Source organism: Anguilla rostrata, chromosome 8 (assembly GCF_018555375.3).
Source record: "Anguilla rostrata isolate EN2019 chromosome 8, ASM1855537v3, whole genome shotgun sequence".
Taxonomy (NCBI): domain Eukaryota; kingdom Metazoa; phylum Chordata; class Actinopteri; order Anguilliformes; family Anguillidae; genus Anguilla; species Anguilla rostrata.
This window is the reverse complement of record NC_057940.1, coordinates 3,792,826-3,864,914: the sequence shown is the minus strand read 5'-3', so window position 1 is coordinate 3,864,914 and position 72,089 is coordinate 3,792,826. Positions and strand designations below refer to the sequence as shown.

Genomic DNA, 72,089 nt, shown 5'->3' with positions numbered 1-72,089 from the left:
CCCTGTTGTGAGGTGACAGTGCTACCCACTGCACCACCGTGCCGCCCTATTTCAATTACAGTACAGTACATTTTCCACTGCTGGCTCTGCCCCTATCTGGCTATCCTAACTGGTGCTGAAATGTCTTCACTGAGCTCACCTGAAGAGATGGGACTGTTTCACCTGTAGTTTGGCTCACTTGTGAGAAACAAGTATTTCGACTTCTCCTATTTGCTTAATCCCTGGTAAAATAAAAGCCCATTTTATTTCCCTTGGTAATTCCTTCATGGTGCCGCTCTTATTGTACCTGTCTCAGTTTCCTCTGCTGACTGTCCTCTTTCAGGGTTTCAATATGCAAACATACATTATTCAGAAAAATAAAACCCTCTATATAGATCTAAACAGATATTTTCATATTTGTTAAATCTATATTCATAAGTCACATCAGCTTTGAAACTTACCATGATGTTTCACAAAAACAGATGTTGAATTCACACTTCAACTACACAACATTCATAACAAAAAAAGTGATATTTTTCCACCACTCGGTGAATACTTTGCCATGTCATTAAAAGGACACGCTGTAAGACAGGCTTCTCTGCACTTGATCTCACCTGCTCAGGTAGGTGGCTGGGTGTGGTCACAGGTGGAGGTCTCAGGCTGGTGTAGAGCTGAGGATCAGAGGTCTGAATGCCCTTCTCTCTGTGCACCTGGCCTTGTGTTTATAATTATAATTCTCTCTGGAGATAAATACTTATTAATATTAAATTTAATAAATACTATTAATACTTATAATTCTCTCTGGAGATAAAGGTGTGGCCAGTAATTGATCACCTGTTTGAGGAAGTCACAATTTCCCAGCTAGGGTGGTTTCTTCACTAAATATACTAAATAAATGAAAATGAATAGTAGTTATGGTCTCACTGGAAATAATGCATGAGAAATTTAATATTTGTGATATTATTGTATCATAACATGTTTTGAATGTATCCCACTTATCCATTTGGCATTGGAATTGCATGTAAAATGCAAATGGAGCTTGCATGATAAAAATAGTTCAACATTCATTTTTAAAACAAGTCTTTGAAATATACTGGAAATGATTAATTGAAAGCTTGGCTTTTGGAACACATACAATGCACTTTGTAAGATTGGTAGCATAATGGCAAACTGCAGCCTTCATTACAATGTAGGCAGACAATTACACTGTAGTACATGGAGTCAATGGAACTAGGATGAGGCTAGTTAATTAAGTCATTAATGCTTTGACTCTTTATTGTGAAACAGTTATCCAGTAACTGCAGTAAATTAGCTTCAAGTTAATGAGATTCACAGTATCTAATTTTTACATGTACACAAAATATGCTACAGAGCATAATTATCAAAAATCAGAAATTAAGGAATGCTTGTCCTGAAAGCTGAGGATGCGGTCGGGATGAAGAGCAGATTTTGAATCAGGTTCATTAAAAAAAACACTGACTTACACACACACTAACACACATACTGTACACACACAAACTCACACACATACCCCCCCTCCCCACACACACTATAAAACACACACTCACACATACACATACATATTTAATGTTTAGACAAATTAATGGAAAATAGAACAATACTTGAATTTCAAGTCCATCTAATATTTCTATCTAATTGTCAAACCAATTTCAATCCTTCTTGGAATGCTGCAATACACATTCTGAACTGTGTGTAGTGAGATATTGGACCACAACCTCTTTCCAAACTCAGACTATTACTATCCATGGATGGATGGACCGCACACCCTACATTTTCTGTTGGATTTTAGAAGAGAGTAATGCTAGTGGAGGTAATGTTTTAAAATTCCTCATGCCACATGAAATGTTCTGGATGCAAACACAGTATTATTGCATATTTCTCACTGTCTTCAATGATGATTTTAGCCACAAATGTTTTGGTGAATGTATGTTGATGAATACAGTTGTGTACCAACAACAGTTTATAGCTGGCTGTGTTTCATTTCTGATTGGCAGCACATTAAAGCGACACACCTCTGATATGGCAAAGAGTAAATCGCCATTTTACTGACATACTGACAAAATGGCTTCCCACCCAATACCAAATATTTTTGTAGTGCGAAGTAGGGCTGGGTGATATGGCTAAACAATAATATTGAAAGTTTTTTTAATGCTTTTTGGCAATATACAATAAATATCTCAGCCAAATCAAGAAACAAAATACACAAAGGTTAATTTTGGAGAGTGGCTTTCCCTCTTTCCCTCTTTCCCTCTTGTTCTTGCTTTTTACTCATTTAGAGAGAAATTCTTGGTAAAACACTTAATTTATTTACCAAAAGTAATGTTCTACATTACAAAATTGAAGAATGTTATATTATATATTAATATAAAGGCAAATGTTAACTATAACTATACATTTTAAATGTGAATGTAGGGTTTTAAAATTAAATATATAGAAAATACATTAATTGGTGGCACCCCCTGTTTTTAATGTTAGTTTTTGTGGTTTAAAAGTTTGTTTATATATTTATTTATGATTAGATGATCTTGAGATGAGATATATTACACAAGCGCTAATAAACATTTCAATGTTATGCCAAAATCGTGAAAAAAAGTGAAAATCGTACATTAACAATCATTTGGTACAGTTAAGAACATTCTATTTACATATTTGTGAATTTGTATGGGTTTCATTAAAATCACCAGCCCTGATGGCCATTTTGTGTTCTATGCAAACTGTGAGGCTTTGTATGCATGCAGTTTTAAAAGGATATGTCAGCATGAAATAGCATGCATGGACCTGCTGATGACTAAAATTTCAGGTTAATTTAAATTCTTTAATGTCACTACATGGGAAAACCAGCTCAGATTCTCATGAAGAGTAAACAAATGATTGCAGAAGCACATCCCCTTTCCAACCCACCAAAAAAATGTGTTCATGGTGCCAGATAATTCAGCCAACCACTCCATTGCCCAACCGCTCCCACACACAAACCGCAGGATGCCACCATTGTCCGATAATAATTCCTCAGAAAAATAATAGAGAAATGGCAAAAAAAATATTAGATGGACTTGAAATTCAAATATTGTTTCATTTTCCATTAATTTGTCTACACCTGAAATATTTATGTATGTGTATGTGTGAGTGTGTGTTTGTTAGTGTTTGTGGAGGAGTGGAGGGGTATGTGTGTGAGTTTGTGTGTGTACACTATGTATGTTCGAGTATGTGTTAGTGTGTGTGTAAGTTTACTGACCACAGTGTTTGCGGACGTATTGGCTGGTGGTTCATGATCAAAAAGTTTGCACTTTATTTGGAGTGTACTGCCTACTTTGGAGTGGAAGTGGTACTTACGTGAATGTCTAAATAGGAGTAGGTAGGAAGGAGGTAGCCAATTATTTTAAATCGATTAGTATATATTAATATAATATATATTATGCATGAAATATGCACAAAATAAGTATTGTACCTTATCAAACCTGTGTTTTGTAGTTGTTCCAATGACCATGATATGCACTTTTGTACATGGCTTTGGATAAAAGCGTCTGTTAAATAAATGTAATGTAATGTAATATTATATAGTGAATCATATTTGAATATCAGTGAATCAATATGCAGAAATGTAAAGAAGTGAACCCAGACCGATGTAGCACCTGTAATGAAGAAAAAGCTATGATAACATAGAAAAATAAATCAATAAAGTAGACATATTCACTTGAAACTGAAGATTAAAGATTGAATAATATCTATTTTGGCTAAATATTGCATTTGTAGTCAATATTTATGATAAAATAATTTAAATATCATCTAAATATTAGGAACCTAATGTGATTTAAAAATGCATTTAAAGTCAGATCGTAAATGTTGGTTTTGAAAAATAATATTTATTATATAAGCTAAAGATATATTTTTGTAATGAAGATATAGTGTCTTAAACCAAGAGTTAAATAAAATAGTGTTTTAATGATCTTTGTGTTCTGTTCTGGCACCATTTTTCATTGTAATTCAGCAAATGCACTTTTAATTCACCCGTATTGCATATATGTTTTTTTGGATAAGAGTGTTGGGTAAATGCATGTAATGCAGTAGGATTCACCCACAAATACAATAAAATGAGATGAACTGTGAGGGCTTCAGAGCTTCAGTCTCCATTCAGGTGTTCATCAGCAGTGAACCTTCAGCTGACGGACAGTTTAATGTGTTAATACAGGCAGCAGTGTGATTTCATGAGAAAACTAAATTTACTCACAGGAGGCATGACTTGGTAATAGATGATGTGAACCCTATGACCAGAAAAAATGAGTTTTAGATGATCAGGTCAAAGCTTTTTAATGCATAAGATACAGCCTACTTAATGAAGACAAAGGGTTTTATTCTTTCTCATCATACTTTTTTGCTTCTTTCATTTCACCGGAATGCTGATATAAATCAAGTATTATTTCAGTTTCCAATGCTGTCCTGTTGAATTCAACACTTTTGAATGCATTTTGCAATGTGACACAAGTGGAACTAACTCCAATAGCAATCAAAACAGACACTATCTCAACTCAGAAACACACCCACTTCACTAAAACACACCCACAAGTTATTACTGTGTCATGACACTGCTGATCCTATCAGGGCTAATTCCTGCACAACTACTTTATTTTCTGTTGATTTGATTGGTTAGAGTTTGTCTGTTCATTGTCTCACAAGCGCATAAATACACAAATCACACCTTACACTTCACATTGCATTCTAATCAGAGCTGCACTACTGTGAAGACTCAGTAACTGAACTGCCAAGATGACCGTAAGTATGCAGCATTTTGGATTTTTAAAAAAGCTGAAAAAGACACAATCGAATGCTGCAAATGATGCTCTAATGTCTACGGCCAAAGAGATAGTTAGTTTAAGAGTCAGTGAATGGAATGCAGATAAATTTGCAGATTTTCACGTGCGCATGATCACAAGAGAAATGCTTTGACCATAAATTTTCTTGTTTTTTCTGTATTCTGTTTTAAACAGAATTCAGGGGTGAACAACATATCCTTCATGCCAGGAATGAAACTGTGGGTCAAAGGTGCCTCTCATTTCAATCCACAAAGGTGAGTCATTGGTGCACATTGGGCTTTAATTTATTACATTACATTACATTACAGGCATTTGGCAGATGCTCTTATCCAGAGCGACGTACAACAAAGTGTATAACCATAACCAGGAACAAGTATGACGAAACCCCTAGAGAGAAGTACCGGTCCAAGTACAGGGAACAACCGCATAGTTCAACTTGGACCCTGATGGTTAAACTGATTAACACTAACAACGAGAATGGCAACAACGCAATCTATGGAAAAAAATAAAAAATAAAAATACAAGTAGTCGTTAAGACAGTTGATGCGCTTAAGTCACCTATGAAACAGCTGCCTAGTTACAACCCTAAGTTTAGTCATTTACAGGGGGGAAGGGAGGGATGGGGAGAGGTGCAGCCTGAAGAGGTGGGTCTTCAGTCGTCGTTTGAAATGGGTCACAGTCTCAGCTGTTCTGACCTCCACAGGGAGGTCATTCCACCATCGTGGGACCAGAACAGACAGGAGACGTGTTCTGGAAGTGCAGGTGCGAAGAGGGGGAGGTGCTAGGCGTCCTGAGGTAGCAGAACGGAGGGATCTGGCTGGCATGTAGGGTTTGAATATCTTGTGGAGGTATGCTGGGGCTGATCTCTTGACTGCCTGGTATGCTAGGACCAATGTTTTAAATTTGATGCGAGCTATAACAGGCAGCCAGTGGAGGGTAGTGAGCAGGGGAGTTACGTGAGAGTGTCTGGGGAGGTTGAAGACCAGACGAGCCGCAGCATTCTGAATGAGCTGCAGGGGTCTGGTGGCAGATGCCGGTAGTCCAGCCAGAAGAGAGTTGCAGTAGTCCAGGCGGGATAGAACCATTGCTTGGACCAGGAGCTGGGTTGAGTAGGTGGTGAGAAAGGGGCGGATTCTGCGGATGTTGTATAGGAAAAATATGCATGCCGCGGATCCCTGTTGCTGCCAGGGAGGACAGGAGGGTAGAGTGGTCCACAGTGTCAAATGCAGCGGAGAGGTCTAGAAGAATCAGGACAGAGGAGAGGGAGGCTGCTCGTGCGGCATGGAGTGACTCACTGACCGAGAGGAGTGCAGTCTCGGTCGAGTGGCCAGGCCTGAAGCCAGACTGGTGGGGATCAAGCAGGTTGTTCTCAGAGAAGAAAGCAGAGAGCTGGTTAGATGCAGCACGTTCAAGTGTTTTGGATAGGAAAGGGAGGAGAGATACTGGGCGATAGTTCTGAATGACTGAAGGATCTAGTGTGGGTTTCTTCAGCAGCGGGGTGATGTGGGCCTTCTTGAAGGATGAGGGGAAACATCCAGAAGATAGGGAGGAGTTCACGAGGGAGGCGACAAAAGGGAGGATGTCTGGTGTGATTGCTTGAAGGAGAGATGAGGGGATAGGGTCGAGGGCGCAGGTGGTAGGGCGGTGAGTGAGCAGAAGCTGGGAGACTTCAGTGTCTGAGAAGAGAGAAAATGTGGAAGGGGCGGAGGACAGCAGGGGGCGGAGGACGCAGAGGGGGCAAAGGAGCTGCGGATGTCTGCAATCTTTTCGTCAAAGAATGCTGCAAAGTGATCTGCAGTGAAGGAAGACTGGGGTGAGGGAGGTGGCACGCTGAGGAGAGAAGAGAAAATAGAGAAAGGTTGACGAGGGTTAGAAATGGAGTTATGAATTTTGGTTTGGTAGAATTTTTCCTTAGCGGCAGTGACAGCAGAAGAGAACTCTGTCAGGAGAGACTGATAGGCTGAGAGGTCAGATGGGTCCCTGGATTTGGCCCACTTCCTCTCAGCAGCGCGGAGGGTGGCCCTGGAGGTGCGTAGGATGTCAGACATCCATGGACTGGGAGGGGATGAACGTGCTGGCCTAGGGACGAAGGGGCATAGGGAGTCGAGTGCTGAGGAGAGAGATGACGTTAGAAAGCCTTCTAAGGGCAGCATTCAAACTGGATCTCTGATAATGATGCAAATGTTACATTTGGGCAACGACCCCTTTTTCTAGTGTGTAACACAAGTCTCCAATCCTGCCGTGCATCTGGGAGTCATTGGTGCCTCTGTCTCTATTAGCACTGTTAACACTCTTACTGAACCTCTTGCCGTCTTCATCCTTGATAATCCATCATCCATCCCTTGTGTGGCTCTTTTTCTCTCTCAGATTCTCCATCAATGTGGGCCAAAATGAACAAAACATTGCACTGCACTGTGACGTGCGCTTCAGATATGGCTCTTCCAGCCCTGTCATTGTCTTGAACTCCAGGGAAAATAACGAGTTTGGTGAAGAAGTGATAGAGAGAAACTTCCCTTTCCAGCCGGAGCAGGAGTTTGAGGTGAGGCCTCGGACAGGGAGACACTGAGTCACTAAAAGGAGACTTCATCCAGTCCTCTGTACCTGTGTAAAGTGGACCAGCCTGCAATTTGGGATCGGGATCATGGGGGCACTGGTGGTCAATAACCACCCAGCCCCCCTCCCCCACCCAAATAGGCACTTGTGCCCCCCCAAACATAGATTGAGATCACAATTTTTCCACACCTAGTTGGCGATCGAAACAATTTGAATGTGTACAGAGTTGTTCCATATCTTGTTCATGCAATGTGAATGACGTTTGCAAAGTCAAGAGTATAGGACTCCTTAAACTTAAATGCGTGCCCGTCCTAAATACCCTGGTGTCAACCCTACTGCAAGTGCTAAATGAAAAGGGGAAGGGCAGTGCAATTCCCTGGTAGGACACTGCTGTTGTACCCTTGTACTGCATTGCTTAAATATAATTGGATAAAGTTTAAATGCTGTGTAAAATGGATGAGAGCGTCTGCTAAATTCCTGTAACATGTTCAGATGAGATAGTTCACCCAGAAATCTTCAGCCACCATTCTCAGAAAATTTACCCTTCAAAATCCTTTCTACCCTTCGGGCAGAAATATTGTTCCAAAATATTCCAGTCAAATCATTCCACTCTTCCTTCATTCCTTCAGTTATGTTCTTTATCCAAGACCAATTATGTAAAATTTGTTTTTACAGCAATGGAAATAAATATCAATAATATAAATGAAGATCAAGTTCTGCATCATATAGATTTGAGGTTCATTCATTTGTTATTACTCACAACTTCATTGTTTTTCACTGTAGTCGTAGTGTGTTCTGTGTGAAGTGGACTGTGTTAACTTTCTTCTTTGGTAACTTAACTCTCCAGCCTTCTCTCACCAACCCCATTTTAACTTTCTTATGATTTCTTCTTCTCTCTTATAGGTGACCATTACCATCACCGACAACAAATTTCACATTAAACTACCCGGTGACCAAGTTTTGGTGTTTCCCGACCGTCTGCCTGGCCTATCACGTACTGAAATTTGGGTTGCAGGAGATGCCACAATCCATGGAATAAGTTTAAGATAAAGACCAACCAGGAGGTGCGAGACTTTCTGGCTCCTGATTGGCTGTTCTGCTTCGGCTTCCCGCCACCTTCCTACAGCTGCGCTATGGCTGCACTTTGTCCCTCCCAGACATCAGTGCCTTTAATCTTGAGCTTCTCTGCAACATTTAACAGACCCCCTCTGGCGTCTGTCCAAACTCACTGAGTGTGAGAATCAGTACAGCTTCAATAATAAATCTCTATCATGAGCAAATCTCATCATGGTGTCTGTGTGTGGCTGTTCATTGGGGGGACGGGGGGTCCAGTTCTTTTTACAGATCTTGTGTATGTACATATTTTAAGGGTCACAAATTCACTCTTCAGTCAGAACTTGATGAATGTGTTCTGCAGTATTTTCTAGCCTAGACATTCCAAGGGCAAGATGCCCGACTGCTAGTCTGACAGGAGAACCAGGCTTCCTTAAACCACTTTGACAAGCACCTGCCTTGAAATTAAGGCAAAGAATTAAGGTGGACATTTACCTTTTTCCAAATATATTAGAGGAAACCATAATAAGACTTAATGGTTTCCCAGCTAATACCTAATCCTCCTATGGTGGGAAGTATAAAAACATTGCTGCCTGTTGGCTAAAAAAGTATAAGAACTCTCAATAACTTAAGCTTCCAGTATTTCTTTCCTTTGGTTCTTTATGTGAAACTATGGGTAGGAAAAGTGTGGTAATCTCTACATTGCGTAACCTAAACGTATATCAATGCCCTTAAATAAAAGGCTGAGAATGTTCTCTTTAACCAGCCAGCCAATGGCAAGATATTACATTACATTACATTACAGGCATTTGGCAGACTCTCTTATCCAGAGCGATGTACAACAAAGTGTATAACCATAACCAGGAACAAGTGTGTTGAAAACCCTAGAGAGAAGTACCGTTCCAAGTGCAGGGAACAACCACATAGTTTAACTTGGACCCTGTTGGTTAAAGATATTATATTAAAGATATTATATCTTAAAGATAAGATATTATGGTGACAACTGAAAAGTCTTTTAACCAATTAAAATACATTTCAAAAGGTGTATAGTTTGTTAGGCTTGCATGAAAGGACAAGTATTGTTTCTCCTGCATTAAAAAAAACATGTTTTTGAGTATGCACGCTGAAAATTTGTTATTGAGGCTTTATGCCTCAAAATGTTGTATTTTTAACAGGGGTGGTGAGTATGAAAATTGTGGGAATCTCTACATTGTGAAACCTAAACGTATATGAATGCCCTTAAATAAAAGCAGAGAACGTGATCTTTAACCAAATGTGAATTGTTTGAATGAAAATCTAAAATTGAGTACAGAGCCAAATCCAGAAAAAAAACATGCCATTGTCCAAAGGTTATGAAGTATACAATGCACACAGACGGCGTCTACACACACAAAGATTATATTTTGGGGTGTGGATTGATGTCTTACTATGGTATTACAACACAACACTGCCCCTGATATGAACTTCTGCGTTTCTTTTCCCCTTGCTTAAAGATCAAACGCAGCCCTACTCTTAACCCTGACTCCCTGCTCCCACTTCCTCATGATGGTGAACCAAAAAAATGTCAAAAGCTCTTACTCAAACTTAACACCATGGGTACAATACTTTTATGTGTTTGGCTTATGAAGAACCCCAGGTAACAAACCAAAACAGTTGATGGGTATGTATTCACTCACCTCATAATAGGACTTCTGGTATACCTACATAACGTAACGTGTAACACTAACATGTAATTTCATCTATGCAACATTTTAAAGAGAGATGAATAAACAGCCCCCACGAACACAGGCTATCATTAACGGCAACTTTGATTGCTTGAGCAAAATCAGCAGGTTGCTGGTCAGCAGCTAAGCTAGGATTGAATATTTACCACATAACGTTTTATTCAGCGGCGACTGGTGAGCTGAAAATCGGTGGGGCGCAAAACTTTCCTTTAAACTAATCATTGATCTCAACCTGTTTTCATTAGCAATTTTCCTTTATAAACAAGCGTGCCAATGATCGGATTAATCAAATCGCAGATAGCCTAACACACAGCGTCTTCATACAGTGTTAGGGGGATTAAATCATGAATTCAATTTATCCGTTAAAAATCCGTTTTAATCACCAAGTAGCCTACACTTAACAAACAAGATACACCAGTCTGTTATCTACCGTGTTAGCTTTCAGGATAACCAGCAAAAACAAAACCTGCACTTCAATTTTGTTTACAATCTACGCATTGCAGATATTTGCCATGAATACGAGTGCGGAGAAAGAAGTGCATGTATCCGCAAATAATTTTGATTAAAAATGTGCACAATTTCGTACTGCAAATTAAAATAAATGTAGGCTATAAGGCCTAGGCTACTTGCTGAAACTGCCTATTTGGAGAGAGCTGGCTATAATTATATGATAGTATTGACTGGCCTATTTTGTGGATTAGATGTGTTGATACTCAAAGAAAATCAGGGGAAGATTCCGCCGCTGCTTGGTGATTAAAACTGATTTTTCTAAATCACATTTATCATTTAATCTCCCTAACACAATGCGAAGAAGCTGTGTCCCTTTCCAATTGATTAGTCAGATGTTTGCATGCTTGTTAATCGCTGAAAATGAATGAAAACAGTTCATATGATTAGTTCAAAGGAAAATTTTGCACCTCACCAGTTTAAGAAAGATGGATGAAGGAGGAAGAAAGTGAGGACAAGAGGAGGATGACCTATTATTTTCATGGGTAAAAAAAATTCTCAGCATTACAGTTTTTTTTGATTGCTAAGACACATTTAATGAAACAATTCCCCTTTTTCTCAGAACTATTAACACAATCCCAAAACTACACATCAATCAGCACAAACCTCAAACATCCATGCCAAACTCAAATTATCTTCTCAAAAACATATACTCTTCCATCAAAATTAAACTTTGCCTTCAAATGGCACACACAAGCCATCGAAAACACAGACAATGTAGATTACCCATAACACACCAGTGAGATAAATTCAAAGCACTACTGCAAAAACCTTTTATAGCAGTGCGTCAGGAGTTATTTTCTCTTGGTTATTCTACTTATTTTATGGTTTTCAGATTTTGATCTTTGCAATGTTACAGTACTAACAAATGAGGGAGTATGCAAATATCCAAATATTTTATCTGTAGTACTGAAAAGTGATGCTGAGTGAAAAGGAGAGTAGCATTCATAAAAGGAACTCAGTATATGCAGCACTATAAACAAAAACAGCAATAAAATCTAAAGAACATATAGTCTGTAAATACACTTCAACATTACATAGACAGCATACCATCTCACAGCAGTACAGCAGATACAATATGTAACATTACAGTAAATTATAGTACCTGTTTTCTTGTCTGAAAGTATGGACAATGGATGCCACTGTGAAATGATTCAAGTTTGGCTGAACTCTCTGTCCAGCTTCCCTCATCCTCATACCATGCACCAGCACATGGTCAATCAAGGTGGCACGTATTTCGTCTGGGACAAATTGTCTCCTGCCTCTTCGTCTCCTTTGTCTTCCTGATCTTTGGACAGCTTGTCCATTTTGAGGATCCATTGTTCAAAAGTACACAGACGAAAACTGTGGCCCTATTTATTGATCCAGAGATTGTGACCGGTGTGTAAACAATTTTGCTGCCAAGTGTTTGCACCTAGAGAAAGGTGTGTTACCTGAGTTTAGGTTGTGATGACTTGAGTTAACTGTTTTGACTACTAGTGTTTGTTGCATGAGCACAGTGTGTAACCAGTGATTCATGAGAGCATTTGTTTGTAGAGATTTGCAAAAAAAGTTTAACAATTTGCAGCATGTGTTAAAACAAGTGAAAAGTGTTTATAGTTTTGAGAGATGTGTTGGTCCTCTGAGAACTGAAGTAATAATTTGGGAGTTTTTGCTAAAAGAACCAGTTTTAGTGTGTTAGCAATCGGGAAAAACTGTAATGACACTCAATAAACTTGAAATATATTATGTAAAAGCTTGCATCAATAGTATACATTCTTTTTAAAACATTGTTTCCCTTAGTTACAATTATGTGCACAATACATTAAAGATACAACTATTTTGAGCTGAGACATTCATTGGTTTGTACATTTTTTCACCCACCTCCCACCGGATTTCAGGGTCCACCTAAAACTAAAAAATTTACTTTCAATTGTTTTTAAACATGTAATTCATGGCTCTATGAAGTATGATCCTGCTTTTAACCTGTTCTCTTCTTTTAAAGTAATGTTTCCTGCTGTCTCATTCGTGAGTTGATGTTAGTAACATGTTTGTGAACTGTGTTGCACAACTTTGTGTTTTACAGTTTTTGCCGATTGCTTACACACTAAAAGTGAATGTTTAGACAAAAGCATCAAAACCTTAACTTTTGTAACCATGTCTTGAACAAAGGCACCAAAAGTACAAACACATTCTGCTTTGCACTGTTTGCAATTCTGCAACACACTTCTTGCAAAACACTACACACTGTTTCTTACATTAGACACTTCGTTCCAAACTGAAATCTCTTGCAATCATTGGGAAAACACTTCTATTCAAAATACAAAACATACCTGAAATTGGCAACACCCATACACACACATGAAAACACTTATACACTAATTGAACACCAATCAGTCTGAGCCTTGGCACTACAAATAGGCCTCAGGTAAGCTCACCTCTTTTGTGAGAACTTTGCAAACATGGAGGCAGTGACAGCGAGAGGAAGAGGAAGAGGAAGAGGAAGAGGAAGATGAACGAGGACGAGGACGAGGACGAGGACGAGGACGAGGACGAGGACGAGGACGAGGACGAGGACGAGGACGAGGACAAGGACGAGAACAAGAACAAAGAAGGGGACCAGGCAATAGACGGAGACATATTTCTTTACAGCAGGCCTACAAACTATGACTTTTATTTCATGCTGTCTGCTGAACAAAGATTTATTTTACAGTAACAAATAAAGATTTGCTTTGTTACCTTTTTGAATTTGTTCATTGATTTCATATATGATAACAAATCATTGCATCCATTGACCAGTCTAAGCATGTTCTAGTTTTGAGAAGACATAAATGTTACCTATTTTGGCAAAACTCATAATTCACTGATAAGGAAAATGAAAAAACACTTCTAATAATGTTCAGTATGACTCATGATGGAACCTGGGTTGTGAGTGCAGCCCAACTGGACCTCATTGGCAGGACAATACAGTAAATGTACATTGTATCATACACAATAACAACACCCAGAGTGATAACAGTTCACACACTTTGCTGTACTGTACTAATTTAGAATTAGGTTTACCTAGCAAATGCACTATTTGTATGATGATATATGTGGTGTGGGGATGGCTGGTTTAAGCAGACACACCTGCCCTGGGTCAAGCTAATTAGACCTGGCTAGTTAGATAATTGGTTATTAATTAGATAATTGGCCAGGCTAATTGGACCCGGGAGCAGGAGTGGCTGCACCAGTGGTTTACATCTGCTCATTTGGCTGTACCATCTTGCCAAACCTCGTAAATAAATGTGGACTATTTGAACAACATCTCCCTGTGTCTCTGTGCTGGAGGGCCCCTAGGAAAGCCACTTCGGTGGCCTGTGGCAGGCGTGTTTGCCACAATATATTTACTGTATTGTATCATGGCAACAGTCTTTATATTTACTGTAAAGTTGCAGCCTATTTTGGGACCCCTCAAAAGGAAAACTAAAACTTCAAAAAAGGAGAACATTTTTACATAATTTTATAACTTGAATATGTAACATGACCTCATGATGCCAAAACATATACAGTATTTTGATGGTTGTGTTTTTAAATTTATCGCACCAGTGTGAAATCAATGCTCAATAAGACCTATTCATATGAGGCCTGTGTGAATCATTTTGATGGAAAAAGTCAGTTTTGAGAAGAGAGAACAAGGTTTTGAATGCATGAATGCATTTTGCAAGGGATCTGTGTAGTTTTGGCAAAAGGTTAACTGTTGCTGTGCTTTGTGTGTAGAGTTTTGAGAAATTGAGCTATAGTTTCAGAAAACGTGTTTAAACAATTGAGAAAAACTGTAAGCGAGGGGAAAAGAAAAGCAGAAGTTCATATCAGGGGCAGTGTTGTGTTGCAATGCCATAGTAAGACATCAATCCACACCCCAAAAAATAATCTTTGTGTGTGTGCATTGTGAAATTCATAATCTTTGGACAAAGGCATTTTTATTCTGGGATTTGGCTCTAAACTCAAATTTAGATTTGCAATCAAGCAATTCACATTTGGTTAAAGTGCACGTTCTCAGCATTTATTTAAGGGCATTGATACACGTTTAGGTTTCACAATGTAGAGATTACTATGGCAAGCCATTTTAGAATTAATTAATTTCTAGAGGATATCACAAATTCAAATTCTATCTAGTTAGAATGCAAATTCTTGTTATCAGAAATTCAATTGTAACTAGTTATAATTCAAATGTTTTCCCCATTTATTTCAATGGGACCTTTCATTTTTGATATGAAGAATTAAATTTTAACTAGTTAAAATAGGAATTCTTGGTATCAAAAATTGTATTTTAACTAGTTACAATTGGAAATTCTAATTCACATTAGGGCCACTTTGGTGGACCATGTCATAAATCATGGCCTGACGATGAGGAAGGCTGGGCAGAGAGTCCAGCCCAAGCTGAGTCGCTACACGGTAGCATCCACAATATGGACATTTACACTGGACAACAAGTATGTCTTCAACTTTCTACACTAGACTGTACCTACGTAATTGTTGCACATCATTCTGCATCACAGTACAATACAATGTAGTCCTACAGTATTAGGTCTATGCTCCTCAGTGAACAAAAAAAATAGGTATAGTGCTGTGAAGTACATGTAATACAGTTTTGATGTTACTGTGTACAGTATGACAGTACACTATGTAAATAAGAACCTAACCAATGACATCATGTTCTTGCATTTTCTACAGAACTGCCAGACAACCTCCTGAGGGTGGAAGGAAACATCTGTTCACCCATGAACAGGAACTGGCCGTTGTCAGTATAGTGTTGGCAAACAACACCATCCGCCTACATCAACTACGAGAGCAAGTCATCGCAGATCACACAACATTCCATAATACCAACCGTGTCAGTGTATCGAGGGTGGTTGTCTGTGGGGACACCTGCCTTGCCTGTAGCTTGTAGTTTTGACTGAATGTGTCGGACCCAACCCACCCCCGTCCTTGTGTGAAAATGTAGACATTGTAGTCCTGTGTTTTGAGTTACACCATATTCACGGTACAGAGTATGCATTTTCTGTTACAGAGGGCCCTGGACTTTGATGCAGCTGCACAGCCTCGTGGGTTCATTTCTATTGGTGAAGCTGGATTCAGTCTAAACCAGGCTAAAACCAGGCGTCGGGGCCGAAATGTAATAGGACAAAGAGCCATTGTGAATGTCCCTGGGCAGCGCGGGGGAAATATCACCTTCGGTGCCGCCATTAGTCTGCAAGGTGTTCTCCATCACCATGCCACCTTAGGTCCCGACAATACTGCACACATACAGTTTTTCTCAAATGTTTACACACTAAACCTGGAACTATGCACACGATGGTGAAAACGTGAAGCCTATGTGTCAACAACAAAGACTATTTCTGCAATACTCTAAGCACAATTCCTTTGTTTTCACTCAAATAGCAATTCTAAATCACATTTTTGCACAACTCTACACACAAAATCTCATCATTTAGCACAATTTTCATAATCAAGCCTTGTTTGTTCACATGGAAAACACTGGCCTTCAAATGCCAAAATTTAAGTACCAATTGGTCTCACTCATGCCACACCTGCTCAAACTCAATTGGCTAAACTTTTCAATTATCTGTCAGTGCATAAAAGAGACCTCAGGTGACCTCTATTGTATTGGAAAACAACATGCAGCACAGAAAGGGAGAGGTAGAAGAGGAGGTGGACGTGTACGAGGTGGACGAAGAAGAGGGAGACGAGCTAATATTTCAAATGAAATACGTGCAACTTTGGTTGATCACGTATTTGTTTTGTGTGTTTTTTTTACAGCAGGCCTACAAACTATGACTTTTATTTTATGCAGTCTGCTGAACAAAGATTTATTTTACAGTAACAAATAAAGATTTGCTTTGTTACCTTTTTGAATTTGTTCATTGATTTCATATATGATAACAAATCATTGCATCCATTGACCAGTCTAAGCATGTTCTAGTTTTGAGAAGACTTAAATGTTACCTATTTTGGCAAAACTCATAATTCACTGATAAGGAAAATGAAAAAACACTTCTAATAATGTTCAGTATGACTCATGATGGAACCTGGGTTGTGAGTGCAGCCCAACTGGACCTCATTGGCAGGACAATACAGTAAATGTACATTGTATCATACACAATAACAACACCCAGAGTGATAACTGTTCACACACTTTGCTGTACTGTACTGATTTAGAATTAGGTTTACCTAGCAAATGCACTATTTGTATGATGATATATGTGGTGTGGGGATGGCTGGTTTAAGCAGACACACCTGCCCTGGGTCAAGCTAATTAGACCTGGCTAGTTAGATAATTGGTTATTAATTAGATAATTGGCCAGGCTAATTGGACCCGGGAGCAGGAGTGGCTGCACCAGTGGTTTACATCTGCTCATTTGGCTGTACCATCTTGCCAAACCTCGTAAATAAATGTGGACTATTTGAACATCTTCTCCCTGTGTCTCTGTGCTGGAGGGCCCCTAGGAAAGCCACTTCGGTGGCCTGTGGCAGGCGTGTTTGCCACAATATATTTACTGTATTGTATCATGGCAACAGTCTTTATATTTACTGTAAAATTGCAGCCTATTTTGGGACCCCTCAAAAGGAAAACTAAAACTTCAAAAAAGGAGAAAAGATAAGCAATTTTTACATAATTTTATAATTTGAATATGTAACATGACCTCATGATGCCAAAACATATATACAGTATTTTGATGGTTGTGTTTTTAAATTTATCACACCAGTGTGAAATCAATGCTCAATAAGACCTATTCATATGAGGCCTGTGTGAATCATTTTGATGGAAAAAGTCACTTTTGAGAAGAGAAAACATGGTTTTGAATGCATGAATGCATTTTGCAAGGGATCTGTGTAGTTTTGGCAAAAGGTTAACTGTTGCTGTGCTTTGTGTGTAGAGTTTTGAGAAATTGAGCTATAGTTTCAGAAAACGTGTTTAAACAATTGAGAAAAACTGTAAGCGAGGGGAAAAGAAAAGCAGAAGTTCATATCAGGGGCAGTGTTGTGTTGCAATGCCATAGTAAGACATCAATCCACACCCCAAAAAATAATCTTTGTGTGTGTGCATTGTGAAATTCATAATCTTTGGACAAAGGCATTTTTAATCTGGGATTTGGCTCTAAACTCAAATTTAGATTTGCAATCAAGCAATTCACATTTGGTTAAAGAGCACGTTCTCAGCATTTATTTAAGGGCATTGATACACGTTTAGGTTTCACAATGTAGAGATTACTATGGAAAGCCATTTTAGCTTTAATTTATTTCTAGAGGATATCACAAATTCAAATTCTATCTAGTTAGAATGCAAATTCTTGATATCAGAAATTCAATTGTAACTAGTTATAATTCAAATGTTTTCCCCATTTATTTCAATGGGACCTTTCATTTTTTATATGAAGAATTAAATTTTAACTAGTTAAAATAGGAATTCTTGGTATCAAAAATTGTATTTTAACTAGTTACAATTGGAAATTTTAATTAAAACTAGTTAAAATTGAATTCCTGATATCAAGAAATGCAATTTTAACTAGTTAAAATTTAGTTCATGATATCAGAAATAGGTATTTTAACTAGTTGAAATTATATTGTTGATATCAGTAATAGATTTTATGATATCAGAAATTGGCATTTTATATAGGTCAAATTCCAACTCCCATTGAAATTAACGAGAAAAACATTTTCAATCTGACTAGTTAAAATAGAATTTCCGATATCAAGAATTGGCATTTTAACTAGTTAAAATTTAATTTCCAATATCAATAGTATGCATTTTAAGTATTTAAAATCAAATTTCTGATATCCAAAATACACATTATAACTAGTAACAATTGAATTTCTGATATCAAGTATTTGCATTCTAACTAGTTAGAATTTGAATTTGCGTTATCCTCTAGAAATGAATTAAAGCTGAAACAGCTTGCCATAGATTACCACAATTTTCATACCCACCCCCCTGTTAAAAAACAACATTTGAGACATAAAGCCTCAATAACTAATCTTGCCTGTGTATAAAATATTTAGCATGCATGTTTTTTTTTTTTAATGCAGGAGAAACAATGTGTCCTTTCATGCAAGCCTAACAAACCATACACCTTTTGAAATGTACTTTAATTGGTTAAAAGACTTTTCAGTTGTCACTATAATATCTTGCCACTGGCTGGCTGGTTAAAGAGAACATTCTCAGCTTTTTTTTTAAGGGCATTGATATACGTTTTGGTTACACAATATAGGGATTACCACACTTCTCCTACCCATAGTTTCACATAAAGTACCGAAGAACACACTACGACACAAAACCATTAAATTACAAGTGATCTAAGAATAAATAAATATCATATCTATATGATGCAGGATTAAATGGACTGCATTTATAAATGGATTTGATCTTCATTTATATTATTGATATTTATTTCCATTGCTATAAAAAATATATTGTACATAATTTGTCTTGCATAAAGAACATAATTGAAGGAATGAAGGAAGAGTGGAATGATTTGACTGGAATATTTCAGAAGAATCTCTGCTGTGAGCGTACTGTATTTCTCTGTGCACATTCAAATTATTTAGATCGAAAACCAGGGGTGGAGATATTTTGATCACGGCGGGACGGGGGAGGGGACGGGGGACACAAGTACCTATTTGTGGGCGCATTTTCCCCCATTGCCCCCTGTTACAGAGGACTTCACCTCAAACTCCTGCCCCGGCTGTAAAGAGAAGTGTGCATCCCTCACTTCTTCACCCCAGACGTCACCAGGTGATCAGAGTAATTGTTTAACTTGGACCCTGTTGGTTAAAGATCTTATATTAAAGATATTATATCTTAAAGATAAGATATTATGGTGACAACTGAAAAGTCTTTTAACCAATTAGAATACATTTCAAAAGGTGTATAGTTTGTTAGGCTTGCATGAAAGGACAAGTATTGTTTCTCCTGCATTAAAAAAAACATGTTTTTGAGTATGCACGCTGAAAATTTGTTATTGAGGCTTTATGCCTCAAAATATTGTATTTTTAACAGGGGTGGTGAGGATGAAAATTGTGGTAATTGTGCTGACCAGTCGCCGCTGAATAAAACGTTATGTGGGAAATATTCAATCCTAGCTTAGCTGCTGACCAGCAACCTGCTGATTTTGCTCAAGCAATCAAAGTTGTCGTTAATAATAGCCGGTGTTCGTGGGGGCTGTTTATTCATCTCTCTTAGATGAATAGATGAAATTACATGTTAGTGTTACACATTATGTTATGTAGGTATGCCAGAAGTCCTATTATGTGGTAAGTGAATACATATCCATCAACTGTTTTGGTTTGTTACCTGGGGTTCTTCAAAAGCCGAACACATAAAAGTATTGTACCCATGGTGTTAAGTTTGAGTAAGAGCTTTTGACATTTTTTTGGTTCACCATCATGAGGAAGTGGGAGCAGGGAGTCTGGGTTAAGAGTAGGGCTGCGTTTGATCTTTAAGCAAGGGGAAAAGAAAAGCAGAAGTTCATATCATGGGCAGTGTTGTGTTGTAATGCTATAATAAGACATCAATCCACACCCCAAAAAATACACACTTTGTGTGTGTCTGTGTGCATTGTATACTTCATCTCATAAAAAACAAGTTTTCAACGTACAAAAATGCCAAGTTACTCACACATACAAAACATACACCGTCTATAACTCATTCATTCAGACTGCCAAAATCCAGGCCTGCCATTAAAAGTATTGATATCAAAATGACGCCAAGTTACGGTACTACAAACAATATAGGCTATCTTGCCTCACCGAAATTTAATAACATGTATTCCAAAGCAATGCTACCCAATATTTCCTCAATTCTTTCAAGTCACTTCGCCCAGTATATCTGACAAGCAGCAGTGTTCTGGAGGAGCTGCAGAGGTCTGATGGAGGAGGCTGGTAGGCCAGGAAGGAGGGAGTGGCAGCAGTCCAGATGGGAAATGATCAGCATCTGGACTAAGAGCTGGGTTGAGTAGGTGGGGAGGAAGTGGTGGATTTTCTGAATTTTGTACAGAAAGAATCTGTTTTTCTTCAAGTGTGACAAAAAAGGCAGACAACCAAGGTGGTGAATCCAGAGGCAATAAGCACTGAGGAATGGTGAGTCAACGCTGACATCTAGTGGTACTTTCAGTGAAATGCAGCAGGGGAAAGAGTAATGGTGTGACATCATCACCCACAGAACCATGGGCCAATCACTGCAGAGCCCCTCTATGTTCTCATTGGCCCTCTGTCCCTCCCTGTTTTCTCACTGACCCGAATGTCTACGTGTGTGGTATCTCATTTTTTGAACACATTTTTTAAATGTAGAAATTACAAACATCATTCATAGAAATATTTATTTATAAATGAATATATTTTTCAGCGATAAACCCAGAATGACTTCATTTGGGTGGCTCAGATACAGAATGCACTCATTCCAAGGGCAAGATGCCCCACTGTGAGTCTGATGAGAGAATAGGATTAATTGAATTATTTCACGCAACCACCTGCTTTCTTAAGCTGTTATTAAGGCACAAGATGATGGTGGACATCTACTTTTTTTCTTAAGTAATAAGCGGACACATAAATAAGACACAATGGTTTCCCAGCCAATACCTAATCCTCCCGTGGTGGGAAGTATGAAAACTTGGATAAAAAAAGTACCACTCGTTACCACTTCATTCTTGATTAAATCAACTTTGTTGTAAAAAAAAAAAAATACCACTTTTAATTTGAAATGCTGCAACAACTTTTTACAAAGAAACAAAGTTTTCTCCAGATGTCCTTACTGAAGGCAGGTCAGGACTGTGAAATGAACATGAGAAGGACAAGATGGTTTTGTGATTGCTTCAGTTTATTAAGCAGCAGAACAAAAAAAGATGAAAGGTTTACAAATATTTGAACACCATCCACCAAATGCCAATCAAGTCTGCTGTGATATAAGTGGAAGTCTTTCAGTCACTGAAAGATCTTCAGATTTTGCACAGTGTGGTACAGCATGCTAACACTGGCTGTGTCTTCCAGGCTATTTCACTGAAATTGCCTTGTGATTTGAGAGCATGCGTTTCCCAGCATCACTGAAGACAAAAGAGTGGTCAGTGAAAACATAGGCGCTGTCTATCATATGCCCAGAGTCCTCGTAAGACACGATGACATACTTTGGCAGATCTGAGGAACAGCTGATGTAACTTTCGGGAGGGATCTGCAGAAATACTACATCAGCATTTTCTTTGAGCATCAAGCCCCCAGAGGACTTATTCATGGTCAAGGCATCCGCGTGGAATGGCTGTCCGCTGTAGCAGACGCACAGGGTCCTTGTCGTCCCATTGAATATATGAATGGTCATTGTGTTCCCCATCTCTGAGAGACAGAGAGAAGAGAGAGAGAGAGAGAGAGAGAAAGAATTTTGAATTTTAATAATCCTTTATTTTTCAGTGTAATGGCGATTTCAAAACCCAATTTTTACACATTACCGACCAAAAAAATCACTCAAGTGAACAAAACCAAGGACAAAAAAATAGAAAATAAAAACCGCCCCTACTCAGTCACCCAATGCCCTCCGCAAACTGAAGCTCTCCTTCCACCACTGAGCATACTGCTCCCCTATAGCCCCATACACTCTTAAAAACTTCTAATGTCCTCATGGCCTTGTAGTACCTGAATTCTACCGTGACTCTGGCCTTAATCATGCCCCTGACCATAGCTACAGTATCTTGTGCATCCCCCCGTTCAACCATGGTTTTACGGCTCAGGTAAATCGCCATTTTTGCCTGCCCCAAAACAAAGTTAATGAGCTGAGACTTCGCCCTCTGTCTGCAACTGTATGGAAAACCCAAGATAAAAACCTTTTTTGAAAAAGTTTCCCCCATTGACCTAAACAGTCGACCCAAGAAGGCGAACAGAGGCCGAAGTCTCACACATACCGAAAAACAGTGAAAAACAGTTTCCCTCTCATTACAGAAAGGACAGTGGTGGGAAACCGCCCGGTTTATTACAGAAATAAATCTATTCACTGCAATTATCCCATGCAGCACCCTCCACTGTAAATCCCCAACCCTCTTGGGCAACGGTGGTTTGTATAATGCCCGCCACTGTGGCTTTTCCTCTGCCATTAACCCCAAGTAAGACCTCCATGGTGTGTCTGTGAGAGAAATCAGCTTCTTTTCATTCACCACTTTCACCACCATGTTATACAGAGTTTTTCCGTGTGCCACGTCCAGGGCCACATTGTCCATACTCCGATGTTCTAACAGGGAACCTTGATGTGCAGAATCAGAGAACCTGGGGGACACCAGGAGCCTAGGAAACGGATCTCCTGTGTTATGCTGGCCTAGGTTAGGTCCACAGTCTCTGAGCAGTTGCCGTTCCACGTCAGTTAAGGCCTGCCTCCAACCCAGCAGCACCTTGGAGGTATACCGCACCGACCGCACCCGAAGGCGAGTGCCAAAATCCCCCACCTGGTCCAACTCCCGGCCAGCCGTGCCCACAGCCTGCCGTAACTTAACAGTCTTGGAAGCACATAGCAGTTCAGTTAGCTGAGGAAGGGCCTCACAGCACACATCCAGCCGGGACCCATACACCAACGGCTCCTCCAGGAGCCAGAAAGTCGATGTAGCGGACCCCGCACGGCAACGTTTCAGGAAACCCCATGCACGCAGCAGGCCTTTGTAAAACACAGGTAATCCACTCAGTGTAGGACCTTTGTAATCCATAAGAAAGATTGCTGCATCAAGACCCAGCCCACCTGCCCGCTGAAGGATTGCACAGGCTAGGGGCCTCCAGACTAAGTTCGCTGGGCCATAGAGCAGCCTCTGTATGAACTGCAACCGGAAAGCAGCCCCCCTGCTTCCCAGGTGCACCAGCCCTTGGCCCCCTTCTTCCTTGGGCATATACAGTACATTCTGTGGAACCCAGTGTAGTTGGTCCCAAAAAAAGTTCACCAGCACTGACTGAACCTTCGCCAGTAGCCCTGACGGGGGGTCCACACATGCTAGGCGATGCCACAATGCAGATGCCACCAGATTGTTGATCACCAGTGTCCTTCCCCGATATGATATTTGTGGTAGCAGCCATTTCCACTTCCTCAGACGGCCCTCCACCATTTCTAATACACCTTCCCAATTTTTATTTACCACGTCATCATCTCCCAAGAAAATACCCAGATACTTAATGCCCCCACGTGTCCACTGTAGCTCCCCTGGCAGCGTAGGCTGCCCACCCCTCCAGCCTCCCACTAACAGTGCCTCACTCTTGCTCCAATTGATCTTTGCAGATGATAACACCTTGAAATCATTAACCATGGTAGTTAACACATCCACATCTTTTTGACCAGAGATCATAACAGCAAGATCATCTGCGTAAGCTGACAATTTTACAAAAGCTGGGCAACCTGGAATTTTAAAACCTGTAATTGCAGTCCTTATCCTGTGCAAAAGTGGCTCAATGGCTAGCGAGTAGAGCATTCCACTCAGTGCGCACCCCTGTCGTATACCCCTACATACCTTAAAAGGGGCACTCAAGCCACCGTTTACCTTCAACACACTCTCAATGTTCTGATACAGCACCCTAACCTTTGCAATAAAACCATGGTTGAACTGGAAGGCCTCAAGGGTCTTCCAAAGGTACTGGTGTTCCACCCGGTCGAAAGCCTTCTCTTGGTCTAAGAAAATGAGACCAGTGTCAATCCCCAATTGTCCTGAGGGCCAAAACATCCCGAACTAAGGCTACGTTATCAGTTATCATCCTGCCAGGCACACAGTAGGTTTGGTCAGCACCAATAACCTGCCCAATCACTTCCTTCAGTCGGTTAGCCAGAGCCTTGGAGAGGAGGTTGTAATCGGTACAGAGCAATGCCACGGGCCGCCAGTTCTTCACCTCCTTAGGGTCACCCTTTTTTGGCAGCAAGGTCACAACCGCCCTCCTGTAGCTCAACGGCAGTGACCCTCCAGCCAGACTGTCATTGAGCACGGATAGCAAGTCTTCACCTACCACCTGCCAGAAGCCCTTATAAAATTCTACTGGCAGCCCATCAATTCCAGGGGCCTTCCCACTCGCCATGCCCTGAAGTGCTGTGTATAGTTCCTGCTTAGATAGAACCCCCCCTAGATCCCCACTGGCATGAACGGTTGGAAGCCCGTCATAGAAAGCATTTGTTATCTCTGCCTCCTCTCTGTATTCACTCATGTAAAGCTCTGAAAAGAACTCCACTGCCCTCCGTCGGATTGCAGTAAGCTCTGTGAGCACCTGACCTGTGACTGATTTCAGACAGTGAATTAACCGACTCTGACCACTTTTCTTCTCTAAGCCAAAGAAAAACTTTGATGGGGCATCCATCTCAGCTACATCCTGGAACCTTGACCGCACCAGTGCTCCCTGAGCCCGTATGCCCAGCAGGTCAACCAAAGACGTTTTTTTGGCTTTGAGAACACCAATTGTTTCTCTTCCTCCAGAGGTCTCCACCAAAGTTTGGAGATCCTCTATTTCGCTCTCCAGCGCCTTCATGGACTGGGTGATGTCTCTTGTGACATTTAAAGTGTATTGCAGACACAACTGTTTAATCCGTATTTTACCACAATCCCACCATTGTTGCAAAGAGTTAAAAGTATGTCTTTGCTTCTTCCATGTACCCCAAAAAAAACCAAAAACCTCCCTAAAATTAGAGTCTTGTAGGAGTGTATTGTTAAAATGCCAGTAAGCACTCCCAGGTTTAAAAGATTGGATGGAAAAAGTCCCTGTCACTAAGCTGTGAGAGAGAAAGAGAGAGAGAGAGAGAGAGAGAGAGACAGACTTAACAGGCCTGTTAATGAATTGTTTGATGTACGGATTAAGAATGAAATAATTGACGTAGTGAATGAAGCCAAGGACTTCGGCATTATCTTGGATAAGAATATAAAATTTGATAGACAGATAAAGCACATTGGTAAGAAGGTCAGACCAAATTTAAATTGGTTTCGTTTTATCAGAAGGGATTTGTCATGTCAAACTGCACAAATATACCTGCATGCAGTGATTCTCTCGCACTTGTCATATTGCATCACATCATGGTCACAAGCCTCTCCAACCTTATTAAAACCTATTATTTCAATATACAAGCAGGCAATATTATTTTAATTGTACATATTACTCTATTGTTTTTTGTGTGTTTGTTTGTTTTTTTAAAGCCTCCTGTGGACAAGTGTTGAGAATTAGCATATATGCTAAAACACTTAAGCAATGAATCTGGTTTGTCCAGTGTAATTGTGATGTCCATGTTAAATAAACTTAACTACAAATACATATACACAAACACTTACATGCAATACATAAATGCACACGCACACACACACAGAAATAAATACATATATACACATGATCAAATACACAAATACAGAAAGGGAATGAATATCTGTGTGTGTGCATGTGTGTGTTTGTGAGTGCATGTGTTGCTTGTGTGTGAGAGGGAGACAGTGAGACATATTTCAATTACAGTACAGTACATTTCCCACTGCTGGCTCTGCCCCTTTCTGGCTATCCTAACTGGTGCTGAAATGTCTTCACTGAGCTTACCTGAAGAGATGGGACTGTTTCACCTGTAGTTAGGCTCAGTTGTGAGCAATAAATATTAAAAAAAAAAATTATTTCCTCTTTGCTTTTCTAATTTGCTCATCCCTGGTTTCAAAATAAAAGCCCAGTTTATTCCCCTTGGTAATTCCTGCATGGTGCCGCTCTTATTGTACCTGTCTCGGTTTCCCCTGCTGACTGTCCTCTTTCAGGGATTCAATATGCAAGCATGTATTATACAGAAAAATAAAACACCCTAAATTTTTTTAATTGATATTTTCATATTTGTTAAATATATAGTTCATAAGTCACTTCAAATATTACAACTTTGAAACTTACCACGTTGTTTCACATACACAATTGTTAAATACACACTTCAACTGCACAACATTCATAACAAAAAAAGTGATCTTTTTCCACCACTCAGTGAATTCTTTGCCATGTCATTAAAAGGACACGCTGTAAGTCAGGCTTTCCTGCACTTGATCTCACCTGCTCAGGTAGGTGGCTGGGTGTGGTCACAGGTGGACGTCTCAGGCTGGTGTAGAGCTGAAGATCAGAGGTGTTCTGAATGCCCCTCTCTCTGTGCACCTGGCCTTATATTCTCTCTGGAGACAAAGGTGTGGCCAGTGATGGATACCTGTTTGAGAAAGTCACTATTTCCCAGCAGACAGCTTTCTTCACAAGAATACATTATAATTCAGCACAGTTGTGGTCTCACTGGAAACTAAATGCATGAGAAATTGCATTGTAACATGTTTTGAATGCATGCCGTGGTCTTGCATATGTATGACACAGACTGAGGGTATACCGTTAGTACAGATAATGATGACTCCGAAATTAAACTCCAAAATCTGCGTTGGGATTTGGTCCAATATGTAACGTTACACCAGTAGTATAGATAACTAGTTGTACTGTACTGATAACTAGTTTTTAGCTAGGCTACTGTAGCTATCCTGCAAAGCCACATTTCTAAATGAATGTTAGCAGACCCTAATGATCCTCTACCGACATACAAACAATCAGTATGTCTGTTGTGTACAACAGGCCATTAAAAATACTTCCATTCAAAAATATGACATTCTCTTTCCTTGTATTTCTATTCATGGTAAAGGGAAAATGATTGAGTTCATGCCTATGTGTTTCTTTCAGAGTATAGGCTATGTGTGTTTGCATGCATTTACTGTATGTACATGCATGTCTGTCATAGCCTACATTTACACATGAATTACTGTTATCACTTACTCATAATAAGCAGGAACTGTAAGCAATCAGTATTATTTATTCTGCAGATCGGGAGTTTCTGTTGGAATAATGTTTGATTAAGTTACGAGGCAGGAACACTGTGTGTGTGTGTGTGTGTCTCTACACTCTTATTAATGACATAACTAATTAGTATTATGCATATTTCATAAATACTAACATTGTAGTTTAAATAAGAGGGGTACCAGGCTTTCTCTCGCTCTAAAGCAGTAAATCTAACCTTATTAACCGTATTTGTGAGAACAGTGAATGTATCAATTGATTTGCCAAGCAGAAAGTACCAAGTGTTGTTATATGAATGTTATAAATGCTCCTCTGTGGGACTTTGAACTTACATCTTGTTGTGTGACTCCACTCCTCTTCTACAGAAAAAGAATGCTGATTGTTTGCAGTTTCTGCCTTGCACCTTTATCTTGGAATCGAACAGTATTTTAACAGAAACACCCCTTCTGTAGAATAAATAATACTGATTGCTTACAGTTCCTGCCTCATATCTTTTCCTTGGAATCTAACAGCATTACAATAGAACAAAATAACCTGTTCAAATATTAAGTTAAATTTTTTTGTGTGGACATTTTCTTAAATTTCTGGGGAATCATGATCAATCAATCAATCAATCAATCAATCAATCATTTTTATTGGCCTCCTTTCAGAAATATTCTTTGCAGCCAGCTCCTTACCCATTATAATGTTCTTCCGGGCTTCATTTCGCACTTGCTGTAGGGTTGGCACCAGGGTATTTAGGACGGACAGGAATTTAAGTTTAAGGAGTCCTATACTCTTGACTTTGCAAATGTTATTTACATTGCATGAACGAGATACGAAACAACTCTGTACACATTCAAATAGTTTTATCACCAAACACAGGTGGAGAAATTGTGATTGCAGTCGATTTTTGGGGGGGCAAAAGTGTCTATTTGGGCACTGACTGCCAGTGCCCACCCAAAGACGCTGATACCAAACTGCAGGCTGGTACACTGTACACAGGTACAGAGGACTGGATGAAGTCTCTCATAGGATTGAATGTTCAAATAATCAACTACCAAGTCATGCCTCCTGTGTGTACCTTTAATTTGAGTGTGTGAGTATGAGTGTGGAGCAAGGCGTTGCTGCAAAAGAGCATCCATGCTCAGCGAACCAACCCTGGGTAAATAAAGGTTAAGTAAAAAAATAAAAAAATAGTGAAATCACACTGCTGCCTGTATTAACACATTAAACTGTCCGTCAGCCGAAGGTTCCCTGCTGATGAACACCTGAATGGAGACTGAAGCTCTGAAGCCCTCACAGTTCATCTCATTTTATTGCATTTGTGGGTGAATCCTACTGCTTTACATGCATTTACCCAATACTCTCATCCATATTAGCACACAATAAAGGTGAAATAAAAGTGCATTCACTGAATTACAATGAAAATGGTGCCAGAGCAGCCCGTAAAGATCACTAAAACACTATTTTATTTTACACTTGGATTAAAACAATATATATTATTTTAAAATATGTTTCGCTTATATAATAAATCATGTTTTATTCAAAACAAAGATTTAAGATCTAATTTTAAATGTATATTTTATTAACAATCTTTTAGTTAAAAGTTAAATATTTAGCAAATATATATATTTATTTATATCTTAAATCTTGGGTTCCTGATATTTAGCTTTTTGAAAAAATAATAAAAACCAAGGTTAACATTTATTTCATGTAAATTATTTAAACATAAATATTCGGTAAAAATGCAACATTTAAGCCTAAATAAATATTATTTTTTAATTCTTAAATCTTCAGTTTCAAATGAATATATCTAGAAAAATGATTTTCAATTGCTGATTTTAAATATGCAATGTGTGACTCTATGAAGTATGCTCCTGCTTTTAACCTCTGCTCTATTTTTAAAATTACTCTGTCATACTGTCTCATTTCAGATTTGTAAATTGTTTGTTAACTGTGTTGTTGCAAAACTTTTTGTTTTATGTCAGTACCCCCTTTCAAAAGAGATTTCATTACAGGCATTTAGCAGATGCTCTTATCCAGAGCAACTTACACAACTTTTTACATAGTATCCATTTATACAGCTGGATATATACATACTGAAGCAATGCAGGTTAAGTACCTTGCTCAAGGGTACAACAGCAGTGTCCTTACCGGAATCGACAGCATTTGTTGTTACAATGCCCAGTTCTTACACTGTGCCAAACTCGTCGTCCATTTCGATCTGAATGGGGAGGTACTGGTTAAATAAATTAACTAAAACAAAACTGATTTTTAAAATGTATTTTATTTATTATCAAGGTTTTGTTAAAGATGCAAATATTTAGCGAAAAATATATATATTTTTGTAAATACATATTTTTAATTTTCTTTTCAAAATTAAATATATAGCTTATATCTTAAGTCTTGGTTTTTATTAAAATCAAGTTTTAACATTTAACCTGGCTTTTCCATTAATTTATAATAGATGTAATATATGTGTGTGTGTGTACGTTGTTACTAACAACATAACTGATCAGTATTATGCATATTTCATAAATACTAACATTGTAGTTTAAATAAGAGGGGTACCAGGCTTTCTCTCCCTCTAAAGCAGTAAATAAAACCTTATTAACTGTATTTGTGAGAACAGTGAATGTATCGAATTACAATTTGCCAAGTGATTTTATATGAATGTTATTAATGCTCTTCTGTGGGACTTTGAACCTACATCTTGTTGTGTGACCCAACTCCCCTTCTGCAGAATTAAAGAATACTGATTGTTTGCAGTTCCTGCCTTGTACTCATTCCTTGGAATCTAACAGCATTACAAATTCCTTGGGATCTAACAGCATTACAAAAGAATACGATAACCTGTGCAAATATTAACTTAAATACTTTCCGTAGCCATTTTTTAAATTTTTCTTGGGAATCATCAGCAATCAATGAATCTTATTTATTTTCCTCCTGTGAGAAATTTTATTTACAGCCAGCTACAAATACAATGACAATACAACAGTGCACCTGAAAGACATATAAAACAAGTGTCATAGACTCAATAATAAAATCCTAGTTGCATTCATCTTAGCTATTGCCATGGAAACAAAGGAGTCTTAGCGCCTCTTTGTATTTATGGAAGGCACCCTGACACCCTGGTAGCTCTCCAGGAATAGGGTTGGGCAGCCCTGACCCAGAACAATCATCAAAACCAATGTCTCCCATGAGACAATTGCCTCCACCTTTTTAGATCCTTATTTTTAGATTCTTATTACATTACCTTTGTTGCACATTCCAATTTTGTTTCCCCCATGAAGTAATCCTGCCTGATTTTTTCATTCCCACCTCTAGAACTTCACATTTAGCTATAATGAATTTCATTTGCCATGTTTCTGCGCACTTTGGGACTTCATTTAAATCTTCTTGGATTACTTCAGTAGATTCTAAACTATTAACTGGGCCATCATCTGCAAACTTAAATAATGTGCTTTTCTTGTGCTTGTGCTGTGATTGGATCACTGTGCTATAGGAGAGGCTCCATTTTGGATGAGTTGTTAAACTGCCAGGTTGTTTATCGTGTTGCAGTTTTGCATTGTGCGTAAAAATTCAATGAAAACAGGTTGTTTTGCTCATCCCCACACAACACTGATCACTGATAATTTCTTTTATTTTTTACTTTGCCACTGTGTTTGGGGTTATGTAATCAGACCACAAATTCTTTAATAAGGGAGAAGGAACGCATAAGGGAATTCTAGGAGTCCATATTTTTATCTTCATATTGCATATTCACTTCTCATTCCCTTGGTTGTTGGTGGTTCTACTGCATGTTCTTTATTCTCAACAGATATGTAGAATAGCTCTGAACGACTGACCTCAGACTTCACAAAGTATGAGGAAATGCCAAGCTCTTTCGGACGTTTAAAAGATTAATCATTTTTTGGGCGTATTCTTTGACACAAGAAGGTGATTTTTGCAGTGAGGAGTTCTGTTTCCATTGTACTACAACACATCACAACAACCTGCCGAAACATTTTCAGAAATGTTTTTCATACTCCTTTCCTTTTTTTTCTGATGAATTATTACGTGAGAGTGATTCTCTGTTTTCTTGCCCTGAAAAGCCACAAACTGTGAACATGCCTCACATTTGACCAAAAAATGACAGAACAGATCTTGGCCACAAGCCCACCCAGGCCAGCAGCCAGCAAAGGGCCCTGCCTCATGGACTCCCTGGAGCTGGGACCCCAGGGTAACACCAGTTTTGAGTTTGATGAGCTGATATATTGTAGGGAGCCAGTGAAGGGAGATGAGAAGGGGGGTGACATGGCTGAGTCTGGGGAGGCTGTAGATCAGACAGGCAGCAGCGTTCTGGAGGAGCTGCAGAGATCTGATGGAGGAGGCTAGTAGGCCAGAAAGGAAGGAGGGTGACACTGTGAAGGACAAGTCCAGCGGGGGGGGGGGGCTTAGCATTTATGGGAGATTCTTGAAAAGTGTCTGATTTGACTCTCGTGGAAGAATGGGACTGCATCCCTGCTGAAGAACAGCAGATACAGGTAGACTCCACGCTGATCTCATGTTCATGATGGTCCAACACTCTTGTAATTTAACTGTGCATTGATGCTTCCACCTTTTGGGCCATTACTTTTAGCTACAGAATGAGAGCCTGGTTAAAAAGCAGTGCCAGAGTAATGAAAATAATGATTTCATGAAGTGGTTAATATTAAAGTTGAATCAGCTGTTCAGTAGGACTGTGGTTTCTCTATCAAACATAAAGGGCTCTATCTTAGACCCGGCACAAAGCGGCGCCAAGCGCAACGCAAGTGTCTTTGCTAGTTTCAGACCGACGCAGTTGTCATTTTCCCATCCAGCGCTCACGTTGTTTAAATAGCAAGTGTACTTGTGCCCGTCTGAGCGCCCATGGGTGTGTTGCTCTTATAATGAGGTGTGGTCAGGCGCATTGTTGGCGCAGTGCTATCTTGAAAGCGATTGCACGATTGACCAACAAAAACCTGGTCTTAAGTCAGTGTCGCCGTATTTTGCTGTTATTTTAAGGGCGCATTATTAAGATAGTAATATGCGCCTACATAGGCGTACATCGCGCAATATTTTTAAAAAATGCATGTCATAATGGTTAGTCATAATATTTATCAGAATTTCTTTCCTATTACTTGGCAAATCTGCCATTATCATAGCAATAAGCCAAGGTGCAAGCGCACCTGGCTTTTAAAGGGAATGGGAGATGACACTCTGATTGGTTTATTTCATGTTACGCCCAAAACACACCTATGATTAATTAAGAGACGAAGCACAACCCCCTTGAACCATGCGCCTTACTTTGCGCTCAGATTATCCGCCGTTAAACTAGCAAAAGTGGATTTGGACACACCCTAAATGCACTTGCGCCATGCGCTTTAGACCGTGCGCTTAGATCATTAAAATACAGCCCAAAGTGTGAGCACATAATCCACGAACCATGGTGGTAAATGCGGAGGTAAGCATCACTGAGTAATCATGAGTCAACGCTGACATCTAGTGGTGCTTTTAGTGAAATGCCGCAGAGCCACAGCCCAATCACTGCAGAGCCTCTCTGTGTTCTTATTGGTCCTCTGTCCCTCCCTGTCTTCTCATTCACCTCAATGTCTGTGTGTGTGTAAACTCATTTTTTAAACATATAAATATGGAATTTAGAAACATAATTCAAAGACTTGGAAAGAGTCCTCAACAGCATCTACCAAATTTATTTAGTTATAAATGAATATATTTTCCAGAGTATGTCTTGTAAACCCAGAATGACTACTTCTGAGCTGCTCAGATACTGAAAGCACTCTCTCCAAGAGCAGGATGACCCACTTTGAGTCTGATAGGAGAACCAGGCTTCCTTTAATAAATTTGGCAACATCTTGGTTTCTTAAACTGTTAAGGTTTTCTAAAAAGGTGTACAATCAACTTTTTGCAAAGTTAACCTATGAGCTCTCTTGCAATGTGTACCTTCTCTGAGTTTTGTAATGACTTGTTTAGCTTGATAAGCGTCTTAACTAATGTATGTAATGTAGAGAGTCTGCACTGTGAATTGCTTCAAAGGCTGTAACATTTCTGCATGTCATCTCACCTGGAAGAATGGATTCTAATTTGAATCTAATTCTAATTAAGGGTGGAATAAATGTCGTCCCTTTGTGACAGATCTCATTGGTGGAGGTTGAATAATGATGGATTCCTTGCTGACCATTAAAATTTCAGTTTCAGGTCACAATGTTATTTGTCATTTTCAAGCAATTGTTGAGTAATTATTCAGTAATTAACTGATCACAAAATCCAGCGTATGCCACATGACTGTGACAGACCCACAGTGGCTGATCTGCCCGTCATGACTGCCTATAGTTACCTGGACAGAGCTCCCCGCCCCCCCATCTGGTAGTTTGATCAACTTTCATTCCCACCCCGGCCTTCTGGGACCAGCTCATTGTTCTTTGTGGGTCAGTGAGGGGGAGATTTTGTGCAGCTGATACTCAGCAGGTCACTTCAATTCAGCCCCAGAGAGGCCGTTGGTTTCTACATGACTTTTCATCACATCACAAAAACCCAATCATTCTGTTTCTGTGCATGTTTGTCTGACTACTGGTCATGGAATTTGAGGTCGCAAGTTCAGGTCTCTGGTCTAACAAGACAGCTCTTTTTATCAATAAACCTGACCCAAATCTCTCCAGAGAACATCCAGCTGGGTCAATGGAAAATGAGTGAAGATTAATCAGTATTAACTTTCCATTAGAAACACCACCGACTAGCCTAGAAAGTACTACAGAATATGTTCACCAGGTTCTGACTGAACAGTGAATTTGTGACCCTTAAAATATGTTCATTCACAAGATCGGTAGAAAGAACTGGACCCCCCCCACCCCCCAATGAACAGCCACACACAGACACCATGATGAGATTTGCTCATGATAGAGATTTATTATTGAAGCTGTACTGATTCTCACACTCAGTGAGTTTGGACAGACGCCAGAGGGGGTCTGTTAAATGTTGCAGAGAAGCTCAAGATTAAAGGCACTGATGTCTGGGAGGGACAAAGTGCAGCCAAAGCGCAGCTGTAGGAAGGTGGCGGGTAGCCGAAGCAGAACAGCCAATCAGGAGCCAGAAAGTCTCGCACTTCCTGGTTGGCCTTTATCTTAAACTTATTCCATGGATTGTGGCATCTCCTTCAACCCAAATTTTATTACGTGATTGGCCATCCAGACGGTCGGGGAACTCCAACATATGACCATCATGTAGATTAATGTAAAATCTATTGTTGCTGAAGGTAATGGTCACCTGGAAGAGAGAAAGAGAGATCATAGAAAAGTTAAAACGGTGCTGGGGCAAGAAGGCTGGAGAGCTAAGCTGCTGAAAAAGAAAGTTAACACAGTCCAGTTCACACAGATCATACTACAACTACAGAAGAAGAAGAAAAAACAATTAAATAACAAGCCTACAAGTGATCTAAAAATAAATAAATACCAAATTTATATGATGCAGGATTTGATCTTCATTTATATTATTGATATTTATTTCCATTGCTGTAAAAACATATTTTACATAATTAGTCTTGGGTAATTAACATAATTGAAGGAATGAAGGAAGAGTGGAATGATTTGATTGAAATATTTTCTCTGTACACATTCAAATTATTTAGATCGAAAACCAGGGGTGGAGATATTTTGATCACGGCGGGACGGGGGAGGGGACGGGGGACAAAAGTGCCTATTTGTGGGGGCATTGTCCCCCAGTGCCCCCTATTACACTACCACCAAATTGACTCCTGATCCATTGAACACAAGTACAGAGGACTTCACCTCAAACTCCTGTCCCGGCTGGAAAGAGAAGTGTGCATCCCTCACTTCTTCACTCCAGACGCCACCCGTCCTTGAGTTCAAGACAATGACATTGTGGGAAGAGCCAAAGTTGAAGCGCACGTCACAGACCACTGCAACGTGGTCATCGTCTTGGCCCACATAGATGGTGAATCTGGGAGAGAAAGAGAGCCACACAAGGGGTGGATGATGGATGATCAAGGATGAAGATGGCAAGAGCTTTAGCAAGAGTGTTTACAGTGCTAATAGAGACAGAGGCACCAATGACTCCCAGATGCACATCGGTATTGGAGTCTTGTGGAACAAAACTTAAAAATGGGTTGTTACCCAAATATAATATTCACATATTGATCAGAGATCAGGCTCTTATAACATAACATAATGACGAGAACAGGCCATTCAGCCTAACAATGCTTGCCAAATCTCTGACTAAATTGTACCTAGTACTCTGATTACTCTGATCACTCTGATTACTCTGATTACCTGATTACTCTGATTGCCTGATTACTCTGATTACTCTGATTACCTGATTACCTGATTACTCTGATGACCTGATTACTCCGATTACCTGATTACTCTGATTACCCGATTACTCTGATCACCTGATTACTCTGATTACCTGATTACTCCAATTACCTGATTACTCTGATTACCCGATTACTCTGATTACCTGATTACTCTGATTACTCTGATTACCTAATTACTCTGATTACCTGATTACTCTGATACTACTCAAAAACTACTCAAAATATTTCAGTTATATACATTTTTTTAATAGGTTAATGGTATTTTATAATGGGGAAATTTCACAATGTAACATAAGCGTTCATTGGTAGTTCAGTCGGTAGTTTGTGTTTCGTGCATCAGATGTGACATGAGCTGAAACATTGCCAAAACATGGCGGATGGTTGAATATTGTTTTAATGTCGTCCCATCCCCATACAAGAAAACATTACCTACTATACAGTACAGAAAAACATACGAGAGTTAATGATTACACATTTAGGTACTGTACCACATTGTGTGATAATGTTTTTGCATTATTTTAAAATCTGATATCAATGTTTCAACTTAAACCTTCATAGGGGGCATATTTATATGCTTTATAATGTGCAAAACATTTTATTCATTTTTGATAAGTTGACGTGCGCAAAAGGGTTACAGAGGATCTCGCCTAACCCTTTGAGTTCTCTTGAGTATGTGCCATCAGGGCCTGCTGCACCAGATCCAGAACTGATTTCCCACTTGTAGACTGACTGGCATACTGTGCCAAAAAAGGTTATGTAACATCTAAAAAATCTTCCTTGCTTTTTCTTTGTCCTGTCATCAAGTCCCATTTAATGGCAGGATAATTGAAGTCACCCATAATAATTCTGAAATAACCCAGACAAGCTTGTTTTATGTTTCCAAAAAGCATTGAATTCACACTACTGTCTGAAGCTGACGGCCAGTAACACACACCTGCTGTAAGGCCCTTTTCATGTTCCCTCATCAGCTTAATCCAGATATCCTCACCTCATCCTAAGATATGAGTCAGTAAATTACTGGAATTTTCTGCACATTAAAATTTTCTTTTACATAGAGAGCTACACCCCCACCTCTCTTACTGAATCTATCCTTCCTATTGAGCTTGTACCCCTCTATATTATATTCGATCCCATCCTCTTCCCCAAGCTATGTCTCTGTAATCCCAACTATGTCATGGCCTCCACTATTCGTAGCAACCTCAGGTTCCAAATAATAATAAAAAAATACTTCTAGCATTTAAAATTTGACAGTTCAGATTCCTTCTTTTACATATCCTGTCCCCGTTTCCTCCCTCCCGCCATCCCAAGCCACTCTTACTACAATTTAAAATATATATATTTTATTGGTGTTCACACTATTATAGGAAGCCTTGACAGCTTCCATCCGAGCAGTCTGCACCTCCCTAACCTTTTCACTCACTGACCTCCCTGCTCCCCAAGTCCCTCATTTAAATAATCCTGTGCTAAGCATATGCTGGCCCAGTGCAGCAGTGCCCCTCTGGTTCAGGTGCAGCCTATCGCATTTATACAGGTCATCCCTGTCCCAAAAGGAGTGTCAGTGCCCCATAAACCTGTAGCCCACTTTCCTACACCATGTTTGTAGCCACGTGTTAAACCTCCAAATAAAACCTTGTTGTATTCTAGAAAAAACTACCATGGAGGTTCTGCTCCTAATCTTTTCCTGCTAGCACCTCAGAAGGCATTCTAATAAATAGAAGTTCTATGTGTACCAATGACTCACCTTTGTGGATTGGAATGGGGGACGCCTTTGACCCACAGTTCCTTTCCTGGCGTGAAGGACATGTTTTTCACCTCCGCACTCTATTTAAAACAGAGGAGAGAAAAGGCAATTGTGTGAACAAAGATTGTGTGCATATAAAAATCTGCAAACTTAACTGCATTCCATACACTGACTCTTTCACTTATCTTTGGCAGTAGACATTAGGAAGTCAACAGTCTCATAGTTTAATCAAGGAATCTCCTGCATGTTAGACAGGTGGGAATAGCAACACAATGAGACACAGTGACTCAGTTTTGAGATGAACTATAAAACAACTAACTGAATAATCTCTATCTGAACTTTATCTATTGCACAAATATTGTCTTTCTTTATGTCACATTAAGTTTACATAAATAATAAGCTGCACTGAAATTTGTCCACGCACATAATTTGCGGTATTCGATTGTGTAAATTTTTCCGCTTTTTTAAAAATCCAAAATTCTCCATACTTACAATCATCTTGGCAGTTCAGTTGCTGAGTCTTCACAGTTGTGCAAATCTGATTACAACACAATGTGAATTGTAAGGCGTGATTCGTGTATTTATGTGCTTGTGAGACAAGTAACACCCTTTGGCAAACTCTAACCAATCAAATCAACAGAAAATGAAGTAGTTGTGCATTAATTAGCCCTGATAGGACCAGCAGTGTCATCACACAGTACGGTGTGTTTATGACCATGACAGCATTGTTAACTGAAGCAATACTTTATTCATATCAGCTTTCCAGGGAAAATGAAAGAAGCAAAAAAAAAGTTCAATGAGAACAAACCGTTTGTCTTCATTACGTAGGCTGTACCTTATGCATTAAAAAGCTTTGTCCTGATGATCTAAAAATCATTATTTGTGTCCATGGGACTGACTATTCAAATAGTCTACTATCACGTCATGCCTCCTGTGTGTGCATTTAGTTTTCTTATGAAACAACACTGCTGCCTGTATTAACACATTAAACTGTCAGTCAGCTGAAGGTTCACTGCTGATGAACACCTGAATGGAGACGGAAGCTCTGAAGCCCTCACAGTTCATCTCATTTTATTGTATTTGTAGGTGAATCCTACCGCGTTACCTGCATTTACTCAACAATCTTATCCATATTAGCACACAATATAGGTGAAGTAGAAGTGCATTCGCTGTCTTACGATGAATAACGGTGCTAGATCAGCAAGTAAAGATGCACCATTACTACAACCCTAGTGCAAGTAAACTATACTAATCAAGAACTAAACTACAAATTCTGAATACACAGAAATTATATCCAATGGAAAATGGGGTGCCAAATATCAAACAAACATTTTTCCTGTGTTTTTTTTGTTGTTGTCAGATTTAGATTAACACGGCATTTCTCCGGAGATCTCCGGAGAAACTGACTGACATTTTGGTCACCAGTCGGCACCCTGAGCCGACCAGAGGACGATGGGTTTCCCCCTTGAGCCTGGTTCCTTCCGAGGTTTCTTCCCATCTGCCACAGGGAGTTTTTCCTTGCCACTGTTGCCTTAGGCTTGCTCCTGTGGGCGTTTAGGCCAGGGTTGTCTGTAAAGGGCATTGTGGCAACTGCTGTAAAATACGCTATACAAATAAAATTTGAATGATTAATTGAAATTGAGAGTAAATATGAGGCTATATTCTGAGTAATTCGGTAATCAGAGTAATCAGAGTAATCAGGTAATCAGAGTAATCAGAGTACTAGGTACAATGTAGTCAGAGATTTGGCAAGCATTGTTAGGCTGAATGGCTTTTTCTTTTCATTATGTTATGTTATGTTATTAGAGCTTGATCTCTGATCAATATGTGAATATTATATTTGGGTAACAACCCATTTTTAAGTTTTGTTACACAAGACTCCAATCCCGATGTGCATCTGGGAGTCATTGGTGCCTCTGTCTCTATTAGCACAGTTAGCACTCTTGCTAAAGCTCTTGCCATCTTCATCCTTGATCATCCATCATCCATCTGTTGTGTGGCTCTCTTTCTCTCCCGGATTCTCAATCAATGTGGGCCCAGACGAAGAAAACATTGCACTGCACTGTGACGCGCGCTTCAAATTTGGCTCTTCCCGCAACGTCATTGTCTTGAACTCCAGGACGGGTGGCGTCTGGGGTGAAGAAGTGAGGGATGCACACTTCTCTTTACAGCCGGGCCAGGAGTTTGAGGTGAAGTCCTCTGTACTTGTGTTCAATGGATCAGGAGTCAATCTGCTGTTAGTGTAACAGGGGGCAATGGGGGAAAATGCGCCCACAAATAGGCACTTGTGTCGGTACCCTCACAGCAGAGCTTCATGGGAAATATTCCAGCAAATAATTCCACTCTTCCTTCATTCCTTCACTTATGTTCTTTATGCAAGACCAATTATGTACAATATATTTTTTATAGCAATGGAAATAAATATCAATAATATAAATGAAGACCAAATCCATTTATAAATGCAGTCCATTTAATCCTGCATCATATAGATATGATATTTATTTATTCTTAGATCACTTGTAGGCCTGTAATTTAATTGTTTTTCAAATGCAGTCGTAGTGTGTTCTTCAGTTCTTTATGTGAAACTATGGGTAGGAGAAGTGTGGTAATCTCGACATTGCGTAACCAAAACGTATATCAATGCCCTTAAAAAAAAAGCTGAGAATGTTCTCTTTAACCAGCCAGCCAGTGGCAAGATATTATAGTGACAACTGAAAAGTCTTTTAACCAATTAAAGTACATTTCAAAAGGTGTATGGTTTGTTAGGCTTGCATGAAAGGACACATTGTTTCTCCTGCATTAAAAAAAAAACATGTTTTTGAATATGCATGCTAAATATTTTATACACAGGCAAGATTAGTTATTGAGGCTTTATGTCTCAAATGTTGTTTTTTAACAGGGGGGTGGGTATGAAAATTGTGGTAATCTATGGCAAGCTGTTTTAGCTTTAATTCATTTCTAGAGGATAACGCAAATTCAAATTCTAACTAGTTAGAATGCAAATACTTGATATCAGAAATTCAATTGTTACTAGTTATAATGTGTATTTTGGATATCAGAAATTTGATTTTAAATAGTTAAAATGCATACTATTGATATTGGAAATTAAATTTTAACTAGTTAAAATGCCAATTCTAGTCAGATTGAAAATGTTTTTCTCGTTAATTTCAATGGGAGTTGGAATTTGACCTATATAAAATGCCAATTTCTGATATCATAAAATCTATTACTGATATCAACAATATAATTTCAACTAGTTAAAATACCTATTTCTGATATCATGAACTAAATTTTAACTAGTTAAAATTGCATTTCTTGATATCAGGAATTCAATTTTAACTAGTTTTAATTAAAATTTCCAATTGTAACTAGTTAAAATACAATTTTTGATACCAAGAATTCCTATTTTAACTAGTTAAAATTTAATTCTTCATATAAAAAATGAAAGGTCCCATTGAAATATATGGGGAAAACATTTGAATTATAACTAGTTACAATTGAATTTCTGATATCAAGAATTTGCATTCTAACTAGATAGAATTTGAATTTGTGATATCCTCTAGAAATAAATTAAAGCTAAAATGGCTTGCCATAGTAATCGCTACATTGTGAAACCTAAACATGTATCAATGCCCTTAAATAAATGCTGAGAACGTGCACTTTAACCAAATGTGAATTGCTTGATTGCAAATCTAAATTTGAGTTTAGAGCCAAATCCCAGATTAAAAATGCCTTTGTCCAAAGATTATGAATTTCACAATGCACACACACAAAGATTATTTTTTGGGGTGTGGATTGATGTCTTACTATGGCATTGCAACACAACACTGCCCCTGATATGAACTTCTGCTTTTCTTTTCCCCTCGCTTACAGTTTTTCTCAATTGTTTAAACACGTTTTCTGAAACTATAGCTCAATTTCTCAAAACTCTACACACAAAGCACAGCAACAGTTAACCTTTTGCCAAAACTACACAGATCCCTTGCAAAATGCATTCATGCATTCAAAACCTTGTTCTCTCTTCTCAAAACTGACTTTTTCCATCAAAATGATTCACACAGGCCTCATATGAATAGGTCTTATTGAGCATTGATTTCACACTGGTGCGATAAATTTAAAAACACAACCATCAAAATACTGTATATGTTTTGCCATCATGAGGTCATGTTACATATTCAAGTTATAAAATTATGTAAAAATTTTCTCCTTTTTTGAAGTTTTAGTTTTCCTTTTGAGGGGTCCCAAAATAGGCTGCAATTTTACAGTAAATATAAAGACTGTTGCCATGATACAATACAGTAAATATATCATCATACAAATAGTGCATTTGCTAGGTAAACCTCATTCTAAATCAGTACAGTACAGCAAAGTGTGTGAACTGTTATCACTCTGGGTGTTGTTATTGTGTATGATACAATGTACATTTACTGTATTGTCCTGCCAATGAGGTCCAGTTGGGCTGCACTCACAACCCAGGTTCCATCATGAGTCATACTGAACATTATTAGAAGTGTTTTTGCATTTTCCTTATCAGTGAATTATGAGTTTTGCCAAAATAGGTAACATTTATGTCTTCTCAAAACTAGAACATGCATAGACTGGTCAATGGATGTAATGATTTGTTATCATATATGAAATCAATGAACAAATTCAAAAAGGTAACAAAGCAAATCTTTATTTGTTACTGTAAAATAAATCTTTGTTCAGCAGACTGCAAAAATAAAAGTCGTAGTTTGTAGGCCTGCTGTAAAAAAAAAAAACACAGCTTCACCAATAGAAATGAACCCATGAGGCTGTGCAGCTGCATCAAAGTCCAGGACTCTCTGTAACAGAAAATGCATACTCTGTACTGTGAATACTGTGTAACTCAAAACACAGCACTACAATGTCTACATTTTCACATAAGGACGGGGTTGGGTTGGGTCCGACACATTCAGTCAAAACTACAAGCTACAGGCAAGGCAGGTGTCCCCACAGACAACCACCCTCGATATACTGACACGGCTGATATTATGGAATGTTGTGTGATCTGCGATGACTTGCTCTCGTAGTTGATGTAGGCGGATGGTGTTGTTTGCCAACACTATATTGACAATGGCCAGTTCCTGTTCATGGGTGAACAGATGTTTCCTTCCACCCTCAGGAGGTCGTCTGGCAGTTCTGTAGAAAATGCAAGAACATGATGTCATTGGTTAGGTTCTTATTTACTGTACTGTCATACTGTACACAGTAACATCAAAACTGTATTACATGTACTTCACAGCACTATACCTATTTTCTTTTGTTCACTGAGGAGCATAGACCTAATACTGTAGGACTACATTGTATTGTACTGTGATGCAGAATGATGTGCAACAATTACATAGGTACAGTCTAGTGTAGAAAGTTGAAGACATACTTGTTGTCCAGTGTAAATGTCCGTATTGTGGATGCTACCGTGTAGCGACTCAGCTTGGGCTGGACTCTCTGCCCAGCCTTCCTCATCGTCAGGCCATGATTTATGACATGGTCCACCAAAGTGGCCTTAATGTCGTCGGAAATATGTCTCCGTCTATTGCCTGGTCCCCTTCTTTGTTCTTGTCCTCGTCCTCGTCCTCCTCCTCCTTCTCCTCCTAGTCCTCTCTTCCTCTTCATCTTCCTCTTCCTCTCACTGTCACTGCCTCCATGTTTGCAAAGTTCTCACAAAAGAGGTGAGCTTACCTGAGGCCTATTTGTAGTGCCAAGGCTCAGACTGATTGGTGTTCAATTAGTGTATAAGTGTTTTCATGTGTGTGTATGGGTGTTGCCAATTTCAGGTATGTTTTGTATTTTGAATAGAAGTGTTTTCCCAATGATTGCAAGAGATTTCATTTTTGAACGAAGTGTCTAATGTAAGAAACAGTGTGTAGTGTTTTGCAAGAAGTGTGTTGCAGAATTGCAAACAGTGCAAAGCAGAAAATGTGTTTGTACTTTTGGTGCCATTGTTTAAGACATGGTTACAAAAGTTAAGGTTTTGATGCTTTTGTCTAAACATTCACTTTTAGTGTGTAAGCAATCAGCAAAAACTGTAAAACACAAAGTTGTGCAACACAGTTCACAAACATGTTACTAACATCAACTCACGAATGAGACAGCAGGAAACATTACTTTAAAAGAAGAGAACAGGTTAAAAGCAGGATCATGCTTCATAGAGCCATGAATTACATGTTTAAAAACAATTGAAAGTAAATTTTCTAGTTTTTTTTTCTTTTGCAGTTTGCTCAAACTATAAGGGGCAAAATATCTTAAGCCCAGGGGTTAAATTGGGATTTGGGAGGTGGGTGGACCCTGAAATCCGGTGGCAGGTGGGTGAAAAAAGGTACAAACCAATGAATGTCTCAGCTCAAAACAGTTGTATCTTTAATGTATTGTGCACATAATTGTAACTAGGGGAAACAATGTTTTAAAAATAATGTACACTATTGATGCAAGCTTTTACATAATATATTTCAAGTTTATTGAGTGTCATTAATGCTGAGAATTTTTTTTACCCATGAAAATAACCAGTCATCCTCCTCTTGTCCTCACTTTCTTCCTCCTTTATCCATCTTTCTTAAACTGGTGAGGTGCAAAATTTTCCTTTGAAGTAATCAGTGATCTCAAACTGTTTTCATTCATTTTCAGTGATTAACAAGCATGCAAACATCTGACTAATCAATTGGAAAGGGACACAGCTTCTTCACATTGTGTTAGGGAGATTAAATGATAAATGTGATTTAGAAAAATCAGTTTTAATCACTAAGCAGCGGCGGAATCTTCCCCTGATTTTCTTTGAGTATCAATACATCTAATCTACAAAATAGGCCACTTAATACTATCATATAATTATAGCCAGCTCTCTCCAAATAGGCAGTTTTAGCAAGTAGCCTAGGCCTTATAGCCTACATTTATTTTAATTTGCAGTACAAAATTGTGCACGTTTTTAATCAAAATTATTTGCGGATACATGCACTTCTTTCTCCGCACTCGTATTCATGGCAAATATCTGCAATGCGTAGATTGTAAACAAAATTGAAGTGCAGGTTTTGTTTTTGCTGGTTATCCTGAAAGCTAACACGGTAGATAACAGACTGGTGTATCTTGTTTGTTAAGTGGAGGCTACTTGGTGATTAAAACGGATTTTTAATGGATAAATTGAATTTATGATTTAATCCCCCTAACACGGTATGTAGACGCTGTGTGTTAGGCTACTTGCGATTTGATTAATCCGATCATTGGCACGTTTGATTATAAAGGAAAATTGCTAATGAAAACAGGTTGAGATCAATGATTAGTTTACAGGAAAGTTTTGCGCCCCACCGATTTTCAGCTCACCAGTCGCCGCTGAATAAAACGTTATGTGGGAAATATTCAATCCTAGTTTAGCTGCTGACCAGCAACCTGCTAATTTTGCTCAAGCAATCAAAGTTGCCGTTAATAATAGCCGGTGTTCGTGGGGGCTGTTTATTCATCTCTCTTTAAAATGTTGCATAGATGAAATTACATGTTAGTCTTACACATTATGTTATGTAGGTATGCCAGAAGTCCTATTATGAGGTGAGTGAATACATACCCATCAACTGTTTTGGTTTGTTACCTGGGGTTCTTCATAAGCCAAACACATAAAAGTATTGTACCCATGGTGTTAAGTTTGAGTAAGAGCTTTTGACATTTTTTTGGTTCACCATCATGAGGAAGTGGGAGCAGGGAGTCGGGGTTAAGAGTTCATATCAGGGGCAGTGTTGTGTTGTAATACCATAGTAAGACATCAATCCACACCCCAAAATAAATTATTTGTGTGTGTAGACGCCATCTGTGTGCATTGTATACTTCATAACCTTTGGACAATGGCACGTTTTTTTCTGGATTTGGCTCTGTACTCAATTTTAGATTTTCATTCAAACAATTCACATTTGGTTAAAGATCACGTTCTCTGCTTTTATTTAAGGGCATTCATATACGTTTAGGTTTCACAATGTAGAGATTACCACAATTTTCATACTCACCACCCCTGTTAAAAATACAACATTTAGCCTCAATAACAAATTTTCAGCGTGCATACTCAAAAACACGTTTTTTTTAATGCAGGAGAAACAATACTTGTCCTTTCATGCAAGCCTAACAAACTATACACCTTTTGAAATGTACTTTAATTGGTTAAAAGACTTTTCAGTTGTCACTATAATATCTTATCTTTAAGATATAATATCTTTAATATAATATCTTTAACCAACAGGGTCCAAGTTAAACTATGTGGATGTTCCCTGCACTTGGAACAGTACTTCTCTCTAGGGTTTTCGACACACTTGTTCCTGGTTATGGTTATACACTTTGTTGTACATCGCTCTGGGTAAGAGCGTCTGCCAAATGCCTGTAATGTAATGTAATGTAATATCTTGCCATTGGCTGGCTGGTTAAAGAGAACATTCTCAGCCTTTTATTTAAGGGCATTGATATACGTTTTGGTTACGCAATGTAGAGATTACCACACTTTTCCTACCCATAGTTTCACATAAAGAACCAAAGGAAGGAACCATTTTACATAGCATTTAAACTTTATCCAATTATATTTAAGCAATGCAGTACAAGGGTACAACAGCAGTGTCCTACCAGGGAATTGCACTGCCCTTCCCCTTTTCATTTAGCACTTGCAGTAGGGTTGACACCAGGGTATTTAGGACGGGCACGCATTTAAGTTTAAGGAGTCCTATACTCTTGACTTTGCAAACGTCATTCACATTGCATGAACAAGATATGGAACAACTCTGTACACATTCAAATTGTTTCGATCGCCAAATAGGTGTGGAAAAATTGTGATCTCAATCTATGTTTGGGGGGGCACAAGTGCCTATTTGTGGGGGGGGGGGGTGGGTATTGACCACCAGTGCCCCCATGATCCCGATCCCAAATTGCAGGCTGGTCCACTTTACACAGGACTTTACAGAGGACTGGATGAAGTCTCCTTTTAGTGACTCAGTGTCTCCCTGTCCGAGGCCTCACCTCAAACTCCTGCTCCGGCTGGAAAGGGAAGTTTCTCTCTCTCACTTCTTCACCAAACTCGTTATTTTCCCGGGAGTTCATGACAATGACAGGGCGGGAAGAGCCATATCCGAAGCGCACGTCACAGTGCAGCGCAATGTTTTGTTCGTCTGTGCCCACATTGATGGAGAATCTGAGAGAGAAAAAGAGCCACACAAGGGATGGATGATGGATGATCAAGGATGAAGACGGCAAGAGGTTCAGTAAGAGAGTTAACAGTGCTAACAGAGACAGAGGCACCAATGACTCACAGATGCACGGCAGGATTGGAGACTTGTGTTACACACTGGAAAAAGGGGTCGTTGCCCAAATGTAACATTTACATCATTATCAGAGATCCAGTTTTAATGCTGCCCTTAGAAGGCTTGCTAATAAATTAAACCCCAATGTGCACCAATGACTCACCTTTGCGGATTGAAATGAGAGGCACCTTTGACCCACAGTTCCATTCCTGGCATGAAGGGTATGTTGTTCACCCCTGAATTCTGTTTAAAACAGAATACAGAAAAAACAAGAAAATTTATGGTCAAAGCATTTCTCTTGTGATCATGCGCACGTGAAGATCTGCAAATTTATCTGCATTCCATACGCTGACTCTTAAACTAACTATCTCTTTGGCCGTAGACATTAGCACGTCATTTGCAGCATTCGATTGTGTCTTTTTCAGCTTTTTTAAAAAACCGGTGTGGTTTGTGTATTTATGCGCTTGTGGGACAATTAACAGACAAACTCTAACCAATCAAATCAACAGAAAATAAAGTAGTTGTGCATGAGTTAACCCTGATAGGTCCAGCAGTGTCATGACACAGTAATAACTTGTGAATGTGTTTTAGCAACGTGGGTGTGTTTCTGAGTTGAGATAGTGTCTGTTTTGATTGCTATTGGAGTTAGTTCCACTTGTGTCACATTGCAAAATGCATTCAAAAGTGTTGAATTCAACAGGACAGCATTGGAAACTGAAGTAATACTTGATTTATATCAGCATTCCGGTAAAATGAAAGAAGTAAAAAATAAATAAAAAATGATGAGAAAGAATAAAACCCTTTGTCTTCATTAAGTAGGCTGTAGCTTATGCATTAAAAAGCTTTGGCCTGATCATCTAAAAATCATTTTTTCTGTCCATAGGGTTCACATCATCTATTACCATGTCATGCCTCCTGTGAGTAAATTTAGTTTTCTCATGAAATCACACTGCTGCCTGTATTCACACGTTAAACTGTCCGTCAGCCGAAGGTTCACTGCTGATGAACACCTGAATAGAGACTGAAGCTCTGAAGCCCTCACAGTTACATTACATTACAGGCATTTAGCAGACGCTCTTATCCAGAGCGACGTACAACAAGTGCATTAGTTCAAGGTGCAGAGGTGCAAACTAGAGTGAAGTAAAGATCGTAGTGCCAGAAGTGACCACATAGATCAGGACTCCAACCCTGTAGAGTAACCTGTTCAGCAAACAAACAAACAATCCTGCCAAGTACAAACTAGCACTGAAATCACATTCACCTAATCAGAATCAGACAAAAACAATCCTGCCAAATAAAAACTAACGTGATCGCATTAGCCTAACTAGGTACATTGAGCTAAACTATAGGCTAGGGAGGGGTGGGGAGAGGTGCAGCCTGAAGAGATGATCTCATTTAATTGTATTTGTGGGTGAATCCTACTGAAACATTAATTTATTTAACCCTTGTTTAGCTTCTATGATAATTCTTTGTTTTCAAAACCAAGATTTCAGATCAAATTTTAAATGTATATTTTAATCAAAATCTGTGGTTAAAAGTTAAATATTTGGTAAAAATAAATATTCATTTATATTTTGAATCTTGGGTTCCTGGTGTGTAGCTTTATTTTTAAAACCATATATGTGTGAAAATAGGTTTGAAAGTGCGCAATTGAAAAATTCCTATGAATACATCAGTCATTCAGTTGCTCAATAGCATCAGTCACATTTGCTCAACCAACCAAGAGGATGCTTTCACAACCAAGATGATGCTCACACAGGACAGTACAGTGATGACTAACCATTTGATATTTGGACGGACCAATTTCAGAGTGCAGGGGAGTTGTGCGAACTTGTGAACTTCTTACGAAAAGTTTGCACAAGGGGCATGCACACGGTGAGACCTTCATACTCAAAACATTGCGTCTTTTTGTTTGTCTACTGTTCAAAATGTGTTGTTTTGAAGAAAATATTTGCTTTCCTTTTGAGTATTCTGGCACCTTAAGGATGCAATACGCTTCAGGCCCCTCGTCCTGCTACTAAAATTTTTTTTATTTTTTAAATCAGTTTTATTTTAGTAAACTTTATTTAACCAGGAACTCCCCATTCAGATTGAAATCTGAAAGGGGGAGCTGACAAATAACATGAAGTTGTGCAACAACACAGTCCAGAGCCGTCCAGAGCCCCGGAGAGGCCTCCAGAGCCGTCCAGAGCCCCGGAGAGGCCTCCAGAGCCGTCCAGAGTCCCGCAGGGCCCGCCGCGGCCTGCTCTGGCCGCTGTTCCGCTGGCGAAGCCACCTGCCTTGCCCCCTAATGTTCGTGCTCCCCCTAGTGTTCGTGCGCCCCCTAGTGTTCGTGCTCCCCCTAGTGTTCGTGCTCCCCCTAGCGTTCGTGCTCCCCCTAGCGTTCGTGCTCCCCCTAGCGTTCGTGCTCCCACTAGCGTTCGTGCTCCCGCTAGTGTCCGTGCTCCCCCTAGTGTTCGTGCTCCCCCCTAGCGTTTTCACGCCCCCTAGTGTGTCCAAGCCATCGCTGCCCTACCCAGTGCCCCGAGACCTCGCCCTATCCATGTTCCCCACCGTGTGCCTGCCTGTTCACCTGCCCCCTTGTCTATTTTTTCACGCATGTGTGTCAGCCAGTATGTTGGCCTGTTTGTCTGCCCCCCAGGCCGTCAGCCCGTCGGCCAATCTGTTCTCCCGCCTGTCTGCCTGTCTGTCGGTGTGTCAGTCTGTGTGTTTTTTGTCATGTCTGCCCATTTGTCAGTCCGTGTGTCATAGTTCACCCCTCTCCTTCCCTCTCTGTCTGTCCCTTAGTGTGTCTGTCGGTCTTGCCGTGTGTCTCCCCGCCTGCTTGTCCCTTTGTCTGTCCTTGTAGGTCTCCCGGTGTTCCTGTCTGAGTCCTGTCCCCGTCAGAGTCCAGTCCCGAGTCCTGTCCCCGTCCGAGTCCAGTCCCGAGTCCTGTTCTCCCGTCCGAGTCCAGTCCCGAGTCCTGTTCCCCCGTCCGAGTCCAGTCCCGAGTCCTGTTCCCCCGTCCGAGTCCAGTCCCGAGTCCTGTTCCCCCGTCCGAGTCCAGTCCCGAGTCCTGTTCCCCCGTCCGAGTCCAGTCCCGAGTCCTGTTCCCCCGTCCGAGTCCAGTCCCGAGTCCTGTTCCCCCGTCCGAGTCCAGTCCCGAGTCCTGTTCCCCGTCTGAGTCCCGTCCTGAGTCCTGTTCCCCGTCTGAGTCCCGTCCTGAGTCCTGTTCCCCGTCTGAGTCCAGTCCTGAGTCCTGTTCCCCGTCTGAGTCCAGTCCCGAGTCCTGTTCCCCCGTCCGAGTCCAGTCCCGAGTCCTGTTCCCTCGTCCGAGTCCAGTCCTGAGTCCCGAGTTCCCCCTCTGTCCTGTCCCAGTCCTGAGTCCGGTCTCGTCTCGTCCCAGTCCCGAGTCCTGTCTCCAGCTCCCACCCTCTGTTCACTCCCTCCCCGGGTCGGCCTCCTGGGACATCAGGAGCCGTCCCTTGGGGGGGGGTACTGTCATGGTTCTGTGTTTTCCTGTCTGTGTTTCCCTTGTTGGGCCGCCAGATGGCGGCACTTCTGTTTTGTGTCCTGCTCCCCCCTGTTAATTGTATGATTGTTTTCAATTGTCTCGTTATTCCATCATTGTTCCCACCTGTGTCTTGTGATCCCCTCTTCTGGTTTGATTGTTTTTTGAGTTCACCTGTGTCTTGTTACCCCCTGTGCATTTAAGTTCTTTGTACCCTTGACTCGGGTGCTGGTTCCTTGTGTTTGTTCCTACGTATGTTTGCTCAGACCATTTGTACCTGCCCTTGTGCTCTGCCTGCCCGTGTTCTGCCCTGCCCGTGTTTGTGAGTTCCTCTTATTTTCTGTTTTATTTAGATATTTTTTGAGTTTGTGTTTTTGCCCATCGTGGCCTTTTCTGTTCCCTGTCTGTTTGCCTTTTTGTCAGTAAAGTCTTTTGTTCCCCTCCCATTTTGGATTTGTGAGTTTTGTCCCTCTGCTTTTGGGTCCGTATCCCCCATGAGTCCTGACAGAAAGCCAGCAAATTTACGTGTTAAAGTTTCCTAATAATGATAATATTATTAGATTCATGGTCTTAGCCTATTATCAAATAGACCAAACATGAATATGTTAGGAGGTAATCCAGTGTACCTACTGTACTTTAAACCTCTAAAAAAACATGGAAGTTTACTTCTGCTTCTAACAATAGAGGTGATATTTGCTGACAGTTGTTAAATCCAGCCAGTCACTCTCCAATTTCAGGCAAAATATTTTCCATGCATCAAAACCAAATCGCACCACACTGGTTTTCTGCTTGAAACTGGGACTGTTTCTAGAAATGTAGATTTCAACTATCAGACCTCAACGGCCATTATCTATATAGACATAAACAATTCCAATCAGTGACTTCAATTTAATGTCAAAAACTGTCTTCAAACTTAAAATCAAAAGCAACATGATTTCTGACAGGCATCGATGGGTTCGGAGTTTTTCTTTCTGGAAGTAGTTATGCCATCCATACAATATCAGGCAACACTAATGGGCACAGGTTGTTTATGTACAAAACAGACATCATTAGGGAAAAAAGAGATAGGACTTCACAGATAGGATGGGTATTTAAACCAGGCTAGAAGATCAGTGCGGGGAGGGTTGCTGTACCGTGAACTTGTTTTGTGTTTCAGTGCCCTTCCCGCTGGCCAGTGTGATTACCATAAACTTTTACTTTTTTCAGCGAAGTGTTTGTTGTCTTGGTGAGTTCCTGCGTTGCTTGAACTGGGAACAAATGGTGTAGCATGTATATGTGACCACAAGAGAGAAGTGGACCCCACTTTATTGAGAACACGTTATTACTTGTGAGCGCTGGCTTTGCTGAAGAGGATGTGGAAGAAATGGGCAATAACTGTGACCATAAAGTGATGGACAGGCTTAGACTCTTATTGACTCACACGAAGGTGCTTAAAAACCGCGCCATTTGCATTCTTAAACGGTCAAGTGGGGAAATATTTTCGGTGATATGTAACATTAATTTAATCAATTTATAAAAGTATTCTCACTCCAGATTCACCTCACAGTTGCTCCCCATACTCTACTCATGTATGCATGCTCACACAGACGCGCGCGCGCGCGCACCGGCACGCACCTGTAGAATATCACACACAGCACCAACCCGTACAGTATCACTGCTGCCTCTCTAGCCATTTTCCAGCAGGGGGTGCCAGTGCCAGGAAATTCGCAATATAAGCGGCAGGCACAACTTTTTTGTGCTGTAACTGCACTGTGATGTTGCAACATATCGAAATGTTAAAAGTATAGGCTGTTTGACTCCTTCTGTAAGTGGGTTTAAAATATGGACCGTCATCAGTTACTGCTAAGCTCGTGTCCTTACTGCCCTCCGACAGAACAGCTTTGTGATTGGGTACTTCTGTAGCCTGTATATCAGTATGTCATGGTCTTGGATGGGACCCATAGACCTGTCTTAATAATATGTGTCAGGGACATTACGTGTCCGTCCTTCTTTGGGAACAATGTGCGATTTGAAAACAATGTTTTAAAAAGAATGTACACTATTTATGCAAGCTTTTACATAATATAAGTTTATTGAGTGTCATTAATGCTGAGAATTTTTTTTACCCATGAAAATAATAGGTCATCCTCCTCTTGTCCTCACTTTCTTCCTCCTTTATCCATCTTTCTTAAACTGGTGAGGTGCAAAATTTTCCTTTGAACTAGCATGCTAGCATGCTAAGGGCATTGATATACGTTTTGGTTACGCAATGTAGAGATTACCACACTTTTCCTACCCATAGTTTCACATAAAGAACCAAAGGAAAGAAATACTGGAAGCTTAAGTTATTGAGAGTTCTTATACTTTTTTATCCAACAGGCAGCAAAGTTTTTATACTTCCCACCATAGGAGGATTAGGTTTTGGCTGGAAAACCATTAAGTCTTATTATTGTTTCCTCTAATATATTTGGAAAAAAGTAAATGTCCACCTTAATTCTTTGCCTTAATTTCAGGGCAGGTGCTTGTCAAAGTGGTTTAAGGAAGCCTGCTTCTCCTGTCAGACTAGCAGTGGGGCATCTTGCCCTTGGAATGTCTAGGCTAGAAAATTCTGCAGAACACATTCAAGTTCTGACTAAGGAGTGCATTTGTGACCCTTAAAATATGTTCATACACAAGGTCTGTAGAAAGAACTGGACCCCCCCACCCCCCAATGAACAGCCACACACAGACACCATGATGAGATTTGCTCATGATAGAGATTTATTATTGAAGCTGTACTGATTCTCACACTCAGTGAGTTTGGACAGATGCCAGAGGGGGTCTGTTAAATGTTGCAGAGAAGCACAAGATTAAAGGCACTGATGTCTGGGAGGGACTAAGTGCAGCCATAGCGCAGCTGTAGGAAGGTGGCGGGAAGCCGAAGCAGAACAGCCAATCAGGAGCCAGAAATTCTCGCACCTCCTGGTTGGTCTTTATCTTAAACTTATTCCATGGATTGTGGCATCTCCTTCAACCCAAATTTTATTACGTGATAGGCCAGGCAGACGGTCGGGAAACACCAAAACTTGGTTACCGGGTAGTATAATGTGAAATGTGTTGTCGGTGATGGCAATGGTCACCTATAAGACAGAAGAAGAAATCATAAGAAAGTTAAAATGGGGTTGGTGAGAGAAGGCAGGAGAGTTAAGTTACCAAAGAAGAAAGTTAACACAGTCCACTTCACACAGAACACACTACGACTGCAGTGAAAAACAATGATGTTGTGAGTAATAACAAATGAATAAACCTCAAATCTATATGATGCAGAACTTGATCTTCATTTATATTATTGATATTTATTTCCATTGCTGTAAAAATATATTTTACATAATTGGTCTTGGATAAAGAACATAACTGAAGGAATGAAGGAAGAGTGGAATGATTTGACTGGAATATTTTGGAACAATATTTCTGCCCGAAGGGTAGAAAGGATTTTGAAGGGTAAATTTTCTGAGAATGGTGGCTGAAGATTTCTGGGTGAACTCTCATCTGAACATATTACAGGAATTTAGCAGACGCTCTCATCCATTTTACATAGCATTTAAACTTTATCCAATTATATTTAAGCAATGCAGTACAAGGGTACAACAGCAGTGTCCTACCAGGGAATTGCACTGCCCTTCCCCTTTTCATTTAGCACTTGCAGTAGGGTTGGCACCAGGGTATTTAGGACGGGCACGCATTTAAGTTTAAGGAGTCCTATACTCTTGACTTTGCAAACGTCATTCACATTGCATGAACAAGATATGGAACAACTCTGTACACATTCAAATTGTTTCGATCGCCAAATAGGTGTGGAAAAATTGTGATCTCAATCTATGTTTGGGGGGGCACAAGTGCCTATTTGTGGGGGGGGGGGGGTATTGACCACCAGTGCCCCCATGATCCCGATCCCAAATTGCAGGCTGGTCAACTTTACACAGGACTTTACAGAGGACTGGATGAAGTCTCCTTTTAGTGACTCAGTGTCTCCCTGTCCGAGGCCTCACCTCAAACTCCTGCTCCGGCTGGAAAGGGAAGTTTCTCTCTCTCACTTCTTCACCAAACTCGTTATTTTCCCGGGAGTTCAAGACAATGACAGGGCCGGAACAGCCATATCCGAAGCGCTCGTCACAGTGCAGCGCAATGTTTTGTTCGTCTTGGCCCACATTGATGGAGAATCTGAGAGAGAAAAAGAGCCACACAAGGGATGGATGATGGATGATCAAGGATGAAGACGGCAAGAGGTTCAGTAAGAGTGTTAACAGTGCTAATAGAGACAGAGGCACCAATGACTCACAGATGCACGGCAGGATTGGAGACTTGTGTTACACACTGGAAAAAGGGGTCGTTGCCCAAATGTAACATTTACATCATTATCAGAGATCCAGTTTTAATGCTGCCCTTAGAAGGCTTTCTAATAAATTAAAGGCCAATGTGCACCAATGACTCACCTTTGTGGATTGAAATGAAAGGCACCTTTGACCCACAGTTTCATTCCTGGCATGAAGGATATGTTGTTCACCCCTGAATTCTGTTTAAAACAGAATACAGAAAAAACAAGAAAATTTATGGTCAAAGCATTTCTCTTGTGATCATGCGCACGTGAAGATCTGCAAATTTATCTGCATTCCATACACTGACTCTTAAACTAACTATCTCTTTGGCCGTAGATATTAGAGCATCATTTGCAGCATTCGATTGTGTCTTTTTCAGCTGTTTTAAAAATCCAAAATGCTGCATACTTACGGTCATCTTGTTAGTTCAGTTGTTCAGTCTTCACAGTAGTGCAGCTCTGATTAGAATGCATTGTGAATTGTAAGGTGTGATTTGTGTATTCATGCGCTTGTGAGACAATGAACAGACAAACTCTAACCAATCAAATCAACAGAAAATAAAGTAGTTGTGCATGAGTTAACCCTGATAGGACCAGCAGTATCATGACACAATAATAACTTGTGGGTGTGTTTTAGTGAAGTGGGTGTGTTTCCGAGTTGAGATAGTGTCTGTTTTGATTGCTGTTGGAGTTAGTTCCACTTGTGTCACATTGCAAAATGAATTCAAAAGTGTTGAATTCAACAGGACAGCATTGGAAACTGAAGTAATACTTGATTTATATCAGCATTCCGGTGAAATGAAAGAAGCAAAAAAGTATGATGAGAAAGAATAAAACCCTTTGTCTTCATTAAGTAGGCTGTATCTTATGCATTAAAAAGCTTTGACCTGATCATCTAAAAATCATTTTTTCTGGTCATAGGGTTCACATCATCTATTACCAAGTCATGCCTCCTGTGTGTACATTTAGTTTTCTTATGAAATCACACTGCTGCCTGTATTAACACATTAAACTGTCCGTCAGCCGAAGGTTCACTGCTGATGAACACCTGAATGGAGACTGAAGCTCTGAAGCCCTCACAGTTCATCTCATTTTATTGTATTTGTGGGTGAATATTTCCATGAAAGCTGTACACCACCAGGGTACAAAGATTGTCTTAGGGTCATTTTTGACCCGGCAGTTATAAAATTATTTACACACCACAAAAACCACGAAGACACACACACACACATACACTCCCACACTCACACACACACTAACACATACACACACACACACACACACACGCACACACACATACGCACGCACGCACACCCACACACACACTCCCACAGTCTCTCTCTCACACACACACACACACACACACGCACACACACAGACATACGCACACACACACACACGCTCGCACACCCACATACACACACACACACACTCCCTCAGTCTCACACACACACACACACACACATACACACACATTACATTACATTACATTACAAGCATTTAGCAGACGCTCTTATCCAGAGCGACGTACAACAAGTGCATTAGTTCAAGGTGCAGAGGTGCAAAAGAAACATACTAGAGTTAAGTAAAGATCGTAGTGCCAGAAGTGACCACATAGATCAGGACTCCAACTCTGTAGAGTAACCTGTTCAGCAAACAAACAAACAATCCTGCCAAATACAAACTAGCACTGAAATCACATTTGCCTAATCAGAATCAGACAAAAACAATCCTGCCAAATAAAAACTAACGTGATCGTATTAGCCTAACTAGGTATATTGAGCTAAACTATAGGCTAGGGAGGGGTGGGGAGAGGTGCGAGATTTCGCACACGCACACACACACGCACGCACACACACACATAAACACACACACACACACGCGCACACACACACAGTTGTACAGTGTCAAGAGAGGCTAGTGCGCTTGTAGCTCTCTGGAAGATAGGGTCCACCTGCTTGACAGGCCACATTATGAAGACACCAGTACTATGGCTAATTAAAGCTGCGTGACGACAAGACAACAGGGTTCACGTTCACACACCACTGCCTCTACCTGCTAAGTGCTAGTACACCCAAACTGCTCTATGAGCCATATTCTATGTACACTGTACTGCCTCTATGAGCTATTCTATGTACTAACTGCTCTATGAGCTAGCTATGTACACTAAAGCTACCTCTATGAGCTACATCTATCGTACACTGCACTGCCTCTATGAGCTATGCTATGTACACTAAACTGCCTCTATGAGCTATGTTATGTACACTGCACTGCCTCTATGACTTATGCTATGTACACTAAACTACCTCTATGAGTTATGCTATGTAGACTAGACTGCCTCTATGAGTAAATGCTATGTACACTAAACTGCCTCTATGAGCTATACTATGTACACTAAACTGCCTCTATGAGCTATGCTATGTACACTAAACTGCCTCTTGAGCTATGCTATGTACAACTGCCTCTGTGATATGCTGTCATGCCTCAAGCACACCTTGCATACTGTCCTACATGTGCTAATTAGAGTTGATTAATTTATGTTCTTCACGTTTTTGTTTTGTATCTATTATCTTATTGTATTCTTATTTATTGTTGTTGTTTATACACCTTGTGGGTGGGGGGCAATGGTTCAAAAAATGGGAACAGATTAGTATTTTGTAGTTGAATTCATTCACTTTCGACCCTTAGGACAAGGGGAGTATACAGAATGTTAAGACTACACAAGGGTTAATATGTCCCAGACATTATAAAATGGGGGGCCTGTGTATTAAACCTGCTGTCATTTCTACATGGGGTATAAAAAATGTCCTTCAATAAAAGCTGGGAATGTGCAGTTTAACCATGTGAATTGCTAGATTACAAATCTAAAATTGTGTAGTACAGAGCCAAATCAAGAAAAAATAGGTATTTGTCCAAAGTATGCATAGAAGTGATTTTTGGAGAGTGGCTTTCCCTCTTGCTATTGTATTACAACGAAACAACCTGTGGAAGGGTTTACATGCTCATTTTTGTAGCCATTTCCTTATAATTTTTCTGAGGAATTTATCAGACAATTATCGGACATCCTGCAGTTTGTGTGTGAAAGGGTTCACGGGAATTTTGCGCTGATGTTCCTACAGGGCCGGCCCTAGGATTTTGGTAACCCTAAACAACGAGGGGGGGGGGCTCTCTTGGTAAAATCCTTCATACGTTGCATTGTTATACACTGTTCTGTTGCCGTTCCATTTAAAATTTATACCACTAATTCTGCGATAGGGGATGAATAATGTAATTACGAAAATAACGTTATTTACCTTAGGTAAACATTGGATCGTGTGGCCCCCCCTAGCGGTCGTAGCCCTAAACATGCCACGGGCCGGCCCTGTGTTCCCATGTAGTGTCTGTGCATGTTGTGACAAAGTATTTTAAACAATCTGAAAAGTTAGTCATCTGCAGGTCCATGCATGTTATTTCATGCTGACTTATCCTTGTAAACCTGCATGCATACAAAGCCTCATAGTCTGCATAGAACACAAAATGGCCATCAGATCTGGTGATTTTAATAGACCCATTAAAGTAAAAAATCACAAATATGTGATTAGAATGTTCATAACTGTACCAAATGTTCTTTAATGTACCATTTTCACTAGGTTTTTAGCATAACATTGAAATGTGTATTAGCGCTTGTGTAACATATTTTGTAACATATTGTATTTATATTAATATATAATATATCATTCTTCAATCTTGCTGCAATGTAGAACATTACTTTTGGCAAAGCAATTAAATGTTTTACCAATAATTTATCTTAAAATGTGTAAAAAATGTAACATTTTAAAATTTTGCTGCATTTAAAATTATTTATTTATTGTTTTAACATTTGGCAATGCCAATGCTAAATTGAGCAGGATTACAGAATGTCCAAAGAGGTCCTGGGTTCAAATCTCTCCTGTGCCTTTCTGTGTGGAGTCTGCATGTTCTCCCCGTGTCCACGTGGGTGTCCTCCAGGTACTCCGGTTTCCTCCTAAGCTAATTGGAGAATCTAAGCTAAGGTAAGCTAACTGGAGAATCTAAATTGCACATACAGTCAGGTCCATAAATATTTGGACATTGACAAAGTTTTTGTTATTTTAGCTGTCTACCACAGCATATTGGAGTTGAAATTAAATGACGCTCAAAGTGCAGACCTTCAGCTTTCATTTGAAGGTATTTACATCCCAATCGGATGAACGGTGTAGGAATTACAGCACTTTTTATATGTGGTCACCCCCTTTTTAAGGGACCAAAGGTAAATGGACTGCATTTATATAGCGCTTTTATCCAAAGCGCTTTACAATTGATGCCTCTCATTCGCCAGAGCAGTTAGGGGTTAGGTGTCTTGCTCAAGGACACTTCGACATGCCCAGGGCGGGGTTTGAACCGGCAACCCTCCGACTGCCAGACAATCGGTCTTACCTCCTGAGCTATATCGCCCCATTAGGTAAGGTAATTGGACAATTGGCTGCTCAGCTGTTCCATGGCCAGGTGTGTGTTATTCCCTCATTATTTCATTTACTAGTAAGCAGATAAAAGGTCTAGAATTGATTTCATGTGTGGCATTTGCATTTGGAATCTGTTGCTGTTAACTCTCAATTTGAAGTCCAAAGAACTGTCACTGTCGGTGAAGCAAGCCATCATTAGGCTGAACAAAAAAAAAATGCATCAGAGAAATAGCAAAAATATTAGGTGTGGCCAAGTCAACAATCAAGAGAAGACTTCACCAGACTAAATACAGAGGGTTTACTACAAGAATTAAACCATTGGTAAGCCTAAAAAAAACAGGAAGACCAGATTAGAGTTTGCCAAAAAACATCTAAAAAAGCCTGTACAGTTCTGGAACAACATCCTATAGACCGATGAGACACAGGTCAACTTGTACCAGAATGATGTGAAGAGAAGAGTATGGAGAAGGGAAGATACTGCCCATTACCCAAAGCATACCACCTCATCTGTGAAGCATGGTGGAGGTAGTGTTATAGCGTGGGCATGTATGGCTGCCACTGGAACTGGTTTCCTTGTATTTATTGATGATGTGACTGCTGACAAAAGCAGCAGAATGAATTATGAAGTGTATAGGGCTATATTATGTGCTCAGATTCAGCCAAATGCTTCAAAACTCATTGGACGGTGCTTCACAGTGCAGATGGACAATGACCCGAAGCATACTGCGAAAGCAACCCATGACTTTAAATCGCAGTCGCTCAAATATGTAATCGTTATAATTGAGAGCTGTAACGTTACGATTCATCAGCATGGAAACAACAGTTGTATAAGTCATCAGTGTAGAATTATAACGTTATGCTGTGTCAATGTATTTAATATGCTGTATCAATATTTGTTTGTGCTTGTGAAAGCATTTCTCTTATCAAAACATACGCACGCACACACACACACACACACACACACACACACACACAGTTGTACAGTGTTCAGCAGAGGCAGCTGCGCTGTAGCTCTCTGAGAGAGATAGGGTCCCACCTTGCTTTGACAGGCCACATTATGGGAAGACACCAGTACCCCCCATGGGCTAATTACAACTGCTGACTGACATAAGACAAAAGGGTTCGCCTTCACACTCACCACTGCCTCTACCTGCTATGCTATGTACACTAAACTGCCTCTATGAGCTATATTCTATGTACACTGTACTGCCTCTATGAGCTATTCTATGTACACTAAACTGCCTCTATGAGCTATGCTATGTACACTAAACTACCTCTATGAGCTATATTCTATGTACACTGCACTGCCTCTATGAGCTATGCTATGTACACTAAACTGCCTCTGTGATCTATGCTATGTACACTGCATCTGCAAAGTCCATGCTCACACACTTGCATACTGCCTATGCAGTTCAATCTCATGTTGACATTGCTTATTGATTCTATTATTGGTTACACAATCATAACAATTGTATTTGTAGTACAGAGCCAAATCAAGAATAGGTATTTGTCCAGAGTATGCACAGAAGTGATTTTTGGAGAGTGGCTTTCCCTCTTGCTATTGTATTACAACGAAACAACCTGTGGAAGGGTTTACATGCTCATTTTTGTAGCCATTTCCTAATTATTTTTCGGAGGAATTTATCAGACAATTATCGGACATCCTGCAGTTTGTGTGTGAAAGGGTTCACGGGAATTTTGCGCTGATCTTCCTACAGGGCCGGCCCTAGGATTTTGGTAACCCTAAACAACGAGGGGGGGGGGGCTCTCTTGGTAAAATCCTTCATACATTGCATTGTTATACACTGTTCTGTTGCCGTTCCAATTTATACAGTTAATTCTGCGATAGGGGATGAATAATGTAATTACGAAAATAACGTTATTTACCTTAGGTAAACATTGGATCGTGTGGCCCCCCCTAGCGGTCGTGGCCCTAAACATGCCACGGGCCGGCCCTGTGTTCCCATGTAGTGTCTGTGCATGTTGTGACAAAGTATTTTAAACAATCTGAAAAGTTAGTCATCTGCAGGTCCATGCATGTTATTTCATGCTGACTTATCCTTGTAAACCTGCATGCATACAAAGCCTCATAGTCTGCATAGAACACAAAATGGCCATCAGATCTGGTGATTTTAATAGACCCATTAAAGTAAAAAATCACAAATATGTGATTAGAATGTTCATAACTGTACCAAATGTTCTTTAATGTACCATTTTCACTAGGTTTTTAGCATAACATTGAAATGTGTATTAGCGCTTGTGTAACATATTTTGTAACATATTGTATTTATATTAATATATAATATATCATTCTTCAATCTTGCTGAAATGTAGAACATTACTTTTGGCAAAGCAATTAAATGTTTTACCAATAATTTATCTTAAAATGTGTAAAAAATGTAACGTTTTAAAATTGTGCTGCATTTAAAATTATTTATTTATTGTTTTAACATTTGGCAATGCCAATGCTAAATTGAGCAGGATTACAGAATGTCAACTTCAACCTCAGTTCTTCCGACGACTTTCTCTTTGCCTCTCCCCTGCCTTCGCCTGACTCCTTGGCACTCATTTTGCTAGTTTTTTTACATGAATGAAAAAAATAACATCGCTGGTAATTTGTAGGTAGCAAGCTAGCTTACGTTTCACATCAGAAAGAACGAGCAGGAGAACGGCAGCCGTGCAGCTGCTCGATCCCGTGGGTGCACGCACATCATGCGTCAAGCATAATGATTGGCCGGAAAGATGCAACCTGCGTTTTTAAATGACTTCGCCCCTAAATACAGATCTCGGATCAGATTTGTGACAGTGCAAACCGGATCCTGAATCAGCAGCCAGGGGATTTAGTAAATTCATACACTTTTTTTGTGAAATGGCGAGAGTATCGTACATTTGGGCACTTTTTGGCATTTTATGATCGTACAGAGGGTAAAATTATGGTACAAATACGATAATTATCGTACACCTGGCGACGCTGTAGCTAGCTAATAACGGCTACCTACAGGGTTGGGAAAAGCGAAGGAGCCGTCTATACTTGCGCAGTCGCGTTGTAAACAAAACAACGCAAGGACTACTGTTAGAAATACAGTATGTGCCCTGTCACTTTACGTTGTGGGATTTGTTGTGTTTTTTTATTTGATAGTCGCCATCTCAAGTTACCAAATTGGCTAAATTAGCGCCGACGTTTCCCTGCTGTTCCTGGCTACGGTCTGAAACACTGCCAAAGAGGTGGTGACATTAAACGACACTAGCAGACACCCCAGGTCCAGTATATTATTTAATATGGGTTATTTAGATAATTTATTAGGGTAATGGTTGAAAAAAAAAATTCCCCTCATGAAAATAGCTTTTGTCACGTGATTTACCATCACGGTATTACATTACGTTTATGATAGTACTATTTCACATTTGAATTTTACCGTCTACCGTCATACCGGTATACCGTCACATCCCTAACATGGAACCTCCTGGACTCCGAACTTGCATTTTTCCAAGTTGAGCTTTAAATGTACAGCTCTGGCTCTATCCAGTACCTGCTTCAACCGCTTGTCATGCTCCTCCCTATTGCGGCCCCACACCAGGATATCATCAACCAGGATTTCGCATGGCTGCCCAGCAAACAGCTGCTCCGTTGTCCTCTGGAACACTTCGCTGCCAGCTGAAATGCCGTACGGCATATGGAGGAACCTGTACCGTCCTATTGCAGACATGAAAGTGGTTACTTTGGAAGAGTTTTCTTCAAGTGGAATCTGCCAGAATCCACACTTGGCATTGAGTGGATGCTTTAGTGTCCGGCGTATCTGCAATGACCTGCTGTATAGTTTCCATGGGGTGGTGTGCCTGCAACAATGCCTTATTCAAATGGACAGGGTCTATGCACAATCAAACTTTGCCATCCTTTTTACTTGCAGCTACCATTGCAGAAACGCATTCAGTGGCTTCAGTCTCAGTCTGATTTATCCTGCCGCAGTTGTTGCAATGCTTGTTAAATTTAACGCATTTGGATCTCTCAGGAGGATGTGAACCATCACAATTTGAACAGCGCAGGGCTTGAATGGCGCACACCTCTGTCTCTCTCCTCACTTCTTTCGTTCCCCTCTCAGATTGCTCGTTCAGCATGCAGAGGTTGATAGCGGACTCTAAAGTCAAATTTTTCTCACGAAGTAATTGTTTGCGCACTGTATCACTCTGTATGCCACATACAATGCGGTCTCGTATGAGCTCGTCAGTCAGTCAGCGCCAAACTCACACTTCTGAGACAGTCTTTAAAGACGTTGAGACAGAGAATTGCATTGATTCGTCAGGCTTTTGGACGGTCTTTTAACCTGGTTTTAGCCTGGTTCTTACCCTCCCTGATTTACTTTTTATACTTTTATTTTTATTTGTACTACTTCTGTTTTTATACTATTTTTATGTTTTTATTTATTTTAAACTATTTGCTCTGTTATTTATCTGACCTCATTTGTCTGCCGTGTTTCTTGTTGCCCCACTTTCTTTACTGCTGCCGTTTACCCTAATTTTAATCTTGATTTTAGTTTTGTGCTTAGATCTTAAATGTTTTTTTATATCCTTCAGTCACCCTGTTTTTTTTCTGTCTTTTTATGTACAGCACATTGAGTTGCACCCACCGTCGGAAATGTGCTTTATAAATAAAGCTTGATTGACTGATAGATAGTATTAAACGTCTGTCTGTCCATAATGACATTCTTTACCGGGAGTCATATTTGTTGAAACTTCTGTAACAGTACCTCTGGGTCTTCCTGGTTCTCATCCGCCCCAAAAAAAGCCTCTGACTTTTTAACCGCATCAAGTCCAGCCAGATTTAGCAGAGTGTACGCTTGGATTTTCTTTGTTTTGTCCGCTAAACCTGCGTTGCAGTATATCCGCCATTCCTTTTCGAACTTCTTCCAACTTCGCGACATTCTCATCAAACACCATAGGATCATTCCGTCTCAGTCCTTGAGCCATTTCCACCGTCTGACACCATGCAGAGAGCTGGTTTGTAATAAATAGTCCAACAATGATATGCAGATAAAACCAGTGAGTTTACTGTGCACTTTCAGACCAAACGGTACATCATCTGAATACAGTCCCCCGTGCTCCCAAAACCCCCATTATATATAGTTCCGTGGCCATAGCCACACCCATCATATACAAACACCCTTGAGGGCAAACAACTGGTGGGTGATATCCATTAAAATATCACAGTGACGTAATAAAACTAGTCCTGTGTGTATAATAGACGCGTATACAGTATATCAGACAAGCAGCAGTGTTCTGGAGGAGCTGCAGAGGTCTGATGGAGGAGGCTGGTAGGCCAGGAAGGAGGGAGTGGCAGCAGTCCAGATGGGAGATGATCAGCACCTGGACTAAGAGCTGGGTTGAGTAGGTGGGGAGGAAGTGGTGGATTTTCTGAATTTTGTACAGAAAGAATCTGTTTTTCTTCAAGTGTGACAAAAAAAAGGAGAACCAAGGTGGTGAATCCAGAGGCAATAAGCACTGAGGGACGGTGAGTCAATGCTGACATCTAGTGGCACTTTCAGTGAAATGCAGCAGGGGAAAGAGTAATGGTGTGACATCAGCAGCCACAGAACCATGGGCCAATCACTGCAGAGCCCCTCTATGCCCTCTGCCCCTCCCTGTTTTCTCACTGACCCGAATGTCTACATGTGTGGTATCTAATTTTTTGAACACATTTTTTAAATGTAGAAATTACAAACATAATTCATAGAAATATTTATTTATAAATTAATATATTTTTCAGAGATAAACCCAGAATGACTTTGTTTGGGTGGCTCAGATACAGAAAGCACTCACTCCAGGGGCAAGATGCCCCACTGTGAGTCTGATGAGAGAACAGGATTAATTTAATTATTTCACACAACCACCTGCTTTCTTAAGCTGTTATTAAGGCACAAGATGATGGTGGACATCAACGTTTTTTCTTAAGTAAAAAGCGGAAACATGAATAAGACACTATGGTTTACCCAGCCAATACCTAATCCTCCTGTGGTGGGAGGTATGGAAACTTGTTTCCTGGATAAAAAAGCATTTGAACTGAGGCTTCCTGTCATAGTATTTATTTCCTTTGGTTCCTTATGTGAAACGATTTGAAAATGTCTTTACACAGAATGATGAAACATAAATAATACAATGTTTATAAACAATATTTGGCATGTTTGTTCTTTCTGTTATCACATCATTCTTGATTAAATCAACTTTGTTGTAAAAAAAATACCACTTTTAATTTGAAATGCTGCAACAACTTTTTACAAAGGAACAAAGTTTTCTCCAGATTTCCTTACTGAAGGCAGGTCAGGACTGTGAAATGAACATGAGAAGGACAAGATGCTTTTGTGATTGCTTCAGTTTATTAAGCAGCAGAACAAAAAAAGATGAAAGGTTTACAGATATTTGAACACCATCCACCAAATGCCAATCATGTCTGCTGTGATATAAGTGGAAGTCTTTCGGTCACTGAAAGATCTTCAGCTTTTGCACAGCGTGGTACAGCATGGTAACACTGGCTGTGTCTTTCAGGCTAATCCACTGAAATTTGACCAGCATTTGAGAGCATGCATTTCCCTGCATCACTGAAAACAACAGAGTGATCAGTGTCAACATAGGCACTGTCTGTCATCTGCACAGAGTCCTCGTAATACACAATGACATACATTGGCTGATTTGAGGAACAGCTGACGTAACTTTTGGGAGGGATCTGCACAAATTTGGCAGGAGCGTTTTCTTTGAACATCAAGCCCCTGGAGGCGTGTTTCATAGTCAAGGCAGCGCCTCCGATCGGGTCTTTGCTGTAGTAGACGCGCAGGGGCCTTGCAGTCTCATTGGACACATGCATGGTGTTCCCCATCTCTGCTGCTGAGAGAGAGAGAGAGAGAGAGGGAGAGAGAGAGACTTAACTACAAACACATATACACATACACCAACATGCAATACATACATGCACATATACACACAAATACATACACATATATACACATGAACAAATACAGAAAGGGAATGAATGTCTGTGTGTGTGCATGTGTGTGTGTGTTTGTGAGTGCATGTGTTGCTTGTGTGTGAGAGAGAGACAGTGAGACATATTTCAATTACAGTACAGTACATTTCCCACCGCTGGCTCTGCCCCTATCTGGCTATCCTAACTGGTGCTGAAATGTCTTCACTGAGCTCACCTGAAGAGATGGGACTGTTTTACCTGTAGTTAGGCTCAGTTGTGAGCAATAAATATATATTTTTAAAATTTCTTTCCTCTTTGCTTTTCTAATTTGCTCATCCCTGGTTTCAAAATAAAAGCCCAGTTTATTCCCCTTGGTAATTCCTGCATGGTGCCACTCTCATTGTACCTGTCTAGGTCTCCTCAGCTGACTGTCCTCTTTCAGGGTTTCAACATGCAAACATATATTATGCAGAAAAATAAAACACCCTAAATATTTAAAAATAATATTTTCATACTTGTTAAATATATAGTTCATAAGTTACTTCAAATATTACAACTTTGAAACTTGCCATGTTGTTTCACATGCACAATTGTCGAATACAAACTTCAACTATGCAAAATTCATGACAATAAAAGTTATATTTTTCACTTCCATTCTTTGCCATTTCATTAAAAGGACACGCTGTAAGACAGGCTTCTCTGCACTTGATCTCACCTGCTAAAGTAGGTGGCTGGTTGTGGTCACAGGTGGAGGTCTCAGGCTGGTGTAGAGCTGAAGATCAGAGGTGTTCTGAATGCCCCTCTCTCTGTGCACCTGGCCTTATATTCTCTCTGGAGATAAAGGTGTGGCCAGTAATCGCTTATCTGTTTGAGAAAGTCACAATTTCCCGGCAGACAGCTTTCTTCACTTCACAAGAATACATTTTTAATTCAGCACAGTTATGGCCTCACTGGAAACCAAATGCATGAGAAATTAAATATCTGTGCATTGTAACATGTTTGGAATGCATGCCGTGGTCTTGCATATGTATGACACAGACCGAGGGTATACCGTTAGCACAGATAATGATGACTCCGGAATTAAACTCCAAAATCTGCGTTGGGATTTGGTCCAATATGTAACGTTACACCAGTAGTATAGATAACTAGTTGTACTGTACTGATAACTAGTTTTTAACTAGGCTACCGACATACAAACAATTAGTATGTCTGTTGTGTAAAACAGGCCATTAAAAATACTTCCATTCAAAAATATGACATTCTCTTTCCTTGTATTTCTATTCATGGTAAAGGGAAAATGATTGAATTCATGCCTATGTGTTTCTTTCAGAGTATAGGCTATATGTGTTTGCATGCATTTACTGTATGTGAAGGGAAATTTTGAGACTCCCCATGATTGTGATGGTGTCACATGTTAAAGTTAGGGTATTCCCATCAATGCTGATCAAACTGTTTCCTCCAAACTCTCGATGCTTCATGATAAAACTACATCACATGTATGACTATACACTCATATAATCAATATGTAATCCAATAAACCTATATCAGTAGTTGCAGCTAAGCTTATGGAAACGCAAGAAACCACAATATCAACTGTAGAAAAAAAGCAAGAGAACGCAGAAGGCTTAAAAAAACCACACTTACTCACACAGCAGAGAACAATAATCCAAAACTAATAAAACTCTATTGCCAAATAAAAGTACTAGAAGACTAATATTTTACAGTGACCCCTATGTAACCTGAATACAATGGAAAATTACAGGAGGCTGTAACTTGTATGCTTAAATTGAAAATTCCAAGAGGCTGTGACTTGTATGCATAATGGAAAATTACAGAATAAAGACTAATATTTTTTTAAGGGAAAGTTTGGGTAACTGTGACGGTACGGGTGCTGGGACCCAGGCGCAGAGTGGAAAAAAAACACGAAACTCAAAAGGGAGAAAATTAACAAAGACTTTACTTACAGAAAGGCAAACAAACAGGGAACAGAAAAGGACACGAAGGGCAAAAACACAAACTCAAAAAATCTAAATAAGGCAAACAAACAGGGAACAGAAAGGACACGAAGGGCAAAAACACAAACTCAAAATCTAAATAAGGCAAACAACAGGGAACAGAAAGGACACGAAGGGCAAAACACAAACTCAAAAATATCTAAATAAAACAGAAAACAAGAGGAACTCACAACATGGCAGGGCAGAACACAGCAGGTAGAGCACAAGGCAGGTCAAACAAAACAGGCAGGTATAATACGGTCATGGAAACAAGCAAGAACAGTAAAAACGCAGGCAGGTATAATGGAGTCTGAGGAAACGCAAATCGGGAACAAACACAAGCAGGCAGGAACATGAAGTCAGGTAACAAACACAAGGAACCAGCACCGAGTCAGGGAACAGAGAACTTAAATAGACAGGGTAACAAGACACAGGTGAACTCAAAAACAATCAAACAGAAGGAGGGGATAAGACACAGGTGGGAACAATGATGGGATAACGAGACAATGAAACAATCATACAATTAACAGGAGGGGAGCAGGACACAAAACAGAAGTGCCGCCAACTGGCGGCCCAACAGGGGAAACACAGACAGGAAAACAGGACCATGACAGAACCCCCCCCCCCAAGGGACGGCTCCTGACGTCCCAGGAGGCCGACCCGGGGAGGGAGTCAACAGAGGGTGGGGGCTAGAGACAGGACTCAGACAGGAACAGGGACTGGACACAGAACTGGGGCAGGAACAGGACTCGACTGGACAGGACAAGACTCAGGGCTGGACTGGACAGGACAGGAACAAGACAAGAACAAGACTCGGGGCTGGACTGGGCAGGACAGGAACAAAACAAGAACAAGACTCTGGGCTGGAGGGGAACTTGGGGCTGGAAACAGGACTCAGGGCAGAAACAGGACTGGACAGGAACAGGACTGGACACAGGACTCAGGGCAGAAACAGGACGGGACAGGAACAGGACGGGACAGGAACAGGACGGGACAGGAACAGGACGGGACAGGAACAGGACGGGACTCAGGACTGGAACGGGACGCAGGACTCGGGAAACTCAGGGCCCGCACATCGGGCGACACGGGGAAATTCAGGGCCCGCACATCGGGCGACACGGGGAAATTCAGGGCCCGCACATCGGGCGACACGGGGGAGACTCAGGGCCCGCACATCGGGCGACACGGGGGAGACTCAGGGCCCGCACATCGGGCGACACGGGGGAGACTCAGGGCCCGCACATCGGGCGACACGGGGGAGACTCAGGGCCCGCACATCGGGCGACACGGGGGAGATTCAGGGCCCGCACTCCGGGCGACACGGGGAAATTCAGGGCCCGCACATCGGGCGACACGGGGGAAACTCAGGGCCCGCACATCGGGCGACACGGGGGAAACTCAGGGCCCGCACATCGGGCGACACGGGGAAACTCAGGGCCCGCACATCGGCGACACGGGGAAACTCAGGGCCCGCACATCGGGCGACACGGGGAGAACTCAGGGCCCGCACATCGGGCGACACGGGGAGACTCAGGGCCCGCCATCGGGCGCACCGGGGAGACTCAGGGCCCGCACATCGGGCGACACGGGGAGACTCAGGGCCCGCACATCGGGCGACACGGGAAATTCAGGGCCCGCACTCCGGCGACACGGGGAAATTCAGGGCCCGCACTCCGGGCGACAGGGGAAATTCAGGGCCCGCACTCGGGCGACACGGGGACTCAGGAAACCAGGGGGACTCAGGAAACCAGGGGGACTTGGACAGGGGCAAGGCAAGACATACAGGACAGGACTGAGACGGGGCACAACAACACTGGACTGGGTTGGACAAGACTGAGGGGAAACAGACTGCCAGATACTGGCACAATCGGGAGACCTACAAGGACAGACACAGGGACAAGCAGGCGGGGAGGCACACGGCGACACCGATGGACACACAAAGGGACAGGCAGACAGGGAAGGCGGGGGGAGCCCAACAACTGACATAGGGACTGACACACAGGCAAACAAGACAAAACACACGCGGACTGGCACACTGACAGACAGGCAGACAGGCGGGCAAACACGTTGGCCGATGGGCTACGGCTTGGGGGGCAGACAAACAGGCCAACAAACTGGCTGACACACATACGGGTAGACCAACAGACAAACAGGCGGGCAGACAATTAGACAGGGGGCCGGGGAACACACGGAACACGGTTGGGAGGACGAACACCAAAGGGAGAATGGACACCAGGGGAGCGACGACCGGGGAGGGCGACCACTGGGAGACGGACTCGGGAAGAGACGATCACTGGGGGAAGGACCGACACCGGGGAGGGCGACCACTGGGGGAAGCGACGACACTGGGGGAGAGACGATCACTGGGGAAGGGCGAACACTAGGGAGCGAGAACCTAGGGAACCACGAAAGCCAGGGGAAGCACGAACGCCAGGGAAGCACGACGCCAGGGGCAAGGTGTGGACACTAGGGGGAGCGAGAACACTAGGGAAAAACGGACACTGGGGGCGTGAGAACACTAGGGGAAGCACAAACGCCAGGGGAGCACGAACGCCAGGGGAAGCACGAACGCCAGGGGAAGCACGAACGCCAGGGGCAAGGTGTGGACACTAGGGGAGCGAGAACACTAGGGAAAGAACGGACACTGGGGGCGCGAGAACACTAGGGGGAGCACGAACGCCAGGGGAGCACGAACGCCAGGGGCAAGGTGTGGACACTAGGGAGAGCAAGAACACTAGGGGAAGAACGGACACTGGGGGCGCGAGAACACTAGGGGAGCACGAACGCTAGGGGAGACACGAACGCCAGGGGAGCACGAACGCCAGGGAGCACGAGCCAGGGGAGCACGAACGCCAGGGGAGCACGAACGCCAGGGGGAGCACGAACGCTAGGGGGCAAGGCAGGCGGCTTAGCCTGCGGGGCGGCCAGAGCAGTCTGCGGCGGCCCCTGCGGGACAACAGATGGGACCGTTGTCCTCTCCGGGGCTCTGGACGGCTCTGGAGGCCTCTCCGGAGCTCTGGACGGCTCCGGAGGCCCCCCCGGGACTCGAGGCGGCTGCGGAGGCTCCCCTGGGGCTTGAGGCGGCTCCGGAGGCCCCTCCGGGGCTCGAGGCACAAGTACAGCCCGAAACTTGGGTGTAGCAGGCAGCCTCCGTGGAAGGGTCAGAGCAGGCGAGGCCTCCGGGGCTGGAGGCGGCTCTGGGGGCCTCTCCGGGGCTGGAGGCGGCTCTGGGGGCCTCTCCGGGGCTGGAGGCGGCTCTGGGGGCCTCTCCGGGGCTGAGGCGGCTCTGGGGGCCTCTCCGCGGGGCTCTGGGGGCTCTGGGGGCCTCTCCGGGGCTCGAGGCGGCTCTGGGCGGCGGCCTCTCTGGGGCTCGAGCGGCTCTGGGGGCTCTCCTCGAGCGGCCGGGGCTCTCGGGCTCGAGCGGCTCTGGGGGCCTCTCCGGGCTCGGCGCTCTGGGCCTCTCCGCTCAGGTGGCTCTGGGGGCCCCTCCGGGACTTGAGGCAGAGCAGGCCGTGATGGCCGCTCCGGGACTTGGGGCAGAGCAGGCCGTGAAGGTCCCTCCGGCACTTGGGGCAGAGCAGGCCGTGAAGGTCCCTCCGGCACTCGGGGCAGAGCAGGCCGTGAAGGTCCCTCCGGCACTCGGGGCAGAGCAGGCCGTGAAGGTCCCTCTGGGACTTGGGGTGGAGCAGGCCGAGGGCCCTGCCATCTGGGCTGGGCAGGGGACAGGAACACAGACCACAGCTGTAGGGAACCCGGCTGGGCAGCCGGACGGGACCGGCGGGACCCCCGCAGGCCGGACCCTGGGAAGATCGCAAGCCGAGACCCCTCAAAAGGGTCAGGATCCGCCGGCTGATCAGCTGGAGGTCTGGCCGACCGGGAGGCAGCCCGACCACGGCGCCTCCGCGACCGCCCGCCCCGGGCACTGGGAGGTTCAAGCTCCCACCACCCCGATGGCATTTTAAACAAAAAAAAAAAAAAAAACCTCTGCTGGGTCCCAAACTGGCTGGTTCCTTCTGTGACGGTACGGGTGCTGGGACCCAGGCGCAGAGTGGAAAAAAAACACGAAACTCAAAAGGGAGAAA

The 72,089-nt window shown here is 41.2% G+C and overlaps 1 protein-coding gene and 3 long non-coding RNA genes across 10 annotated transcripts in view; 1 reads left to right on the top strand and 3 right to left on the bottom strand.

Moving 5' to 3' along the window:
- The window catches only part of LOC135260333 (uncharacterized), a 27,801-nt gene extending 1,009 nt beyond the window's left edge, over window positions 1–26,792 (bottom strand). The window contains exons 1-2 of the long non-coding RNA XR_010331530.1: window positions 26,657–26,792; window positions 594–674 (exon numbers count right to left, since the gene is read on the bottom strand). This is a non-coding gene — a long non-coding RNA (uncharacterized LOC135260333). The remainder of the gene's footprint in view (window positions 1–593; window positions 675–26,656) is intronic.
- LOC135260332 (uncharacterized) lies at window positions 4,658–8,646 on the top strand. Its single transcript, XR_010331529.1, has 4 exons — window positions 4,658–4,767; window positions 4,983–5,062; window positions 7,176–7,347; window positions 8,265–8,646. It is a non-coding gene; the product is annotated as an uncharacterized LOC135260332 (long non-coding RNA).
- Window positions 26,793–34,311: 7,519 nt separating the features above from the next.
- On the bottom strand, window positions 34,312–64,158 carry LOC135260565 (congerin-2-like). Of its 7 annotated transcripts, none has more exons than XM_064345891.1 (5): window positions 63,771–64,158; window positions 62,592–62,755; window positions 54,720–54,799; window positions 54,276–54,447; window positions 52,985–53,366 (listed from the first exon to the last, which is right to left on the bottom strand). In XM_064345891.1, the coding sequence occupies exons 1-5, from the start codon at window positions 63,778–63,780 to the stop codon at window positions 53,220–53,222; spliced, it is 573 nt and encodes a 190-aa protein (XP_064201961.1). In that variant the 5' UTR covers window positions 63,781–64,158; the 3' UTR covers window positions 52,985–53,219. The 7 variants fall into 7 exon arrangements, 5 of the variants coding, with proteins under 5 accessions (XP_064201960.1, XP_064201965.1, XP_064201964.1 ...); XM_064345892.1 differs by having other exon boundaries at window positions 63,807–64,157; XM_064345890.1 differs by lacking the exons at window positions 52,985–53,366; window positions 54,276–54,447 and adding exons at window positions 34,312–34,693; window positions 46,498–46,669 and having other exon boundaries at window positions 62,592–63,800.
- A 1,252-nt stretch (window positions 64,159–65,410) lies between these two features.
- Window positions 65,411–66,896, bottom strand: LOC135260331 (uncharacterized). The gene is made up of 2 exons (XR_010331528.1): window positions 66,729–66,896; window positions 65,411–65,934 (listed from the first exon to the last, which is right to left on the bottom strand). It is a non-coding gene; the product is annotated as an uncharacterized LOC135260331 (long non-coding RNA).
- Between the last annotated feature and the right edge of the window lie 5,193 nt (window positions 66,897–72,089).

What these genes read in the sequence shown, in the direction of transcription:
- LOC135260565 (XM_064345890.1), bottom strand. Translation starts at nt 62,768, where the DNA reads ATGTCTGCAATAGGACGGTACAGGTTCCTCCATATGCCGTACGGCATT. An exon ending in TTTCATTTCAATCCACAAAG is followed by an intron (nt 46,670 to 54,719) that starts GTGAGTCATTGG and finishes TTTCTCTCTCAG; the next exon opens with ATTCTCCATCAATGTGGGCA. An exon ending in AGCCGGAGCAGGAGTTTGAG is followed by an intron (nt 34,694 to 46,497) that starts GTGAGGCCTCGG and finishes TCTCTCTTCCAG; the next exon opens with GTGACCATTACCTTCAGCAA.